The sequence below is a fragment of the Apodemus sylvaticus genome, chromosome 23 (assembly GCF_947179515.1).
Source record: "Apodemus sylvaticus chromosome 23, mApoSyl1.1, whole genome shotgun sequence".
NCBI lineage: Eukaryota > Metazoa > Chordata > Mammalia > Rodentia > Muridae > Apodemus > Apodemus sylvaticus.
In genome coordinates, this window is record NC_067494.1 from 46,645,906 (window position 1) to 46,706,853 (window position 60,948).

The following is a 60,948-nucleotide window of genomic DNA, read 5'->3' on the forward strand; positions in this document are numbered from 1 at the left end:
AAGGAAAAGGAGGGAGGGCAGCTGCTGCTACAAATGCCCTTTGGACAGACAGCAGGCAGCAGAGGCTTTCTGTGGGTTTCAGCAACTGAAATTAAATAAAACGCTCACGGTGTGAAAAAGTTCCTCATAGGAACAGGTGACCTTGGGCATTTCCCAGAGAGGACAGGACTAAAGTGCCGCTGCTCCTGCCGACAGGAGGGCCAAGCAGACAGAGTTCCTGGGGCCAAGGCATGTAGAGCAGAGCCTCTCACGGCCAATGTGGCCCGTGTGGAGAGAACTCCGGAAGGTCAAGGCCCAGGAGTTCAGGGACAGAAAACACTGTGCGTGTACACGCATGTCTCCTAGCTCAGCCATGACTACAGACTGTGTGTGGGGGACATGCACCCAGAAGCCTTCTCTACACGTATAATTCCATCCCTCTTCTGAGGTTGCCTGGGAATAACTCAGTGCCCTGTATGGGGCAAAGCCTCTTGTTCTCAAGCCCACTTGGTACCAACGGACAGGAGGTCCACGTTGGCAAGGAGACGTGTGTAGCCGGAAATATTAAAAATGATCGACCCGCCAGCTCTCTGTGGGTTCTGACCATGCTCCTGCAGCCGCCAGCTCCCTTGAGCTGCTGATCTCTAGACCGCAAACTCTCCGGTCCTGTGGGGCCATAGGGCCTCTACTGGGCCATTTCACTTGGCCATCCTTCTGACAGCCATCTCTCTGGTGGGGAACCCCAGTTCCTCGCGCTACCATGCAACACCCCACACACCCACGGTCTGCCAGCTTACCATCCAATTACCCGGTAGAGGTATAACTCTTAAAGCTTGACTAGTAGCCAATTCTATTTATGTATATTTAAAATCACAATTACAAGATGCCAATACAGTAATTTCAGAGCCAACTGATTATGATAAAAGCTTTAATCCAAATATTCTAACCTTTTGATAACACCACATCAGACTCCATTTTGGTTTCTTTCTTTGGACCTCTGGGACACGCCCCCCAACTCCTAGCTCCGCCTCTCCTTTCCTGTCAAATCACAGACCTCCCACTGCCCTAATATGATTGGACATGGAAAATCTTGCAACAAATGTGGACTGGGGAATAGGAATGAATACACACACACACACACACACACACACACATTTGCTCTCACTATTAGCAGGTTACAATGTAGTAGATGCTGCCTACACACACACACACACACACACACACACACACACACACACATTTGCTCCCACTATTAAGAGGTTACAATGTAGCAGATGCCTGCCTGCTCCAGACGGATAAGACCCCAAGCTGAATAACAAAGAGTAGCGAAGCCAACTGGCACCCCACTCCTCCCCAGTCATGACAAGATGGGTGGGTGCACCCCACTCCTTCCCAGTCATGACAAGATGGGTGGGTGTTCGATATGTCCTGAGACAATTATCGGCACAGTACAACATCCGCTTAAAATAGCCACACACAGGCTCACCTAAAAGTGAGAGCAGCTTGCTAGCCAGATGATCTGTGCCGTGTGCAGAGGTGATCAGAACTCCTTTCTCCTTCTCTGGGTGCTATGGAAGTCCTCCTGTCCCCAGAAAGGCTGAGACAAAGACAGAGGAGTCTACTTTCAGATGAGCAGCTACTAAGTAAGCTAGTTAACACCTTTGCATAGCCATAGATAAATGATCACACTTCCATAGATAACGTCTTTCCACTTCTATAGGTAACACACTGGCACGTCTATAGACAACATGCTCACACTTCCACAGAAAACATGCTCACACTTCCATAGATAACATCTTTCCACTTCTATAGGTAACACACTGGTACTTCCATAGATAGCACACTGGCACTTCCACAGGTAACACACTTGCACCTCCACAAATAGCACCCTCGCACTTCCATAGATAACACACTCACACATCCGTAGATAACACCCTTGCACTTCCATAAATGACACACTTGCACTTCCATAGATAACACCATTGCACTTCCATAGATAACACACTCACACTTTCATAGCTAACATCTTTGCACGTCCATAGATAACACACTGGCATGTCCACAGTTAGCACACTCACATTCCACAGGTAACATCTTTCCACTTCCATAGATAACACAAAGAGTGCGCCTTCTCTGAGAGCAGCATTAAGTAGGAGTTAGACAGTCACGTGGTGGCCCCCACCCATCCGTAACTCCAATTCCAGGGCATCTGAGGCCCTCTTCTGACTTTCATAGCCCCAGACACGGCTTGGTGCACATACAGAAACGCAGACCAAGCACTCATACATATAAAAAATAATCTATTTTTTTTTAATAATTGGGAATTAAACTACTCAGGGATTAAGGAATGACAACATATATCTTTAGTGGATGTTCCAAATCCACCTAACATTTTAGGAGCTTCCAGAACACTTCAAGGGGATGTCGTCCAAGTCTTATACTCTGCAAGTCTACATGACCCCAGAGAGTCTCAAAGCTTACTTCAGGGGAAGAGGGGCATGGGCCTGAATAGACAAAGTGTCACAGACCCCAGTGGCCTGGCCACCCTACTCCATGTGGCCCTCGCAAACTCACAAAGGCTGTGCATTAACTTGCAGGGGATTTTTCCTTTCTTTTTAGCTGAAAATAGATTTCTTTATGCACTATATTCTAATTATGGCCTTCTACTGCCTAATGTGATCTCAATCAACTGTGAAATTCCATAGAACTATCAAAAGTAGTGTTTCCTCTCAGGCACTGTGATGGTGTCTGAGGGTTATCATTGCTGCCATGAAACACCATGGCCCAAAGTAAGTTGGGGAGGAAATTTATTTGGGTTACAAATCTGGAATCACAGTCCATTGAGAGAAGCCAAAACTAACTCAAACGGGGTAGGAATCTGAGGCAGGAGCTGATGCAGAGGCCGTGGAAGAGTGCTGCTTGCTTACTGGCTTGCTCCCCATGGCTTGCTCAGCCTGCTCTCTTACACAAGCCAAGAGCACCAGCCCAGGGATGGCCCCGCCCACAACGAGCTGGGTCCTCCCCCAATCGCTTGATGCTCCCTCCCACCCGACCTCTCTAGCGTCTGTCAATTTGACACAAACCTAGGCTGCACAGATGTGAGAGATAATAGAGAGACTTCATCCAAAGCAGATCACATGAGATTGATGATAAAGTCCTTCTGGGGGGGTTCGGGGAGGGGGGAGGGGGGAGGGGAAGGATGGGGTGAATGGAGGGTGGGGGTGGGGGATGGGGATGGGGAGGATAGGTGGTGGGGTTGTGGGGGGTACAGAAGCAGGTTGGGAAAAGGCTCCCGGTGAACAAGGAGCTGTGGCACCCCTCCCCCACCCCAGCTGCCTACAGAGAATAAAAGCTTTGCTGACACTCCCTCCCCCCCATTGTCTCAGTGTGAGTCCACCTGCACACAGGGGTAGGTGAAGGGTACTGTCTATTTACCGATGGTTTGCCTGGCCCCTTTCTGACAGAAAGACTTACTCTGAGCAAACACCGTGAGAGCCAGTTGTCAAACGGGTTGCTCCTGCAGGGTCCACGCCCTCCCCCTCCCCTTACCCTCCCCCACACTGTGTTCCTGACTGATCTAAAAATAAATTTCCTGGTACCAGGGCAGGGAGTAACCCGAGCCCAGTTTCGAGGATGGGGTGAAGAAGCCATTGTCTGGCCTTGGACATCTTCCAGAGAGAAACAGGCCTGTCTCGCTCTCCTCCGTGATGCCGCTGGGCTGGACGGACCACAGGCTGTGTAGTAACGGGAAGGGGGAATGCTAGATGACCCATGGCTGTGTGGGAGAAGGGCCCAGCGAGGACAGTGTATTTCTTTAATCAGTAGCCACTGTGTGAGCAGCCAGGCTGTCTTTTGAAGTGGATACCACAGGAAACCACTCCTCACAGCAGGGCCCGCCCAGGGCCGACAGCATCCCATCCATGGAATCTCCCAGGGCCAGTGTGTGAGTTGCCTGAGAGCCAGTTTTATTTCTGGATTTCCAACAAAAATGATATTACCCAGTGATTGCTTTTCACCAAATTCACTCTCCAAATTCCAGACCTGTCTGTTTAAAGAAGAAAGTCATTTCAGGGTACCGAACTGACACGGCGAAGGACACAGCGAGTGTAGTCAGAGAAAGTGTTTTAGTGCCAAAGTGTACTGTCCAGATCACAAAGCCCAGATAGAAAGTTCTGGGGTAGGGGTGGGGATTCCAGGAAAGCTCCAAAACATAGACTCTTCACCCTGGCAACAAGTGGACACCTCCCATATACCTTCTGAGGCAGCTCTGTATGGGAATCAAGCTTTTTTTTTTTAATTTGTAAAATCATACAAATATATAATTATAATATAACTATATATTAAATAACGCTATAATAGAATGATTTGATACGGTTTAGCAGAAGAGAAATGGAAAATGTTCAGGTTACAAAGACCCTACTCCTAGGACAAATTCTTCTTTAAACATCACTCTAAGTAGGACAATGGGGCCAGTGTGCTCAGTAACTAGCTGTGTCTAAGTCCTGCCGCACAGGGACGAAGGGGGAACGAAGAACGCACAACTTTCATGATGCTACCTCATACACGCCACACCACAGTGTTACCCCACACTCACAGCACGTGCCAAGCACCCTAGAGCTGACACACACCCTACCCTCACAGAGGGGCTCCGTCTAGTCACTGCACAAAGCTGGCCTCTGGCAGCCATATTGCCAGGTTCATGGACCCCCTGGGCATCTGGGTCTCTAATTTTGGATGAGCTGCGGCTCTGAGATGTGTCGCTGTGATCTCACCTCAGAAGCTTGGGCCCTAAGATCCCTCCACAAACGCTAATCAGCGTGAGTGCTTCAAGCGTGATCTCATCAGGGAGGAGGAGCCACGGTCTGATTGGCAGGCGGGCAGCTGCGGCCCTCTTTCCTACTCCCTGCTTCTCAGCCAGCAGGAAGGCAGTGCCAGTTCTGGCGGTCACCCAGACCCTTACTGCCCTTGAGGACATTGGTGGATGTGACTGAGCTAGAAAGCCTCTCTGCATGTGTGCAGAGAAAGGAGGGGGGGGGGGATATCCCTTAACTCTGAAACTCAACACTGTCAATGGAGAAAGGCATGCCGGGAGGAGAAAAGGCCGGCTCCCTGATAGCCGGGAAATGATGGTCCTCTGCCCAGCCCCACTCAGCAGGGAAGGGGCACAAGAAACCTTCAGGGAAGTGGAACTCAGTGGTCCCAGAGAACAACCAGTTCTGTGACAAGGTCTGTTGGGCCTGACTAACAGTGCAGAGGACCCTGGGTGGGTCTGAAGGCAGAGATGGTGTCCAGCAGGCCCGGTTTCCTCTATAGTAGGTGTTCAGTTGTGGACTGCTGTGTGTGTTACAGAAGGCATGGAAGAGAGCCCAGGTGGTCCGACCCAGGCAGGAAATGGGGCTCAGCCAGAAGTCTCATTCTGCGGCCTCCATGTTCTGTTTCAACTTGATCCAATTGTTCAGCGTGAGAAAACGTCCTGTGTTGGGGGAGGGGTGTCCTGGGGGATATTGATTGTTCTCTGAGTCCACCCGCTGAGCAACAACAATGGTTTACTGTTCTTTTTCCGCTGAACCTGTTATCAGGTTTTGATTGGTTGGTTCAGTATGGTACTTTTGTTTTTAGGGTGGAGTTAAAAAAAAAAAAAAAGACCCTGGAGCACACAGCACCTTGCACCCATGGCCCAATGTCCTGTTTCCACAGTATCAGGAAAAACTCACAATTGTCCCTGCTTCTGACCTGCAGCTCCTGAGGAGCCTGGAGCCTCCCAAATGGAGGTTGTTGTGTCTTTTGCATACAGGTGAGATGGCTGTGGCTGGAGGTAACAGCTTCACGAGGCAGCAGAGTTACATGGGTGGGACGGAGAAGCTGAGGAGAGGGATTATGGCGAGTCTCCTGTGGGGAAGGCTCTCCAGTACCCCGCCCCCCCCCCCCCAAAGAATAAAGTCAGTGAGCTTCAGGCAGCCAGAGGGCAGTGGGTGTGTGAGCTCCGCCCCTCCCCCCCTGCAGCCTGGTGGCTTCTCCACGCCCTTTGTAACCATCTGGCAGCACCCGAGTCTTCCTGAGTCCCCTGAGCTGCTCCAGGAAACTAACAGACCCCCGGTGAAGAGGCGCTGGATTAGAGCTGGTTAATCTGCTCTGGTCACAGCTGGGAACCGCCATCGCAGGCTGAGCTGGCAAGGGTCTTGGAGCCTGCACCCTTGCCCTGATGCAGCCTCTAGGAAGCCAGGGTTAAAACTGAATGAACAGATCCCAGCTGAACTGGTGTCTGAGGGGGAGAGAGTCAGGCCCCGGGTGGGAGATATTGTTGTCTCCTGTCTGCCCGCCCCAGAGCTTACTCAGGAGGGCATTTCCCTTCATGGTGAAAATACATTGTGTTGTGTCGGGGCTCTTGTATTTGGGAAGACCCCTCAGAGGACAGCACTCCTCAGCTCCTCTTCTGGGTCTCTCAGGCAGACAACCATTTCCATGATACTTCGCCATGTCTAGACTACAGTCACTGGAGACAGCTGAGAAAATAAAGACAGCCAGGACATATTTTAGAAAGTTTGCTGCAGTGTCGCAATATTAAAATGCCGGCCGGTCCGCCTGTATATCCATACAAGCCGGGAGTTTTATTCAGCCTGAAGAACAGAGGAAGCACCAAGGCGTGATGCCGCAGAGCGGTCCTGCAGACGTGACAGGGCGTGAAGCAATGAAGTCACAGCAGAGCCATTGCCGGGGATTCCTCTGAAATGAGTTCCCAGAAATAGAAAGCGGATGGTGGGGTTCAGGGTTCGGAGGTGTGTGGAGTCAGGGGAGGGGAAACCACTGCTTTGTGGGTACAGTCTCACTTTGCGAAGCGGAAAATCCCTGAAGATGGGCAGTTGATGGTAATGGCTGCTTGTTAGCATGCTTCCTACCGCAGGACTGCGTATTTCAACCTCTACCTGATAGTATTTAATCACACTATCCTCACTCCCATCCTCTGTCTGACCAGCATGGGTTCTGCCTCACCACCAAGATGTGTTGCTTCAAAGTGGATGAGGGAAGGTGGCAAGACACAGCCAACCTTCCTGAAACCCCAGGCCATAGAGGTGACGTCTACAGAATCTCCCGATGTTCCTGGCGACTCCATCAGCACGCCACTAGCCTCGGGAGTCAGACCTTCTGTATGAAGTGGCCCTTCCTTCCACTCGTCGTCATCCCAGTGACCTCTTCCTTGAAGTGACTTCAGATCCTGCATCCAGGGACTACCACGCTGTCACCATGGCAGTGTTCTTGTGGCACTTGGTGTCCGATGATAACAGAGGTGTGTAGTAAAAGATTCTAGATCTTGGGCTGGAGAGACGGCTCAGCGGTTAAGAGCACTGACTACTCTTCCAGAGGTCCTGAATTCAAGTCCCAGCAACCACATGGTGGCTCACAACCATCTGTAATGGGATCAGATGCCCTCTTCTGGTGTGTCTGAAGACAGCTATAGTATACTCACATAGATAAATAAATAAATAATTCTGGATCTAAGCACCATAACAGATTTGAGGAGACAGAGAGATTTGCTTTGATTTAATAATACCCAGCATGCACACGAACCAAAATCTTCCATGGGACTCATTGATGTGTAAGGTAGAAGGGAGAGACAGAGGAAGAAGTAATGGCATCTGGCTTCTTTCATAGCATCCTGCCCCTTCCCATGAGCCTCTTTGAGTCTACACCCAAGGGTCTGGTTGGCATTAGGACTCAGTTCAGCCATCAGGTACTTCATCCACTTGGGAGCCCACGAGGGCTGGGGTAGAGTGCCTGCTTACTTTGAAGGTACAGTTTCCCTCAGCTTTGCTGGTTAGCAGAGCCTGCTCATATGTCTGTCACTTCCGCGTGCTTTGTCCACAAGGAGCCACCTCTGCCCTCATGTGCCAAGATGTGCCAGGCAACAGCAGACAACATTTTCTTTCACTGAGTTTCTGGGTTAAGCAAGCTTTGTGGCTTCAAAGTCAATAAGGAAAGGCAGCAAAGATGCAGCCAACCTGCAGCAGCCAGCTCTGACGAGGCCCATCTGTCTCACGTGTTCCTGGACTTTTGGTACTTCAGAGCTCAGTTCTTCCCAGAACGTTGCTCTTCAATCAGTCCGGCCGGCTGTAACTGCCTTCCTCAGTTTCTTACATCCTGCTGAGGCACCTTACTGGGGACCGGCCTCAGCCAGTCTGACTTCCTCTCTGGTCAGCAGTGGTGTCTCATGCTGGCAGGACCACAGCAGTGTGGACAGGAAACATGTGACAGAGATCAACAAGGACCCTCAGGAGCTGCATAGCCAGAGACAGGAGCACAGACACGCCAGTGACAGCAAATGGAGACCACAGCTCGGGGACCCCAGAATATGAGGAAGGACACACACTGGTGGCAGTCCTCCCCAAGAGCTGACCCAAACACAGCAGAACCTAGATGAGTCCAGTTCTAGCAGAGCCCCACCCACCCACTCCTAAGCTCCTACCTGTGGGAAGCCATCCTGAGCTATTCGGACTTATGCTTACTCATGGCCCTAAGGTGGTGGCTGCTAAAATTTGAGAACAATTAACTAGAGCCTTCCCCTTGAACTACCGGTGCGAGAAGATTCCCGAGAATACCTCAAGATGTTCCTGCCCTAACTGCGGAATGTTCCTGTTGGTGTTAACTCTGGTGTCCCCACCTGGATGACCTCCTCGCTTCCTGCTTCCATCGCTAGGGGTGTCTCTGCCCTTCCCTCCTTTGTCTGGTGTGAAGGTCAATTCCTTCTCTGTAAGCCTTAAAACCCACTTACCTCCCCGACATTAAATGAAGCCTTGACACAACCCAGACTGACTCTGACTTTGTTAGTGTGCTTGGCCTCCCTTCTCTCTTCCCCCCATTTTTGACCCTCAGGTAGTGCCCCTTCGAGACCCTGGAATAAATGGACCTGCTGGACGGGTCACCTACCAAATGGGTCAAATGACCACAGGCCTGTCTAAACAAGGCAGATTGCTTTCCTGAGGTATGTCTTCCAAAGGTGGCTTGTTTTTAAGAAAGTAGGCCTAAAGTAATTAATGTATATTGGTCATAGTAAGATGACAGAGACCTGGAAGAGTGGGGGCTGGGATGTATCAACAAACTCATACCTGAGCAGGAAGGCTCAGTCAGAGGCCACACGGCCCAGGCTCCTAGGAGCAGCCACCATTTCCCCTGCAGAGGACCCTGATCCGGACGCCTCTGCAGCTGAGGTGGGGCAGGAAACTCTGTGGAGAACTTCCCTCTCCACGAAACCAGTATCCTGATAGATAGCAAGGATTGGGTGAGGAGTACAGGGAATGAGGAGGCGGCACTGGGAATTGTTATTCTCCAAGCCTACAAATCCCTCTTTCCGTGCCAAGTCCTTAAGTCAAACGACCAGAGCTCTTCGATAGGCAAGGAGGAAGCAGAGACATCTCTAGCCCCCCCCCCCCCCAGGCCAATCTGGCCCTACATCTCTTCAGCTGCATGTCTTGTAGGGGTCCATCCCACCTGTGAGCCCTCTTCTCTGGGATGTGTGGGAGCAGGAAGCTGGCCTAAGAGTGTTATCCACACCCAAAGTGCATCCTGCTGTTCTCCGCCTTCCTCCACACGATCGGATTTTGTGACTATGGCCTGTCATTCAGACTTTGAGGAGTATGGTCCAAAGGCTAAGGAGGCTGGCCTTGAACCTGTCTCTTTGGGAGGATAACATGGTCACTTGCCTCAGGGCCCTGTGTGCTTGCTAGACCTGGATTTTTCCACCCTGGGCTTCTTTAGCCCGGGGATAATGTAAGTCTAGAAACCTTCCTAGCTTGAGCCCAGCGGATGGATGCACAGACCATTAGGTCCAGCCTCCACTCCTCCAATCCCAGAGGATGCCCTTTCTGACAGAGAGTGACTCGAGTATTTGGGTGTCATGGGAGATGCTCTTGAAGCTTTACATAGAGGCCATCAGGGCAACACCCGCCTTCCCCACCCCACCCCCAGGCCAGCCTAGAAGGTGAATTCCTGCCTGCTCCTTTTCCTGTGTGCTGTTAGCCTATCCCACTCTAAAGGGCTAAACAGGAGCTCAGAAGCCTGGGCTCTCAGCTCAAGCTCACTGTTCCTGTGGCCTCTTGTGAGGAATATGTGTGTATGTGTGTGTGTGTGTGTGTGTGTAGGGGGGGGGGGATGCTGGACAGCCCAGAGGCTGAGAGAGTTCTGTTGGCTTGGTAAACTCCAGGGGATGCCCTCATGGCTGAGGTCACAGCAACTCTCCTCAGCTGCTCACGGCACCTACAGGACCCTCCACCCTTTGGAGAGGACTCAGGCCCCTGGGATGGGGCCGGCCCCTGGGACCTCGGTGATGGGCTGGCGCTCCTACAGGAAGTGACCAAAGGAGAGGGGGGGCCCCCCAAGAATGATACCAGGCAGGCAACAGGGTGACCCAGTCATCCTGGACACAGTGACCTCACAGAACAACCCAACCTCCAGGTCTCTCACATGTCCTTTTCCCTGCAGTCTGCTGAGGTGTGGTGTCCACTGGCCTCCAGGGTCCCCCTCAGGGATCCAGACACCTACCGGTTCCCAGGGAGATTCGTCAGGTCACTTCCCCAAGGCGGGAGCACTCCTGCTTTGTGGCACTGAGGAGAGGTGTCTGCGCTGTCTAGAGGGTGCGGGCCAGGCAGCAAGCATCCAGACTACTGTCCTGTTCTGAACTTAAATACTAATAAGGTCCAAATGTCCTCTCTGATGGGTCGGTGATTCCGTGTGGACTTCAGACCTTTTGAACACCTCCTGGGGACAGGGGAAAGGCCAGACAGCAGCTGGCTGCCCTCCACTTTCCCCTTCATATCTGTGTGGAGTTAAATGCTTCTGCTTGGTGTAGAGTGTGGTGAGCAGACCCAGGTACCACACCTAGTCGGTCAGTAAGGCTACCGAAGTCATAGTTTCTCTCTCTACCTCAGCTCCGACCGAGGCTTCCGCACATTCTCTCATTCAGAAACAGAACAAAACCACTTTCTCTTGACTCAAGAGAGTGTGGTCCAGCCTGAGCTTAAAGCCCCTGCTCGTGAAAGTGAGAGCGTTGTACAGCGGAGTGTGAGACTCAGTACCGATGCGGTCCAGAAGCAGGAGGCTGATGTCCGGCACGGCCCACAGAGGAAGAAAATAAAGACTCGCTCAGCGTGAATGAGCCACCGGGAGGATTGACCTGGCCACACCGCATCTGCTCAGCCGTTCTCCGAGTGGGAGGGCGCAAACAATGAGGCGAGATGAAGTTTAAGATTTGAGGAAGAAAACAAAATCAAACTCTTGAAGACTAGGATTCTAGAAAATAACTAAGAGAAGACAACCTCCTGTTTCCTTTCTTGCAGCCAGTCTTCCTGGAAGGAAGCCCTCTGGGGACACCTTGCACACATCGGGAGGGAGGGAGTAAATGGGACAGAGGACTCGCTTTTCAGAGCTGACATGCGCAGAGCATTACACTCTGCTGGTAGCCCCGCCTTTGCGTAGAGCGCTTCTGTCAATCCTGGAAGTACCCGACAAGCGGTAGACGGCCATGCTGGCGGAGCAGGGGACAAAGGCCATGAGAGGGTAACTCTGGAAGAGGCCCTCGGATTTGTCTGTGGGCTGAAGCCTCATCCCTGGGGCTGAAGCATCCAGGGACGGTCCCTAAGGAAGACTCTGGAAGACTCTGGGGAAGGTGCCAGTAGATTAAGTTCTCTCCCCCCTCCCCCCGCCCCCACCATTGCTGTCTCCCAGCGTGCGGCCAAGGGTTTGTTGGATGCTACCTAGTGATGTTTTGTCATGTGGCAGCATGATGCGGCGGGAGGGGGGGCCTCAGTGGTTTCATGCTTAGGCACCCCCCCACCCCTAACCCCGTACCAGCCATACGACGGCCTAGCATAAAATGAAGATTATTTGGGGGCGTGAGAACAGGGGTTGAGAAGGGAGAAAAGGTAGAGAAAGAGAGGGGAGGGAGAGAGAAGAGAGGAGGCTGTCTGGGAACACGTGGAGACATGGAAGGAGGAAGACAGGGAGGGAGGGAGAGAGGGGCCAAAAGGTCCTTTTATAGCAAGCCAGGCTCAATACCTGGCTGTTGCTAGGTAACCATTGGGCGGAGCCTAAAAGAAATGCTAACCCCTAGTTCTGGCCCCTTCACACTCAGCTCTAGGAGGGACTTCCCAACTCTCCAGTAGGATTAAGTGTTTCTTTGGAAGCTCTGTAATTGGGGAAGTTGCTCCTTACTGTAAATATCATCTTTCTCTAGACCTTCCCTGAGCTCCTCCTCAGCCACTGCAAGGTCCCCGCTAGGCTCTCCCAGAAGACACCTTATGGTTGTCTACAACTCTGAGATTCTGCGGAAGCTTGTCCGCCATTTCCCATGTATCTCTCCTCCACAGAGCACATCAAAATGTCTCCTCCTGTCTTCTGATATCAAGAGTCCTTCCTCTACAGCCAGGTGAGGCCTGTAGAAAATTGAGCTCTGTTGCAGAAGGCCTGAACTTGGTTCACAGAGCTAGGAAGGCGGTGGGCCAGCCAGAGGTCAGATACACACACTTGACAAGGATGTCATCCTCACACAATGATGGCCACGACCTCTGGGATAGGCTGCTCACAGAGAATGCGACGTACGGGTCCTGAAGAATGTTGGGGACACACCTGATGGCCGCAGGAGGTCTGAGCCTCACACTCACAGTAGTGGGAGCGGAGACATGCACTCTTGGGGGGTGTGTGAGTGAGTGAGTGTGTGTGTGTGTGTGTGTGTGTGTGTGAGTGTGTGTGTGAGTGTGTGTGAGTGTGTGTGTGAGAGAAAGTGTGTGTGTGTGAGTGTGTGTGTGTGTGTGTGAGAGAGAAAGTGTGTGTGAGTGTGTGTGTGTGTGTGTGTGTGTGCATGGAGTCCAGAGATCAGCCTTAGGTATCATTCTTCAGGGGGCATATCCATTGCTGGCCTAGGGCTCCCTGATTAGACTGGCTGCCCAGGGAGCCCCAGGGACCTGCCTGTCTGCACCTCCCAAGTACTGGGCTTACTGGCACACAGCACCACACCCCTGCTTTTTACTTGGGTGCTTGGGGTCAAACTCAGATCTCCATACTTACACAACAAGCACTTTATAGACTGAATTGTGCCCCGGGCCTCAGGATTCCTCACTCTTGTTGCAGTGCTCTCTGTCATATTCTAATGTTTCTGGGGAAAGGGGGCCTCTCTCATACAGTGTGAGGAGAGGTTTTTGGCTTTGTTTCCCTGAAAAGGGATTATTAAGTCAGGACACTCCTTACCTATGTGACTGGAGGGTCTTGATAGTCATCGCAGAGCAAGACAAAGACTTCGCCTGAGATCTCTCTCAAGATCGACAGTCCTCAGAATTGGCCACACCCAAAAGCTGTGCATCTTTTATCAACAAAAGATCCCTCCTTGAGTTTCTGCTGACACGGGAACCAGGAGGATACAGAGTCCCAGGGATCCCTGCAGCATCTGTGGCTAAGACCAGAGTGTGTGGTAACCCTCAGCTCTGCACTCTCACTCTCCTCGGGGCCTAACTACAATAGATGAGATTCTCTGCTTCCCAGGCACACACACACACACACACACACACACCCCGCTCTTGAAGGAAGAGAAAAGCCAGACAGATGGATCCCTATGGCTCCCAACCTATGTTCCTCTGCTATCCCAGTCTGCGTGAATACACATTGTCACTGCTGTTTTAGCCCCCGCTGTGCGTGCTTGTGTGTGTGTGTGTGTGTGTGTGTGTGTGTGGACGCGCTGTGTCCTCACTCTGTCCAAGGAAACAGTGGGGACGCCAGAGGGACAAGGAGACCTAGAGGCTAATCCAACCTTTTCAATCATAAGGAACTCGAAACCTCATGTGCAAACAGTGGGTTCTAATCAGGGGACCATTGAGGACCCTCTGTTCTCTGAACTTTCATTCCACAGCTTTATGAATAGAGTCGCTACTTTGTTGCAACTCCCCAATGAACTCTTCTGACTGCTCTGGAGAACACTCAAGGAGGATTTTAAACAGTTACAGGGGAGTAACTTCACCAAGACTCAGAGGAGCCCTCTGGTCCCTTCTCTTCCTTTCCTTTGAAGAGTCTAGACAGGTGTGGAACAGAAAGCCTTTCCCTATGGTGCCTCACCCGACCCTAACGCAGTCCTGTGTCCTAGCTGCCAAGGGTACACTCCTGCCCTACAATTATTCCGTGTTGTCCTCGGCAGACAGGGAGGATGAAAGTCTGAGCCTGTGTCCCGACATGCAATGGCTGCTGGAACAGCTATAGGGCAGAGCCGGCATGCTCACTAAGGTGCAAACACAAGGGCTAGACTCATCTCTTGGGACTGTCATGGAAACATCGACTCTGCCAGAATGGACACAGATAAACCCACAAGGCAGGGGACCCAAGCGTTGTCCTGCTGGAGCCTGGGGCTTTATCAGATTCGTGTCCACAGCTCCGAATACAAGCTGAGAACACAGGGCCTGGAAGGTGCCTCCCCACCACACACACACACACACACACACACACACACACACACACACGGTATACACACAAGTCTCCAGGAGCTGCTGTCTCCCTCTGTGAGATATGCTACTGTGGGTCCCCTCTCCTCCCCAGACCAGCCTTGATTTTCATGCATAAGCAAGGCTTGTGCCACTCAGGAATGCAAAGGAAAGTCATAGGCTGGTGATGGAGATAGAAATTGAGAGCGCAGACCTTATTTAACCGGGAGCTACTGTTTGAAATTGCATTTAAACGTGATTTGTCACAGAAGTAAAACATGGCTCAAGAAACTGAGAGTTTCATTCAAAGTCTGCAAATCAAGAAGCTGTTAGAAACCCAGCCAGGCCGTGGTGGCACACACCTTTAATCCCAGCACTTGGGTGTTCTGGATTTGAGGCCACCCTGATCTACAGAGTGAGTTCCAAGACAGCCAGAGCTATACAGAGAAACCGTGTCCTCGGGAAAAAAAAAAAAAACAACCCCACCCACCCCACCCCACCCCCAACCCCTCCCACCCACCCTCACCCCGAAACCCAGCCATGTCCAGGTCTCATGCCTACCCCCTGTCCCAGAGCTGTGAGTCCCACCTGACTTCAGATACGTGAGCGGACCCTGGTGGCTACAAAGTGTAGAGGGTAGGTGTCCTACCCTCTCCTGAAACCAAGCAAAGGGAATTCACTATGGAATGTACCAGACTTCTCTTTACAGCAAAGGTCTCCCCTCTTCCCCTTCTTTCTCTCTCTCCCACCTCTCTTTTTACACACCTGTACACTCACACACCACACACATACAAACTCATCACACACACTCATACACACATACCCCTCCCCACAAACCCCTTCCCCCCCCCCCCTTCTTACCACACACACACACTCAGGTCAGAAAGTCTCTTCATTGCTGGTTTATAAATGAGCTTTTATGACCCAAACTTAAGCCATGGTTTCTACAACCTAGACTAACACCAAGAGTCGCCAAACCTCCCAAATCCTGTTCTCGGAGCCTCTTGGCCAGGAGCTGGCTGGACACGTGGTCAGCCTGCACTTCAGCTAAGAAGAGGCTACATTCCATTTGACTAGGCTTGGCCAGCACCTAAGCAGGGCCAGCCTAGGAGGCTGGCCTGATAAAGCAACATGGCTTCCCGGCTTCCGTAGTTTCAGTAGGGAGAGCCCCTGCGGCCTCTCTTCACCAGAGTCCACAGCGGAATAGCAACCATCACGAAAGGCTAAGCATTTTCACAAAGTGTGAAACAGGTATTTCTTTACAGGACGCGGAGGAAATCTGCAAGGCTCCTGGGACTCTGGGGGTCTGAGATCCTCTCAGATTTAACCTGGTAGCCCTGCGCCCCACCCCCTTGCCCAGTCACAGACCGCCCACACCCCTCCCCCAGTCACTGGCCGACCTCAGACTCTGCGCTGCATTTCCCTGTGGGGCTTATTTTTAAACACTATTCATGGGAGTATCCCACCGTGCACAGTGTGGGCCCGAGGCAGCTGCAAGCTTCCCTCTCGCACCAATTAAAGCCGAATTTGATGCTCCTTAGCATATGAATCAAGGCACCAAGCAGGAAATTTACTGCTTTGAGCCCTTCTCAGCTCCTCTCCGCCAGTCTCCCCTCCGCCCCCAGCCCTGAGCCCTGGGTTGGTCCGTTGCACCTGCAGCTGCCTTGTGCCACGCCCCTCTGTCCAGAATGCCTAGGTCACAGAGATGATATATATATAGCCTTCCGTGGGCCAAATCAGGTTTTATGAATGCTCCAGGACACCGGGAATCTAGACCAGTTGTAAGAAAGATATTTTTGATGAAATATCCAGATGAATGGGAAATACGGGGATTCAGCTGACTGGCTGGCAGGCAGCCTCGAATTCGAATTCTAAACTAAGAAACTATTGAAGGGATTTTGAGATTTATTCGGGTCAGGAGACATGAGGAATTCTCCTAATGAATGCACTGCTCCTGTGTTTCCCATTTCCTGATTCAAAACAAAACAAAACAAAATCTCGAGGCTGACACTGCCTATCATGATTTTAGGAGATTAAGGAAGATCATTTGTCTGTGAATATGGATGCTGAGGGCAACTGGGAAGAAGTGGCTGGGTATGCTCTAAAATGCAGTGACAGTATTCTCAGAGCACTCGTGGTATCGCAGGCTGGCAGCAAGCCCAGGCCTTTGATACTGATCAATCCACAGGAATTAGTCAGTGGAGACAGGGGATGCTACATGATAATTCTGAGATCCACAATGCCCCTGGCACAGGCTTTGCCTTTCTGTAAGGGGCTCAGAAACTGGAGGAGGCTGGAGGCTGTGTTGTCTGGAGTCTGCAGGGCTTTTGGACATTCCTCGTGTGTTTGCATGGTATGCGTGCGAGAGTGTGTGTGTGTGTGTGTGTATGCGAGAGTGTGTGTGTGTTGTGTGCATGTGTGCTCCTGTGCTGTGGGTCATACACATGAATGTGTAGTTGCAAGCTCCCACAGAGGACAGAGAAAGACATAGGGTCTCTCTCCCTGTCATCATCTGCTTTATTCCCTTGGAACTGAATTGGAAGCTCACCACTTCCGAGAGGTGGACTGTGTTTGCCTTCTGTCTAGGCGCCAGCCAACCCAGTTATCAGAGCCGGGGTTACAGGCACAGCTAGCCTGGGTCTTCTTTCCATGTGGGTGTCACACAGCAAGCATTCTTCCCTCTGGAGCCATCTCCCTAGGTTTGTCTGACATTCTTGTACTTTTCCGAGACCCTGAACAGAATCTAAACTGAGTCCTTGGTTTGTCCGTGGGCTTTGATTTTTTTTTTTTTTTTTTTCTGCTCATGGCGTATCTGGCATCTCACCCAGCTCTGAGCCTATTGTTCCCAGAATCTCTAGAGGTACTCAGAGTTACTGAGTAAACAATACAGGACCCTAACGGCACTAAACACCTTTCCTGTGTTAGGAGTCGGAAAGGATGCCTTATGAACCTCCAGCCCTCCAGGTAAAATGGGCAGATAAAGCAGGGGACCCTCTCTGTTCGCTTGGCGAGAAGACCGGGACAGGACGGAGCAGCCGGCCACCCCTCCCCCACACCGCTCTGATTGACGCACGGCCTGATGTGCTTGAAGAGCAGAGCCAGCACTAATGAATGTCCACCAAGCTCCAGCCAATGAGTGTGTGTGTGTGTGTGTGTGTGTGTGTGTGCATGAACTATTCTGCTCTGTGGAGGCTTAGAGAGAAATGCAATAAGTCCAACTGTCACCCATTCTGGGGATAGGTTGTCCCCAGCCAGAATCAGGAGTCAGATCCATGGATGGGGACCCAAAATGAATGTTTTAGACAAAACCAATGAAGACATGGGCACAGCATTGTCCAATGACAGCTAGGCCTGTTCTAAGACTTCCATACCGGGAGAGCAGTGGATCAGCGTTCTAATGCAGGAGGAGGCGGGGCTATCGTTCTTCCAGTCTTGTTCCTGGTCCATCAGCACTAATGAATACCTGTGTGATGGATGGATGGATGGATGGATGGTATTTAGTCCGCAGGGAGCAAAACCCCCACAGGGACTACTCAGGTGGAAGAACAGAGAATTAAGGGCAGGGTGTAAGCCCCCAAGTTAGAAACATTGGGAGGTACAAACATCGCCTGGGGCTGGAAGGAGATCCACTAACCCTAAAACCTGCTTAGTCATTAGATATAACAACATGAGCTTGTGCTGTGGCTTTGTCTTTGCATCACACACACACACACACACACACACTCACAGGCTTGTTCTTCAAGCTGGTGATACAAGAGAGTTCGTGTGGTCAGATCAAGATCACCACAGAGCCCTTCGGACCAGACTGGCCCAGATGATAGGGAGTGCTTGACCAAAGGACACAGGGAGGAAGCGTGCTCTCACCCTCTGCATACCAGCAGAGCCTCCCCAGACATCAGCCCCCGCCAAGGCCGTGACCTTAACCTTCCAGCTTCTGGTCCTGAAACAAACAAATCCATAAACTGCCCAGCCTGGGGCTTTTGTTGCCTCAGCCTCAGTGAGCTGAACCCATTGGAAGGCTTTCTGTTCTGTGAGAGTGATAGAGGATCTGGTTTTGAATCCCTAGCACCCACTGAAAGACCTGAGTGGCCTAGAACAGCCTATGCAGAGAGTCGGGAGTCAGAGAAGGGAGGAGCCTGAGGCTCGCTGACAACCAGCCTAATTCCAGGTTTAGTGAGAGACCCTGTCTGAAGGAGTTGAGCAGCCTTCCTCTTATGACTTCCACAGGTACATGAGTGCACATGCTACATGCATTCACAGACACAGGGAAGCATAGACACACGCAATGAATAAATTGCATTTTTAAAACAAAGAAAGAACTTAATAACTTTGTTATATTAAATTTAACTTTAAAAGCACATTTGTAGCAAACAAACAGCTTTAGGGCCCACAGAAAGGAATTTGTGGCCAGGAAGGGTTTAATACTCTGGGGAGTTTTGCCTGGGTATGGACCTGGGTCAGCATAGCCCCAGAAGAAGGTCATGAGCCTTCAAGACAGCTTGCCCCACTCCAAGGGCCACAACTGGAAAGCACCCTGCTTTCTTTCCCTGGAATCCAGGACTGGAGGCGGCTTCACCCACACTCCCTCCCTCCGGCTGTGTTTGCACAGTCGCTGCCTACTGGAGGACAAGGGAGCTTTGTTTCCTGTTCTCTTGAGAGGTCAAGGTCCAGTGTGGCTTCTCGATGTGGAACAACTTTGCTGTGAGCATTTTCCCTCTGGGCAGATGCCAATCACCCATCACCATTTTGTGTGGGTGATGCCTGTGCCACGTTATAGGAGCCAAGTGAGGTCCAGTGGCTCCCATGAGCCACATAGACACCAGTGACAGTCAGCTGACCCACAGCAAAAGACTCCAGGCCCTTGGGGACAGGTCTCTGCAGCAGAGCCTTCTGCAGCTCTGACTCAGACATTGATGAGGGAGCCCAGGGCCAGCGCCTGTTCAGGCCTCAGAATATGGGGGAAAATCTAAATGGCATTTGTTACAGACTGTGTGTACAGTGTTCTCCACAGGTTTACATGTCTGCATGTTTAGTCCCCAGGTGGTGGCACTTTTTTGATAGAATGTGAGGCTTGGCTGACCAAGCTGGGTCCTGGGGGATAAGTCTTTGAGAATGTTACCTCATCCCCACTTCAGATCTGTGAGGAACTATATCAGTAGGCAGGAAGAAGTGGAGTAGGTCACTGTTTCGCGGAATATTAAAAAGTACGGTGAGTTCCTGCAATACACTGGGCACCAGCAGGCCACATGGGATGTTCTCATCTCTGCAGATTCCCTGGCCCAGAGCTTTTGAGTTCCTTTGGTGGGTTACTGTCATGCCAGCCCCATGCAAAGACCGCCCACCTTGCAGTTAGCTGTTACAATTCCTAGTAACTCAGTAAAGTCAAAACTCTAGAAGCTTATAATCAATCAGTTGGATTTCTATGTCAATAAACTCTCAATACACAAGATACCCGCACAATAAAATCAGGGCCAATTGATAATGGTACAAGCTGCCCACCTAGACACGTTTCTCTAATTATTCTATCCCTGTGTGATATTATATCTACCCGTGGCTATTTAAAACCATGCGGAATCTGAATTATCCTGTTCGCCCTCCTCCTGCTTCCTTCGTCTGTTGCTCCCTGTCTCCGTCTCTGCAACTCTTCGCTCTCCCTCCCTTTTCCCTGTCCAATCGCAGGCTTCTTGTTGTATTAATGCCTAAAGTGATCGGGCAGGGAAAATCCTGCTACAGGTCATCACGCAAGAAAGCAGGTGTTGGGGTCCCCATCTAGGATAGAATGCTCTCTCAAGTTAAACTAATCAAAATCCTCCCAAGCCAGGCGGTGGTGGTGCACGCCTGTAATCCCAGCACTCTGGGAGGCAGAGGCAGGCAGATTTCTGAGTTCGAGGCCAGCCTGGTCTACAGAGTGAGTTCCAGGGCAGCCAGGGCTATACAGAGAAACCCTGCCTGGAAAAAAAAAAAAAACAAATCCAAAAAACCAAAACAAAACAAAACAAAACAAAAAACCTTCACAAGACTGGTGGAGATATTTCAGCAGGTAAAGGTGCTTGCTGTGCAGGCGTGTTGACCTGAGTGTGATACACAGAGTACAGGAAGAGAGCTCATGCCCTAAAGTTGCCATCTGACCACCACATGGGTAGTAGGGCACACATACTGGCCTCACATACACCATGTGTAAGTTAAAGTGTGTGTATGTGTGTGTGTATGTGTGTATATGTGTGTGTGCATGTGTGTATGTGTGTGTGCGTGCATGTGTGTATGTGTGTGTATGTGTATGTGCATGCATGTGTGTATGTGTGTGTATGTGCGTGTATGTGTGTATGCGTGTGCACGCACGCATGTGTGCATGTATGCGTGTGAGAGACAGAGGGGCAGTGGGGGAGGGAGAAATAGAGAACTGCATGCATGTGCATGTGTTTATATTCAAATAGTTCAGGCGGCAGGGAGTGTGGATGAGCAGTTTAAGCATGTAGAGTACATATGTGTGTGCATGTGAACATATGTCAGTATCCCCAGGGGAGTTAGGGGAATAGCCATCTTGCCCTTCTGCCCACAGTGCTGGTGGAGAATGGCCAATGTTGTCTTTTCTAGCTCTTCTATTTGACACCAAACTAAGAGAAACCAGACTCCATACCTGTCCTCCTCCTTCAGCATGCTGCTGATGTCAGTGTATGGAGTGTGGATTTCACGACTAGGTGAGAAGCAGATCTCTCTCCTAGGAAGTGAGAGAAATGCCAACAAGCTGCAGAATTAAGTTGGAAAGCCATTGTGGGGCGGGGGTCACGCGGCTCCCAGGAGGGCAGGAGCAGGAGGCAGGAGAGCTGTGATTGATGTCTTGGGATCCCATGTGGTAGGATTCACCCCGACCCTTCGTGAAGTGGGTCCCATGCTCCCATGAGGGCAGCAGTGTGAGGTGAAGAGAGACTTGGGAGAGAGCAACAGACGGCACATGAGGTCATCACTGTTCATTGCTAGAAGAATCTGGAAGGTTTCAGAAAGCAGGGTCAGCAATATGAAAACATGATTTTAATAAAAACAGTTATCACGTGGAACAAAAGTCCCCAGGGTGGCCCTCTCCTAAATCCCTGCATTTGGCATTTAAAAACATGTGTGTGTCTTTGTATGTATGCATGTTTGTGTGTATATATGTGTGTTTGTGTATGTATATATGTGTATGTGTGTGTGAGCATGTGTATGTGCATTATGAGTTTGTGTGTGTATTATGTGCATACATGTGTTTGTGTGTGTATATATATATGTGTGTGTGTGTGCACCTGTGTGTCTCTGTGCATGTGTGTGTTTGTATGTGTATGTGTGTATGTGTATATGTGTATGTAAGTGTGCGTATGGTATGTGCATGTGTTTGTGTGTGTGTGTGTGTGTGTGTGTGTATGTCAAGTGCAGGAGATGGTCAACCTCAGCTGTACATCTGTGAGTTCTGTCTACCTTGTTTTTTGAGACAAGGTTTCTCGCTGATCTGAAGTAAACAGAGTTAAGTCTTGGACTGGCCAGCAATAAGTCCAGAGACCCTCCTGTCCCTTGCTGAGATTAGATGTGAACACCCCTAAGCCAGGGGCATGTGATTTCAGGGGCCATGGCAGGAGTAGGTTTGAACTCAGTTTCCCATGATTGCTTGGTGAGCGCTTTACTATTCAACCTTTGTCTTAGTTAGTGTTTTACTGCTGTGAACAGACACCATGACCAAGGCAACTCTTATAAGGACAACATTTTATTGGGGCTGGCTTACAGGTTCAGAGGTTCAGTCTATTATCATCAAGGTTGGAGCATGGTAGCATCCAGGCAGGCATGGTACAGGAGGAGCTGAGAGTTCTACATCATCATCTGAAGGCTGCTAGGAGAAGACTTGCTTCCAGGAAGCTAGGATGAGGGTCTTATAGCCCACACCCACAGCAACCCACCTACTCCAACTAGGCCACGCCTACAAATAGCACCAGTCCCTGGGCCAAGCATATTCAAACCACCACAGACAGCCCTTCAGCTATCCATTCAGCCCACACTTGGCTTTTTTTTTTTAATTGATTTATTTATTATCTGTAAGTACACTGTAGCTGTCTTCAGACACACCAGAAGAGGGTGAGGTTGTGGAACCCCTTGGAAGTGGAGCCTCGCTGGAGAAAGCAGGTCACCCAGCACAGGCCTTGAAGTTTAACAGTCCAGCCCAGACTCCTGTTCACTCTTTGCTGCCAAACTACAGCAAAGAGTGACCAGTTTCCGCGGCCTCACTTCTCCACCGTCTTCGTTTGTGTCTCCCCTAATGGTGAGCCTGAGGTAAACCTTTCTTTCCTAAGTTGTTTTGACTGGGTGTTTTCTCACATCAAAAAGAAAGGACACTAATACATTACACTTCCTCCCCCTCCATCCAGGCTCTGATCCCGAGGCCAGAATCCAAGGGTGCTCACTTTGGGAGAACTGGTACTAAAATTGGGACAGTGCCGAGAAGATTAGCATGCGCCCTGTACAAGGAAGACTTGCAAATTCCTGAAGTGTTCAATAAAAACAAACAAACATACGGACAACCAGAATCCAGAGTTAGAAACCCAATCCAGAGAGAGAATCACCCAGATCTTTGCTCGCGCCCCATGGACACCTCCTCTCTCTCTCTCTCAAGTCGGCCTCCATCCATGGGAAGCTCCCAAAAGCCTCAGATACAGCAAAAGGGCATTGTCTCAGACGAGGTGATCTTCACTTGGGGGACGGGTCTAGCCTGTGACAGGCATGGCCTCTGTGCAGCCTGAGGTCTCTGCTCCTTCCCCTTCAAATCCCAACCAAGGCTGTGCTCAACCCAAGTCCACAGGGTTGCCGCACACTTGGAGGTCAAGATACAAAGGTCCCATGTCACAGGCCAGTTCTCCAGGGAGCAACAAGCTGTCGCTCGCTAGACACCAAAGTATAATGTGACCACAAACAGGGGCTGAAGGCAGGGCAGCCTTATGTGGCTCAGGGCTCTGTGCCCAGAAATGATCTTCTGGCCATAGTCCCAGCACCCCCAACAAACCCACAGTCCCCCGGGGTTTGCTGTCTTCACTTAAGCCTTCCCCTGTGGGTCTGCCAATGCTTCAGTCTCCAGCAAGACAGTCTTTCCATGGTCTGTAGATGTAAGCTACTTATTGTATGGGTGTGGCCACCAGCTGCTGCTGTCAGGACCAGGGGAAACTTTTTCAAACTTCTCTCCTGGTTCACTTACTGCTCACCAGCTTTCTGGGTCAGTTGTGAACAAGCCACTTTAAATAGGAAACAGCTTCCTGTGTTTTTTGGAGGAAAAGTATCGTCCCCGGTTTAAATGAACTGTTTTGAACATCTTACCCGGCAGAGAACAGAACTGTGGGGTGCACTGGGGCTCACGGTCTCCCACCCTTCCCCACCCTTCCCCACCTGTGCGTTTAGGTGCTGATGATTTGTCTGCGTTTCTTCCACAGCGTGGGTGAGGCCCAGGGAAGGAGTGAAGTATAATCTTGCAGGCTCCCACCTGTAGGGGCCAGGGACCAGATTTAAAGACTCAAAATAGACTGCAGTTTGCAGCATCACAGTGCACTGGCTGAAGCTGCTGGGGCATGTGGTCCAGTTCCAGGTTTAAAGAGATCACCAGATCTGACGGGAGAGTCTTTGATTGAACTTTCTCACCAACACCCACTGACCAAAGCTGAGCCCCAAACAGCACACACCATGCCGATCTGTAATCATCCCGTAGAGTTCGTTCACACACCTTTTATAAGAATACCATTGGGTCATCCGTGTCAGATTCAACACTTAGTTATAAGGAGAGAAGACCCGACCCACCCAAATGTCTTTGTCTCACCTATAGTCTGGTTTTGTTTTCTAAACTTCATTTGATCTTTGAGATGGCCTTCAGTCATCAAATTCTCTACAACTCTATTTCTGTTTCGTTATTTGTGGTGCTAGAGATTGAGCCTGGAACTTTATGTATGCCAAGCATGTGTTCTATACTGAACTACACCCCCCTACACGCCCTTTAACTTTTTATTCTGAGACAGGGTCTCATGAAGGCACCCAAGATGAATGCGAACTTGACCGTTCTCTCGTATCGGCTTCCCAAGTAGCTGGACGACAGAGCCTTTCCAGCAGACGCAGATAAACCCATTTTGAAACACTGAGTATACTGAATCTCAGAGGTTGTGGGAAGAATGAGTCCAGAGTCTATTTGCAGAGACAAGTGTGAAGGGAAAGAAAAAGTGTGATGTTAACACAGTGGAAAAAAAAATCCCTGAATTCGTTACTCAGGTGACCTGGACTCCAGATGAGGAGCATCAGACCCGGAAGCACCTGCTGCTGTCCTGTGACAGAGAATGGGAGGTGCCACCAAAGCCCTCCCCCTCCCCCCTCCCCGGGGAGAAATCCCTAGAGCTGCTATTCCCAGTCTGATGCAGCCTGTCCCAAGAATAACTCCAAACACAGCTTTAGTAATGAACTGAGGCTTCAGACCATGATTTAAAGTGATAGATCCAGAAGAACTGAAGCCATTGTGTTGAAGTTGACAATCATCTTCTTAGCTGAGGTGGGGTGGGACCTGCGGGGTGGAGGGGTGGGGTCAGAAGAGAGTAAGAACACTCAGCAAGAGACAAGAAAAACATGACCTGTTCTTAACAGGGAAGAGAGCCCTGGGTGTGGCTCAGTGGGAAAGTGTATAACTAACTGCGTGAATCCCTGGGTCCAATAGAGAGAGAGAGAGAGAGAGAGAGAGAGAGAGAGAGAGAGAGAGAGAGAGAGAGGAAGAAGAAGGAGAATGAGAAGAGGAGAGGAGAGGGGAAAGGGAGAGAAAAGAGAAACAGAGGAAAAGCTGGAGGAGGGTTGTTGGAAGAGGGAGAGAGGAAAGCAGAGAGGAGAGGACAAAGGGAAGAGGCTAAAGTTGGGAAGGGAAAGGCACAAAGAGGGTGTGAACCACGAGAAACAAAGATCCCCACTTCGCAATAAGAGTCCCGGCAACTGGCCTGTTCTATTTTTCAACCCTGCAAAGAGAGACTTCGGCACAAATGGCTGGCACAACAGTTTGGTACAAAACAGTGTTTCCTGTGTTCCTAACTGTATTCCCCCTGGCCCCTGAGTTCTCCATTGCCTGAGCATTTCAGGGAGGGACTTGATACCAGGTAGACTGCACCTCCTGTAAATACCCAGGTTCAGAATGTGAATGAAGCCTTGTTTGTTGTATATTCAGAGACTGGAGACTCCCTCCCTTTCTGACTCCTGCTAAACTGTACAGCAGATTTGGGGTAACTTTTACAGCCTAGGATGAACTGAGAGCACCAGGACAGACAGGTACCAGCTGCCGGCTGGGGAAGACAGTTGTCTGGTGTCTCCTGCTTATTTGTGATTCTGATAACCGTCAATGTGCCTCATTTTGAGAGTGGACCATAATGATTTTTTTTTAGTATAAACGCAATGCTAACCTAGCAAGCAGGTAGGTCAAGGGACGAAAAGATGCCTTAGGATGATGAAAACACGCAGGCATAGCTAGAAACCCCAAATAAACCAAATACACAAGCTCATTAGCTTTAAAAAAAAATTACCCTTTTTCCCATCTTCAATTGTCTTTAAATAAATAAATGAATCCATTCTCCTTTCTCTCCCTTGAGAAAGTCAAGGAAGGGTGGGAAAGTCAGACGGAGGAGTCAGGGCTTTTCGGAGAAGTCCCCAGCTTAGCAGACGTCAAGAAGAACTGCATTGTGGGAAAGTGTCCACTAGCCACCACAACCTCCTTTGCAGGGGCGCAGAGCCGTGAGTAGAGGGCAGATGCAGACCAGGGCAGAGGCTGCTTTTCCCAAACCTCTGCTGCCAGGAGTGACCACAGACCACCTTCTTGCCATGACATGTGTGAACACTGTGTACGGCCTGTCCTCGTGGGCTAGATGAAGTGCACGTGGTGGAGCGGGGGTGGGGGGGAGAGGCTGGAATGTTCTTCCTTCCCAATCACCGGAACACAGCCCTCCGTGACTCTCAAGGAACAGAAAGCCCCCAAAAGCGCAGAGCTCATCGGGGGGTCCGTCACCGGGGGTGCAGACACTCGGTTTGCAGCTGTTCTCTCAGCCTCCGTAGTGTTGGACCCCGCGGTACACAGCCACAGTCTTTTGCAGCACAGGCAAAGCAAGATCATGTGACTCTCAGAGAGAGGCTACTGGGAGAATGTCCACGGGCGGGAGACAAGCCTACAAAGCTGTCTCTCCACTCTTAGCCTCCTTTCGTTATACCCAGGGTCACATTCATCTCTGAGTTCTGGTCCCAGACCATGTGAAAGATCAGGCGTGGCCACACATGCACCTGTAAAGACAGCTCTGTGGAAGGCAGAGATAGGAGAACCCCTGGGGCTTCCTGGCTTCCCCCTCACATCTGTGTTCAGTGAGAGAATCAGTCAGAAAGTGATAGAGCCAGACACCTGATATCCTCTTGTGGATATGTGTGTGTGTGTGTGTGTGTGTGTGTGTGTGGTGTGTGCAATACACACACCACACATGTACCCATGCATACATGCACCTACCCACATACATACCAAAGGAGATGTCTGAAACAAGGGAAACAAGTATTCTCATTAAGAAAACTTTACCAGAGGCACACGTGGGGTATGATTCACCTCATGCTGCCGTGATCTGTACAGACAGAGGGCCACACACAAATGGCACTCTGCCAGATTGGGGGGTGGGGGGTGTCTCTGGACCAAACACAGACAGGCTTTGGCAATTATGGAAGCTTTTAGTTTTTCTGATTCCCTCCAACTTCCCTATTGTTTGGGGCTTTCGTTTTCATGAGGTTGTATTTACTTCACAGACATGGGGCGAAGCAAGAAAGAGAGTTTTAATGTAAAGTTGACTATAAATGAGTTTTAAAATTGCTATTGTTCCTTGTAATAAGATACCTCTTCAATACTGGCCTGTTTACCTACTCGGTCCCGTCTTCAGAGTTATTACACAATTAATGCAATTCTTCTCTCCCGCGTGTACCAACCCACCCCCAAAAGTATGGATTATGAAAGACACTTTCACAAAGGAGTCCTTTTATTTTGACAGAGAGGTAATGTTTCTGTTCATACAAAAGCATTCTGAAAAATCCAACACAGATTTCTCTCTCCAAGGCACTTGTGTAGGAATCATTTTTTACTATGTTGGGGAAAAGTAATGAAACCATTTAAGTAGGTTCTCTGCTGCCTTTGTGACCCTGTACACCGTGCCCAGGACTTTGAAAGACGTGTGCTTAAGTGAACGACACGAGAGAGCTCACTGGTGAGAGTTCACTGGCGGTCTCAGCTAAGATGGAGGGGCTGGGAACACTGGCAGCTCTTGCCTCAGCAGGCAGTGTTGCTGGCAACTGTCCCCAAATGGCTGGCTCGGTCCCCTCTCCACACATCCATCTGCTTCTCGAGAAGCATCTGCTCCAAGCGGCAGCCCCAAAGCCTCACTAGAGGAGGCTCCATCTTTCCTAGTTCTAGCAGAAAAAGCCTCTGGCTTTTCTTCTGTCCTGAGAAATGAGCTAGCCATTGAGGACAGAAAATTCTTTTTTAAATTTACTTTTAATTTTATACACACACACACACACACACACACGCACACACACACACACGCGCGCGCGCGCGCACACACACACACACACACACACACACACACACACGCGCGCGCGCGCGCGCGCACGCGTACATATGGGGTGGGGGTATATGCACGTGGGTATGCAGGTACCCTTGGCGTCCATAAGAGGGCGCTAGAGTTACAGGCAGCCTGACAATGTTGCTAAGAACTATTCTGGGGCTACATTGTATCTCCAGGTCCCAGACTGCTTAAATGGCTCAGTCAGCAAAGTCGTTGCCTCCTGAGCTTGAAAGCCTGACTTTGGACCCCTAACACCTATGTAAAAATCTGGGTGCGGCAGTGCATGTCTGCAAACCCCGTGCTGAGAAGGTAGAGAGACAGGGTTCCCAGAGCTTGCTGTCCTGCGGTCCTAGCAGCTTAATTAGTAAGTCAAGGCTCAGTGTAAGTACTGGCTTTAAAAGTAAGGTGGAGAGTGTGAGGGCAAGACAGACACGGCCCTGTGACATGGCAGGATTACTGTGTGCACATGAACACATACGGGCTCATACATTCCACCAGAACAATTTGTTCTTAGCCAGATTTGAGCCAAAACGCCTGCATATTTCTCCCATTCCCCCATCTCTGACAGGTGGGTCAGGCTCTCTATATGCCGTTAGCGCCCAGAGCCTTCTCGGGATCCTTGGTCTACCAGCCTGTGACTGTGCCCATCACAGGTGATCCGGAAAGCAGGTAACTCTCTCACACGTCTCAGCTGCCAGGCAGCCAGGATTTAATCTCAGGCTGACCGCAAAACCACAAGAGAATTGAGATGTGGAAAGAAGAGGACGAGGCTGCCTGGGTCACGTGGCCAGATCCGCTCGCAGAGATCTGCACACACTGTCGTCTCTGGTAAATGGCTAGCTGTAACGTCGCACAGTCTGAGAGCCACTCCAGAGAACAGGTCACCTTGGGGTAGAAGGGAGGTGAAACACACCTTCAGACTCTGCACATTCCAAGGCCGATGAGCCACCCGCCAGACACTCCCGGAAGTCGGAAGTCGGCTGGAAGGTCCCCAGCGCCTCCAGGCAGGCATGTGAAAAGAGGCCCCTAGGCAAAGCCACGGGGCAAAGCCTTGGGGCAGAGGAAGGAGGAAGCTTGGGAACCGAAGGGAGGGTAAACCCGGAGGAGCAGAAGTGAGAGGGAGCTTGTGGGAGGGAGGGGAGAGGTCTGAGGAAGAATGGGTGGGGTGGTACCGATAGGAGCCAGAGCTTGACCGCGCCTTTTGGGAAGCCCAGCACTGTGGCTGAGACAAGTCACTCTGCATCCCTGTTCCCACACTCGGCTCCCTAGCCACTAGAATCCTCTGCTGCTGTGAGGTTAAAGGAGAAACCTGCTGGGACCTGGCCTAAGATAGCCACACTCAGGAGGCTGTGTGCCCTGCGTGCAGGAAAGGTGTTGCCCAAATACAAGTTCTTTCTGCTCCCGCCCCTGCTATAAGGGCTCCCTGCAGAGTCTCAGACCCTCACCCCAGCCTCCAGACTGCCGTCCTGCTCCCCACTCTCTCTCTTACCTTGGATCACAGTCCAGCCTATACTCTGTCCTTGAGCTGTGTTGCGTTCCGAACACAGATACTGGGCTCTGAACTTGCCCCCCGAGCAGTGAAAGACGGGCGGAGGCTCTGAACTGTGACGTCACCTCCATTCCCACACAGCCAACTCAGCCCCCGGGTCTGTCCTGTACCTCAGAGGTGGAGAGCCTCCATTAGGTCTCCTTGTGGTTCTTTCTCCCCCCCCTTCTTCTTCTTCTTCTCCAACTACCTCCATGCTAATCGGGGACAACCTCACTCCACTGACAAAACCAGTTTTATTCATACTTTTATCTGTCCCCCACCCTGGGATTTCCCCCCCCTAGGTTGCAGGGGTGGATCTGGTTGGTCTCACCACAGCATTGATGACCATCACACCAGACACTGTGAGGATTGGTTAATTAGGGCAGGCCAGCCCACCCCAGGGAGGGGCTGCCTGTACTACTTACAAGCTGTCCCCTTCAGGCCCTCTGCCAGGCCCTCTGCCCGCAGGGGGTCATATCCCATGACTAGGAATTAGGCTGGCGCAGCCAAGGATCCCACCCTGGATCGGCTTAGAAGTAAGGGCAGGCTTGGGCCAAAGCTCCCACTGGGGCAGCCTAGGGAAGGACAGAAAGCCTGCCCAGCCACCGGCCCTGAGCCTTTGTTAAAAGTTGTTTCTGCGGGGTCAGGCCACACCTGCCCTGCACTTCCTTTTTCCTGCAGGGTGAGGTGATCCATTTCCTCTTTAGGTTAAAGCCAGCTTGAGTCAGAGTTTCTGCCTCTCTAGCTGGGAGCACCACCTATTTCCTCCCATTCAGCACAGACCTAGGATCACACAGTTGAGTGTGATGCAGCCAGACGATGCCTGGGGTCAGCGACCTTGCGACCTTGCAGGCCAGAGGGCCAGGTCTTCAAGGGACAGAGCCCTAGAAGGCATCTTAGAGTTCTGATCGCAATGTTCCACTTGCAGATCCTGGGTGCAGACAGATGCTGTGCTTTGGGCCTATTACATTTTAAGTCTGTGATTATATGCCCCCCCCCCCCAACTCGCACGCTCCTAACACTGAGATTAGGAGGTTGAAAAAGGGCTATGTCAAAATACAACCTGTCTACCCTTCGGATAGCCTATCCAGGTAGGCCAAAGAGTAAAGTCAAAACGTTAACGTTTACAAGAAGCTCTCCCTCCCTCTCTCTCTCTCTCTCTTGCTCGGAGAGAAAGAGAAACAAGCAAAATGACCTCTGATCCTGCCCCCTCAGGCTGGCCACAAGGTCGCAGCACCAGGTTCGAGATGAAAGCTACGATCCTCAAATCTCAAATCCAACAAAATCTTGTTGTAAGTAAAGACCGGGCTTGTGCGTTGAAAGCTTTATTCTCACTCTTTGGTCAGCAAGCCTCGGTTCAAAGCCATCGCGTTAAATGCAGAATTTATGAAGGGTGGTACTTCTTTTAGGAAAGGTTTGCTATGGCAGGCAAAAGCCCAAGGATAAAGATGCCGGCCAAGACCACTGGACCCTTAGAATACATGTAAGAGTGGGCTTCCGAGCCTGGTTATGGGGCGAAGGCTTAGTGAAGCGAAGTGAAAGTGGGAAAAGCACCCAGGAATCAGAACTGCATAGCGGAGCAGGAGCCCGAGAAACAACCGAGTCTTTTTGGGAGCAACCTCGCTGCCTAAACCTTCCTTCCAGAAACCCAAAGTGCCAGAGAGATGATGACTCAGGGGTAAGAGCAACTGCTGCTCCTGCCAAGGATTGGGCTTCACCCACACGGCAGCTCACAACCATCTCTAACTCTAGTTCCAGAGGACCCGAAGCCATCTTCTGGCCTCTGAGACCACTAGGCACCTATGTGGCACATAGACCTACAAGCAGGCAAAAGGCCCATATCCGTAAAAAAAAAAACAAAACAAGTATGTTTCAAAACCAAGAGCTAATAATCATTTTGAAAAACTTAAGTATACACTGTAGCATGATTGAAAATAAGATGTTGTCTTGTCAAATCCAGAGATCACAACCACAGAGACTCCTCTGTGCAGTTAGAGAATCAGCTAATGCCCGGTTACCATGGAGAACAACAGGAAAAAGAAGCATGGTGCAGAAAAACTCCTCAGCTGGGAGACTTGTTCTGCTCCAACTGCGCAGTTTCCAAACTCTGGTAATTTTTTTCTATCACCATCATCTCCTTTGTACTTTAAAAAAAAAACTACATATTGGATTACTTGCTTTAAAAGTTGACATTTTTGTTTGTTTGTTTGTTTGTTTGTTTGTTGCTTGGTTTCTTTTAGACTCCATTGTAGCCCTGGCCTGGAACTTGCTTCTGTCTCCCAAAAGCTGACTAAAGTGCTGGACACTACTGCCTAGCCCTGACTCATTTTTTTAACTGCAAAACAAAAGTTCGCTTACACACACACACACACACACGTACAGGCACACATATATACACACAGGCACACATACATACACACACACACGTACATAACACATACACACTCACAAGAGGGAGGGATAGAGGGAGAGAGGAGAGAGAGAATCCTTTATCTTAAGTATAGTTTCCAAACAGTCCGCAGTACAATTTCTTTTTTTACACATATGAAAATACCCCCTCCTAAAGTTATTTCTGAGCACGTCGTGGATATAAACATAACCAACCTCCCCCCACCCCCGCATTCTGTAAAAATTTAGCCAGTGTCATTTATTTTCATTCTAGTTATAGTAGATCAAAAGGAACACGAACAGTTTTTGCAATCTTGTGGTTTTGAAGTTTAAAGTTTTAACAGTCAGACCCACCATCAACCATTAAGAAGAATTACGCACTAAGAAGGTACAGCAACCTTTGTATAAACCAAGAACAAGGGCCTGGTGGGTGCTTCCATCAGTGAAGGGCTTGCGGCCCTAAGGTGAGGACTCTCGGATCCATAACACATCCCCAACACTGGAGCACATCCCCAACACTGGAGCACATCCCCAACACTGGAGCACATCCCCAACACTGGAGCACATCCCCAACACTGGAGCACATCCCCAACACTGGAGCACATCCCCAACACTGGAGCACGTCTAACACTGGAACACATGTCTAACACTGGAGCACATCCCCAACACTGGAGCACATCCCCAACACTGGAGCACATCCCCAACACTGGAGCACATCCCCAACACTGGAGCACATTCCCAACACTGGAGCACATCCCCAATACTGGAGCACATGCCTAACACTGGAGCACATCCCCAACACTGGAGCACATCCCTGACACTGGAGCACATGCCTAACACTGGAGCACATCCCTGACACTGGAGCACATCCCCAACACTGGAGCACATCCCCAACACTGGAGCACATTCCCAACACTGGAGCACATCCCCAATACTGGAGCACATGCCTAACACTGGAGCACATCCCCAACACTGGAGCACATCCCTGACACTGGAGCACATGCCTAACACTGGAGCACATCCCTGACACTGGAGCACATGCCTAACACTGGAGCACATCCCTGACACTGGAGCACATGCCTAACACTGGAGCATATCCCCAGCACTGGAACACATCCCTAACACTGGAGCACATCCCGGACACTGGAGCACATGCCTAACCCTGGAGCACATCCCCAACACTGGAGCACATCCTTAACACTGGAGCACATGCCTAACACTGGAGCACATCCCTAACCCTGGAGCACACCCCTAACCCTGGAGCACATCCCTAACCCTGGAGCACATCCCCAACACTGTAGTACATCCCCAATACTGGAGCATATGCCTAACATTGGAGCACATGCCTAACACTGGAGCACCTAACAAACACTGCCTTACAGACCTGACACTGCAGCACACTCCTAACAAACACTGCATGACAGACCTGACACTGCAGCACACTCCTAACAAACACTGCATGACAGACCTGACACTGCAGCACACACCTATAACCACAGTAGTGGGGAGACAGGGCCGGGAAGAGCCCTAGAGATCTTTAGCCAGCCATTCTAACTACATAGTTGAGTTGCAGGTTCAGTGAGAGACTGTGCCTGAAAAACCAGGCAGAAGGGCTACGCGTGGTACTGTACACCTTTGATCCCAGCACTTAGGAAGCAGAGGCAGGTGGATCTCTTGTGAGTTTGAAGCCAATACAGTCTACATAGTTCCTGGTTCTCCACAGCTACACAGTGTGGCCTTGACTCTAAATAAATAAATAAGTAATCAAACAAACCAACAAATAAATAAGTCAGAGAGTAATCAAAGCTACTTAACCATGGACCTCTGGCCTCAACTCACACATGTATGCACATGTACAAAGACTCACAAAGTCTCAACAAACAAAAGATAGTAATCTCAGTGTCACAATTAGCTTCAACTGTCAACTTGACGCACTAGGGAACATCAATCAAGGAATTGCCTTTATCAGATTAACCTATAGGCATATCTGGGCGGGATTTTCTTGACTGCTACTTGATATGGGAGTGCCCAGCTCACTGTGGGCGGGACCATCCCTAGGCAGGTAGGCCTGGGCTTTATAGGAAAGACAGTTTAGAAGCAAGCCAGTAAGCAGCACTCCTCCATGGTCTCTGCCTCCAGGCTCCTGTCCTGATCTCCTGCTCTGGCTTCTCTTGATGGGAGAATTCAACCCTTTTGTCTGCATGGGTCATCTTTATCTCAGTAACAGAAAGCAAACTAGAACAGTTGTTAGTTTCCTTCTGTTCCTGCCAGCATCCATGGGGTGAGCGATGCCCAGACCTTGTTCAGAGTGAATGGAGGCAAGGCCCCGCCCACAGCACTAGTCCCTCCCCCTCCTCTCATTACAGACCCCATGTCTCTCCTGGGGCCCTCAGTGAGTTGCCCTTACCACGGTATTCTCATTACAGAAATTCTCTTCCTCTTTTGTCAATCCACAGAGGCCTAGAATAGCTCCAGTGACGTTCCTCATCACAATGTCCTCAAAGCCACGAGGCAGAGGTGGATGGGGAACCATCAAACCAGGTGTAGGCTCGCTCCTTTCTTATTCACTAGCGTTGCAATCCTGACACGGAGGACTGTTCACTGTCTCAGGCAGAGGCAGAGCGCACCTCCCAAGTCTGAACTATAGATTCAGTTTCCCAGTGGCTGGCTCAGGACGATGGGAGAAAGACCCTGGACGTGTGACTGGCAGAAGGAGGGCTTCAAAGCCAGCAGGCACATGCTGTAGATCGGCAGCATGCCCTAGCTGCAGCAGGCGCTGGCCCTAAACTGACTTAAGCAGTAGGAAGGCATGACTTCCGTAAATAACCAAGAGCAAGCCATGTGAATCCCAAAGGAAGGGGGTTTGGGTGTTTCAAGGCATCCTCTGGCTCTTAGGCCTCTCAGTGATGTGACTGGCATATCAAAGAGGACAATGCCCAGAGGACCAGAGCACACCTCCCCTTGAACAACCTTCTTAAGGACCAGGCTTTCCCAGGTCTGTCATATGCAAAGTGTGCCCAGGATGTGCCAGAGCCTAAGAGGAAGTAAGTTACTTGTAACGGGTAAGATCTGCGCCTGCGTGTAGCATCAGAGTCCCCTCCATTACCCAAGTACTCTCTCCATTCAAAGCCGAGGACAGCCCCTGCTCTAAGTGTCCACTCCCACCCAGTGTTCAAGTCCAGAGATGTGAGTGAGGTCCAACTCCCCTTTACCCAGTGGGAACCTTGATGCTTTCATGAGACAGCCACAAAGCCTCAGTGTGCGAGCCTTGCTGAGCCATCCCTTCATCTGGAACAAACCGCAGGCCTAAGAGGACTCGGGAAGGCTTGCAAGAGCCGCCAGACAGAGCAGGCTAGTTTAGATCTAGGAGCCTCCCCAGGGCTCCATCACAGGCCTGCCAGAGAACACCCGACCTGGAAAGTAAAAGCCCTGTGGTCTACCATGCCACTGAGGTTTTATGGTTGTTTCATGTGTGAAACCTGGACAGGCTCTATGGACACACACCATGGACATGCTCTGTGGGCATACACTGTAGACACGCACTGTGGACAGGCTCTGTGGACAGGCTCTATGGACACACACCATGGACACTCAGTGGACACACACCGTGGACGTGCTCTGTGGACATACACTGTAGACACGCACTGTGAACAGGCTCTGTGGACAGGCTCTGTGGACACACACCATGGACACACTCTATGGATATGCTCTGTGGCTATGCTCCATGGTGCCCATGTTGTGTGGACATGCCCCCATGGACACACTATGGACACACTCTGTGGGCGTAGTTCAAAGCTATGAGCCACTGCTATGCTCCGTAGGAATGCTTCGTGGACTTAATCCGTGGCCACACTGTGTAGCTCTGTGGGCATGCTTCACTGCCTATGTTCCAAGGCTATACCCATACTGCGGGAAAGTGTGAGTTGTGTAAGATCTCACAGGCCTCCATCAGAAGAGGCACCCCACATCCTACTGCAAGCAAATCAAGACACTGGGACCCGGAAGTAGAAAGAAAGAGCCATGATACACAAAACTTCATTACAAAGATCAGATCATATCCTGGAGCCACATCCTTCAGTTTCCATGACAACCATGACAAGCGTGTGACCAGCTATGAATAACAAACCCAAGGAGAAGATAGAAGAGAGTGACCCTGGAGTCTCATTATTCCTCCCAAGTCACCAAGACAGATGCTAGCCCCATACATCTCCTCTCTGCACTGCCTCGGTACCATGGCTCCTGGGTCCCTGACTGGAGATACAGTTGGGGAGTCAAGGGCACTGCCTGGCAGCACCCTTTGCAATGGTTTTGGAATAGGAGGCAAGTGGTTCACAGTACAGTGAGCACATTCTGCCAACAGCCATCTAGGACGTGCTGTATCCCTTCCAGGGAAGGAACAGTAGAGGCTTAAGGCCTGAAATGCAGGGTGGGATTGCATACGCATCCTTCAAGAGGGACTTCTAAATGGCCGCAGCACAACACAGAAGCTGCAGGCAGGGTGGGCTTGTCCCCAGTGCGGTTGGCTGCCACAGTGACTTTGAACCTTCAGGGAGCTGGTGGGGACCTTTCTGAAGCCATCTGTGTACTGGCGTAAGTCCCAGAACCTCAACACCTGGTCCCAACAGGGCCTTCTGGAGCTGGTGTTCTCAGGTACTGCGTGTGCTGTATGGACTCGCTATTTCTTTCCTTCTGGGACAACAAAGTCTGCACTTTTCCTTGGCCCGGGTCCAAGAACGGATTAAGTCAGAGAGTAACTGGCACTTGCCCAGTAGTGTTTGAATGGCTGTCATGTCTTCTACCATCCCATGGGGACTCTACCTCCCTGCAGGACGTCTGCCACAGACAGGGCACTTGCATGCACAGCCAGAAATCTCCCAGACGTCCGTCAGTCACAATCTTTGTGCCACAATCGGGAAAGGAGAGTCAACAGGGGTAAATCTGTATCATTTGCCTTCTCCCATAAATCATCCTTGGAACATGCACCCCACCCCCACATACACATAAATAAATATTTTTACAATAATGTTTTTGTTTTTAAAGACAGCGTTTCTGTATGTAACAGTCCTAGCTGTCCTGGAACTCACTTTGTAGGTGAAGCTGCCCTTGAACTCACAGAGATCTGTCTGCCTCTGCCTCCCAAGTGCTGGGGTTAAGGACCTATGTGCCACCACTGCCCAGCTTTAAAATAATTTTTGAATCATTATTTTTTATTGAATATATTCTTCATTTACAGTTCAAATGTTATACCCCTTCCTGGTTTCCCCCCTCCCCGAAAACCCTCAACCCATCCTCCCACCCCCTGCCTCCAAGAATATGCCCCTCCACCCAACCCACTCCCACGGCCCCCTTGGATTTCCCCACGCTGGGGCCTCTATTGAGCCTGCACAGGACCAAGGAGCTCTCCTCCCACTAATACCTGACAAGGCCTTCCTCTGCCACTCTTTTGACTAGAAGCATGCGTACCCCTGGCTGATGGTTTAGTTTCTGGGAGCCTTGGGGCATCTGGTTGGCCAATATCGTTGTTCTTCCCATGAGGCTGGAGACCCCTTCAACTCCTCCAGTCCACCCTTCAACTCCTCCATTGGGGACCCCACACTCAGTCCAATGGTTGGCTGCTAGCATCTGCCTCTGTATGTGTAAGGCTCTGGCAGAGCCCCTCCGGGGACAGCCATAACAGGCTCCTTTCTGTATGCACTTCTTGTCATCCATAGTAGTTTTGGGGTTTGGTGACAGTTTATAGGATGAATCCCCAGGTAGGACAATCTCTGGGTGGCCTTTCCTTCAGTCTCTGCTCCACACTTTGTCTCCATAATTGCTCCTGTAATTATTTTGTCCCCTTTCTCAGAGGAACCAAAGCACCCCCACTTTGGTCTACCTTCTTCTTGAGCTTCCTGTGATCTGTCAATTGTAACATGTTAAAAATAATTTTTAAAAAAGGAAAATTCCAGGGGCTGGAGAGATGGCTCAGCGGTTAAGAGGACTGACTGCTCTTCCAGAGGTCCTGAGTTCGATTCCCAGCAACCACATGGTGGCTCACAACCATCCGTAATGAGATCTGACACCCTCTTCTTGTGTGTCTGAAGACAGCTACAGAGTACTTATTTATAATAAGTAAATCTTTGGGCCTAAACAAGCAGGGACTGAGTGAGCAGAGACTGAGCGAGCAGGGTTGACCAAAGGGAGCAGAGGTCCTAAATTCAATTCCCAGCAACCACACGAAGGCTCACAACCATCTATACAGCTACAGTGCACTTGTATACACAAAATAAATAAATAAATATTAAAAAAGAAAAAGAAAAAAAAGGAAAATTCCAGAGTGTGAGCTGAGACCCATCTGGGGCAAGAGTTGTATGTACGGCTTTGGAAGATGAAGAGACTTGAGCCAGCCTGGTTCCTTCGCAAATTCCAAGTGGTGGGCATGGCTAAGGACACCAGATAACCATGTGGCAAGTACTAGTTACTCAGAAGAAATCTCGGGCACCACATTCCTTAGATACTGGATCCCATTAAAGGCATTTCCCTGAAGTAATTAATCTAAGAGGCTGGCGTGACTTACCATTTCACAGAAAGGCAGGGTTTTAAAAAAAATGGTATATGTCCTTTGCACTAAAGGGGGCCGAGAAATGTGTGGGGAACAAAACAAAATTGAAAACAAAAGCAAACACGGTCACCTGCCGGAAGCGCAAACCAGGCCTGGGTCTCTGGGGCCGGCACCCACCTAGGGGGAGGACTCCAAGGGGAGGCAGTGGCCCAGACATATTCTTCCCCCCTCCCCCCAGCTCCAAGTTCATCTTCCTGAGCAGCCATCACTGGCCACCTGACCCCTGCATGAAGGAGTGGCTGAACTGCCCAGTAGAACTCCTCAAGTAGCTTACGTCTCAGAGCCTGCAACGAGCAGCCTAGAACAAGGCTGTCACACAAGTGTATTTCATGTAAGCTCTGTACGGCCTGGGGACCTTCCTTAGGAATGAGTCTCCAAAGAAGCAGTTAGCCCTGGCTGCCTGACAGTTGTGGGGATGGGGAGTGACTGGCGTTAGGAACTATTATACGCAGAGAGGTGTGGCTTCCGATAGTAAGCAAGGGTGTTGTAGGCCCTGTGTCAGGGTTCTGTCTGACTGTTCTGATCCGGGATCAGGCCTCTGTTATGACCTCCCATTTGACTCCACAGTCTGAGGTTTGGATCTGGGCTCCTCCATAGTCTCTTGTTTGGGTCTGGGATTCATGCTCTCAGATTTGGATCTGGGCTCCTCTGTGGTCTCAGGTTGGGGTCTAGGGTCCGTTCTCCTTGGTTTCGATCTGGGCTCTCTCATGCTCCTAGGTCAGGGTCCAGGCTCCTCAGTGTTTCAGGGTTTGGGTCTGGGCTCTGTGTCTATCTATACATTTGGATCTGGGTTTATCTTAGTCAGGGTTTCTATTCCTGCACAAACAGCATGACCAAGAAGCAAGTTGGGGAGGAAAGGGTTTATTCAGCTTACACTTCCATGTTGCAGTTCATCACTAAAGGAAGTCAGGACTGGAACTCAAGCAGGTCAGGAAGCAGGAGCTGATGCAGAGGCCATGGAGGGATGTTTCTTACTGGCTTGCTTCCCCTGGCTTTCTCAGCCTGCTCTCTTATAGAACACAAGACTACCAGCCCAGGGATGGCCCCGCCCACAAGGTGCCCTCCTCACTTGATCACTAGTTGAGAAAATGCCCCACAGCTGGATCTCATGGAGGCACTTCCCCAAATGAAGCTCCTTTCTCTGTGATAACTCCAGCCTGTGTCAAGTTGACACACAAAACCAGTCAGTACAGGGTTCATATTCTTTTGTTAGCCTAAAAATGGCTTAGTCAAGGATGCAGTTCATTTGGGATGTGATTCATATAAGAAGAGCTATATCTGCCGTTCTAGAGGCCTGGGGAATAAACTTTGCCAAACCTGAGCTACCTAGAGACCACAGGTAGCAGACTGGAGACACATTGTTGCTCTTTCTTACTGGTCCCCTCCCCCCTCCTGCCCAAACCTTCTGCCTGTTCTCTTAAGAGCCCTGGTGACTTCATAGAGAGAGCAAAGGACAGACTCCATCCAGACACAGCCGCTCACCCAGGTCTTCTCTCTCCGTGTCTGTGTTCACACGAAAGGCCAACACATGCCTTCCTTCACTGTTTCCACACTTTATTTATCAGGGGACTGCAGTTACTGATGCAATATAAGAAGAAATTCCTTTAATAATAATAAAAAATGTCTTTTGGCCTAGGCATAGTGGTTGTGGAGGTTTGAATGTTTGCCCCAGGGTGTGGCACCATTAGGAGGTGTGGCCTTGTTGCAGTAGGTGTGGCCTTGTTGGAGGAAGTATGTCACTGTGGGAGTGGGCTTTGAGATGCCCTCCTCCTAGATACCTGGAGGCAGTCGGCTCCTGGCTTCCTCTGGATGAAGATGTAGAACTCTCTGCTCCTCCTGCACCATGCCTGCCTGGATGCTGCCATGCTCCCGCCTTGATGATAGTGGACTGAACCTCTGAACCTGAAGCCCGCCCCAATTAAATGTTGTCCTTATAAGAGTTGCCTTGGTCATGGTGTCTCTTCAGAGAGAAATGAAACCTTCACAGTCTCAGACGAGCCAGGGCTGCACAGTGAGACTATCTCAAAAACAAATGGGGTGAGGGGAATCCTCCGTTTTAAGCAGAAGCCGGTCATTACAGCAACGGACTTTAATCAGGAAAGTGATCGTCTGGCTAAATTGCAGGGTGTAGAACAAAACAGAAGGAGGATGTGGGTGATGCAGTCTTGATTTGCGATTCCCCCCCACCCCCACCCCCACCCCGACTGCCTTCTCCCTTTCTGCTCTCATATTTTTCAGAACTTGCTCCAGAAGATACCTACATAGAAAAAGAAATACATGGTATGCTAGTATGCTAATCCTTCATTCTTTCCTCATAGTATAATAATTCTTCATTACTCTATTATAATGTACACACACACACACACACACACACACACACACTCAGTCCAGGTTCTGCACTTAGCAGTGTAGACATCATCACAGCCATCCATTGGTCATCAACCAACCAATCCAATGCATAATAAGCTTCAGTGTGGAAAATGTCACACAGGGGATGTGGCCCACGATGACATGGGAGAGGGACAGGGCACAGAGACAGACACATTGTACCTCACTCAGTCACAGGTTCAGGTCTGTGCTGCTAACAGCCATTCCTGTCCCCACTAGATAATTCCAAATCCCCTGGGTCCCAGAGCAGCAGTATGCCCTTCTGTGAGGCGTTGAGCTGTAAGACACAGTCGGGTGAGACTTCCAAGACTTGTTTAAAGGAGGAAGGAGTGTAACTAAGAGGCTGCAGACACCATGAGGAGATGTGGGGGCCGGGAGCTGTGTGCTGGGGACTCTGGGCCTGAAAGAAAGCAGTCCGGTTTCTTGTCAAAGACGTATGTCTGGTATATGGGCTTTGCAAGCCTTGAGGGACAGCTGGAGCCCCGTGGTAGGTGATTCTTAAACAAGATGGCAATCTGCCTTCTTCTAGGCCCTTCTAGAATTTATGTATATGCTGAATAATTTAGCCAAAAGCCAGCTCCAGGAGTATTTACTGATTTCTGGCTAGCTGTGTGATGGATTACTGCCCAGTTACCTCAGGATCCCAACCCCAGGCACAGAAAAGAACGTAATTCACTGCTGAACCTTGGCGGGATACAACGGGAGAGGGTGAGGTCTGGGTGGGACGAGCCTCCCCCCCCCCCCGCCCCCTTTTCTGTGTGCATGGTCATGATGTCATGCTCAGAGAGAAACTGAGTCCCGCACTTCTCCCTCCACTCAGCACTGAGTCCGAACTTACGTCTTCGCTGCAGCCAAGTCTGCTTACCAGTTGGGGGGTGGTGGTGTGAGGCCGTGCGCATGCTGCTGGCTGACCAGGGCCAGAGCTGGAAGGAAGAGGTGGTTACCATAGATACCCGGATGTAAGGCTTGCTCAAGCCCACTTGTCTGCACAGGCAACTCCCCAAATTCGAGGATGGAGACCTTACCCTTTACCAATCTAATGCCATCTTGAGGCACCTTGGCCACTCTTTTGGGCTTTATGGAAAAGACCTGGGAGGCTGCCCAGGTGGATATGGTAAGTAATGGGGCAGAGAACCTTCGCTGCAAATATGGTACCCTGCTCTACACCAAATGTAAGAATGGTGAGGATGACTATGTGAAGGCCCTGCCTGGGCACCTGAAGCCTTTTGAGACCCTGCTGTCCCAGGATCAGGGAGGCAAAGCTTTCCTCGTGGGTGGGTGACCACGTCTCCTTTGCCGATTACAACTTGCTGGACCTGCTGCTAACCCATTGCGTCCTGGCCCCTGGCTGCCTGGACTGCTTTCCCCTGCTCTCTGCCCCTGAGGTTCGCCTCAGCGGCTCACCTCAGTGCCCGGCCCAAGATCAAGGCCTTTCTGTCCTCCCCAGGCCATGAGAACCGTCCCATTGATGGCAAACAGCAGTGGGCCGAAGAGACAAGATCTTCTTGTCCTCCTTTCCCCAGCATTAAGTAAGTTTGTAAGACAGAGAGAGAGAGAGAGAGAGAGAGAGAGAGAGAGAGATCATCAGCTAAAGCCCCACTCCCAAAACAATTAGGATGAGGTTTGAGCCCACTGATAAATGGTTCCCAGTAGTGCCACCCGCCCTACCTTGTCACCAGATGCCACAGAACCCACAGCCCTTTGGTTACCAGTTTCTCTGAAAAAGAACAGTACTGGGTGTGATTTTTCTGGAAAAGGCATAAAGGTCTACTCCGGTTAACTCCCTCCTGCTGTTGCATAGGCTGATGGCGGCTGCAGCTGCCTCCAGGGGGAACCATAAAACAGTCCCCGTTCTGTGTTTCTCTGCGGCCTGAGGGTCAGCAGGTGACAGGCTGACTAGGCCCTCCTCCCTCTGTCCTCAAGTCTTATCCCCTAGGAGGACAGGAGCTCTATTGGTCCCTGCATCCTCAGGGGGACTAGCAGGAGGTCACCCCCAGCTTCTGCAGTTCTCATGCAGGGATGTGGCAGTGGGAGGGGCAGGAAGTCTTTCTCCGCTCCAGTCCAGACAAGAGGCAAAGGGGACAAAGGGGGCCATGGCTCCTGGGTGCCCCGGCCCCCTCTTCTCTTGAGAAGACCTGTTTCTCACTATCATTGTCTCTGCAGCCTGTGGTTCCTTCCACCCCGCCCATTCTAGCCTCCAGCTTGGTCTCTGTGGCAAACTCTTCTAAAGACAAGTCATTTTGTCCTTGAGTGGCCACACCTGGTCATCCAGTGTTCTCCTTAAGAGTCAGCTCAGGAAGCCTCTAATTCCTGTGTCTAGCGTTGCCACCTCCTAGGGGACACCTGGGTTTTGTCGATTCCCAGAGCTCCTTTCCAAATGTAATGACGACCTTCTCTACGTCCTCTTGGACGGGCCGGGAGCTGTGTGCTGGGGACTCTGGGCCTGAAAGAAAGAAAGGACCTGAGCCCTGGAGGCAGAGCAGTCAGCTGCCTGACCTGCAGCTTGTTTTTATGCTGGAGACATACTTCAGAAGTGTCTGGTAGGCCTGGTGAGATGGCTCAGCGGGTAAGAGCACTGACTGCTCTTCCAAAGGTCCCAAGTTCAAATCCCAGCAACCACATGGTGGCTCACAACCATCCGTAATGGGATCTGACACCCTCTTCTGGTGTGTCTTAAGACAGCTACAGTGTGCTTACATATAATAAATAAATAAGTCTTTGGGCCTGAGCGAGCAGGACCGGGACCGAGACCGGAACCAGTGGAGGTCCTGAGTTCAGTTCCCAGCAACCACATGATGGCTCACATCTGTACAACTACAGTGTATTCATATACATAAAATAAATAAATAAATTAAAAAAAAAAGAAGTCAGGGGCATGCCTTTAATCCCAGCACTTGGAGGCAGAGGCAGGCAGATTTCTGAGTTCGAGGCCAGCCTGGTCTACAAAGTGAGTTTTAGGACAGCCAGGGCTACACAGAGAAACCCTGTCTAGAGGGGGAGGGGAGTGTCTGGTATACGGGCTTTGCAACCCTTGAGGGACAGCCAGAGCCCCGTAGTAGATAACTCCTGAATATGATGACAATTTGCCTTTTTCCAGGCCCTTCCAGAGTTTAATGCGTGTGCTGAATAGTTTATATGTAAGTCCCATGAGTATTTACTGTTTTCTGGCTAGCCGTGTGATAGATTACTGCCCCTTGGGCTGTCCTCTCCCCAAGCCTGCAGAAGATGGGCAAATCGAAAATGAGGTCACCGGTGATGCTGTAGAATTCCCTTTGAACCCAAGGAAAGGACAAAGATGAATAGACCCATGCAGCAGTAGGACCTGAGTGTCGCAGGACCCTGTGGCTTTCCCTGGGAGAGCTTGCAGCTCCACCTGAGACGCTCCCGCTCCCAAGCCCCACGCTGCCTGTGAAGCCGGTCCACAGCCTCCTAGGCCCGGTGCTTGGGACCACTCGAGGGACCAGAGGTTCGGAGCAGAGACAGATCCGCCGCAGGCCCCCACCATTTGCCCTGCAGCCCTCCCCCAGGTCAAGAGGCTTCCCGTGGGAGGGAAATAACAGGTCAATCCAAGGAGGATGTTTAAAGAATGCAATCAACAAACACAGATCGGGACAGCCTGATGCAGTATTGTTGTCTGAGCCTTCCAAGAAACATGGGGTAATCTGATTCAGTTCCGATTCCAGACAAGCACTGTTCGAAGGTATCCTTAAGGGATGTCCTGTTTTGTTTTGTTTTGGTCTGTTTTTGTTTTGTTTTGTTGTAAAGTATGTCTGCCTGGCTTATCCTAGATCCATCTATGCCTAAACCAGCTCCAGGAAAGAGCTGGGATCTGGGCATCCTATCGAGTCCTCTGGAGAGAGTCCACTCCGCCAACCCAGAAGGCTGCAATCGCTGTGCTTAGACAGCAGAAAGGCAGTTCTACTACCGTGCAGCCTCGGAGGGGGGGGCTGCTGCCACGCCTTCTTTCTTACAGAACCTCCAAGTCCTGGATTGTTTCTGTGACTTCCCTGAGCTGCAGTTCAGGGCTGACCCCTCGCCCTGCTGGAAAAAAAACAAGGTGACCCCTGCCTGCAGCTGGGACCTCAGGGTCTTCAGCCTGCATGGCTCAGGATTTCCCACGGCTTGCTCTGGAGAGAGTATTCTCAACACCTGCTTCTCTTGGCCTCACCTGCAGGTTACAGGATAACACTCAGGTGCTGGCCTGCTAGTCAAAGCTAGACACCGATTTGGGCTTCTGTGTGCATGTGCTCATACTTTACATTGTAGTGGAACAACAACAACAACTAATAATAATAATAATAATAATAATATTTCTTTCTGAGACAGGGCCTTACTGTGTATCCCTGGCTAGCCTAGAACTCACTATTTAGAGTAGGATAGCCTTAGACTTACAGAGATCCACCTGGTGAGATCTCAGGGTAAAGGCCTAAGTCACCAGGCCCAGCCAAAATTTTATTAAGAAAAAATTTAGATATCAAAATCACCATCAAATATATCAGTCTTCCACGTCTTCACTTTCATGAGGTGTGCGTTTTGCTTTAAAAAAAAAAAAACAAAAAAACAAAAAAACAACTTTTCTAGCTGGACAGTGGCGGCATACTTTTAATCCCAGCACATGGGAGGCAGAGACAGATGGATCTCCGAGGCCAGTCTGGTCTACAGAATGAGTTCCAGGATAGCCAGGGCTACACAGAAAAACCCTGGTCCCAGAAAAACCTAAAACCAAACAAGTAAAATAAATAAATAAATAAATAAATAAATAAATAAAAATAAAAAATGAAAACCATTTCTTATCTTGAAAATTAAAATATAACTTCAGGTGTTAACTCTGAATGTCTGTAATAATGGATTTTATTTTTTCCAGGCCTCTTCAAAATGTATTTGTTACATGGGGAGTAAAAAGAAAGAAGAAACAAAATTATTGATTAAAGGGACACAAAGACATCTGAACAATTACAAGTTTCGGACATATTAAAGGACATGGGTTATATGGAAAACAGGCAGGATGGAAACATTGTGGCATTTATGAAACCTGAGCTCCCGGCTCTGGGCTCTGGGCCAGCTCAGGCTCCTGACAGCCTCGGCTTTCCCAGCGGCCATTACAGCTGTTTCAGTAAGTGAAGAAGGACTCTCAGCAAGCCTCTGCCTGGCTAGGTTGATACCTGCTGTGAGGTCCACTGTTCTTTAGGTATAAGAGCTGTGGTGCAGAGGTCAGACTCCAGGTCCCTGACACCAGAGTGTGTTACTCCCACAGGGGTTTGTCTGACACTGCCAGATGATATGAGAACCCACTCCCGGAAAGGGCTCCACAGATCAGTACTCTGCTTCCTTTCTGTCCATACAGAAGGAGTGGGACCATGTGGCTCCTGTTGACACCGTGGGTCCCTGAGCCAGCATGGAAAGTTGCTCGACTGTAGTAATTCTTCCTGTCTCTGTGGGCAATGCGGAGAGAAAATCTGAGGTGACTGATTGACAGAGCAAATTGGACCCACACTCTCCAGTTCTCTTCTCATTTGCAAATATATTAGTAAGGACCAGCTGTGGGCCACTGATAGGAAGCCAGCAGCCTTGCCTAACAAAGACTGTGCCACCCGTTAAGACAATGAATGTAGAGGGGTGCTGTCTCCCCAGCTGTTAGCTTGGCAGGAATTTACCCAGTTGTGGAGAAAATAAATCCAGGATAAAGAACTGGGCTGGAGAGATGGCTCAGCGGTTAAGAGCACCGACTGCTCTTCCAGAGGTCCTGAAGTTCAATTCCCAGCAACCACATGGTGGCTCACAACCATCTATAATGAGATCTGACGCCTTCTTCTGGTGTGTCTCAAGACAGCTACAGTGTACTCACATATAATAATTAAATAAATAAACAAATCTTAAAAACAACAACAACAGCAGAGCCATGATCTACACAGGACAGTTCCTGCCCACACAGGGGGTTGGGGGGGGGGGGCGGGAGGGCAGGACGAGATGTCACTGACCTAGTTTGAGGCAACATCAAACTCCCAGCTTTCCCAGTTAAGAATGATGTAAAATTATGCTAAGGAACCATATAGGAGGGACATCTGTGAACCCCTCTCTACTCTCTTCCAAGATTTCCGAGTCAAACAGGATATTAAAACAGTAATGAATCCTTAATCATCTTTAGACTGGGATAGAGTAGTGTTCATGAAGCAAGATATCTGTGTCCCCAACTGTTCTGGCACCAGCCAATCACAGGAGACCACATCAGGTCACCTGATCTGGCACCAGCCAATCACAGGAGACCATATCAGGTCACCTGATCTGGTACCAGCCAATCACAGGAGACCATACCAGGTCACCTGCGCACACAGAGGGGACCTCCTCTGCCCCATATCTCATTCTCAGACTTGTCTCAAGAGAACAAAGCATTTGAAAAGCATTTCCCATAAATGATGTCATTATGTGACATAATTATGTGAGGCTGAGCTCACACATAGGTGGCAGTCATGGACCTTGGCACTGCGGTGGGTTTCCTAGAGTCCTCACAGCCCTACTCTGGGGTCTCATTGGACACCTACACCCTTCCTCCCAGCTCCACTAGAGGAATCTCTATTGAAGAAATCTGGAAATAAAGGCTTATTGGTGTAATGGGCTCTAATCCCAGGTCAGCTCTTTGTAGCCTTTGGCTGGGTTTCTTCTCACAAGGACACATGAGGTGTTGCTCGGAATGCTGGGAATGTTCTTGACTTTCACCAGCTCTGAATGTGAACTCTCCTTAACCCTTTTTTTTTTTTTGCTCAGCTATGAAAATATCAGCTCTCCACCCCAAGAGAGTGAGCTGTGGAACTTCCTTGCCTTAATAAAGTGTTCCTCCGGGAACCCAAAGCTGCAGACTTGATGCTGAGAAAACCATGAGCTCTAACTCCAAAAGATGTCAGAACCCATCACGCTTCATGTGGCTGCTCATATACAGTTTTAGTCATAATCAAAAGTAACCCTGGTTACTTTAGACAAGCAAAACTGGTCCAGCTGAACAGTGGAATATCATTTAACAACAACAACAGCAACAAAATAATGATCTCTCAAGCACGACAGGTAATAAAAACCTTACACGATAAAAGACGCCATCTTGATTTTAGCTATACAGTATTTTGGCCTTAGTAAGGCCAGTGGCTATCTGAGGTAACGTGGGAGGAAGTGCCATGGCGTAGAACTTGAACGTTCTGTAAAAGTCTATGTGTTGAAGATGTGGTCCTTGGCTTGCTATTATAACTGAGGCCTGGTGGGGAAAAGTTTGAGATTCCACAGTGTGGAATTGCTGAGGAATCTTGGGACTCCAGCATCTCGTGTGTGTCTTTGCTCCTGATGGACATGAGGTGAACGAACCTCTGATACATGGTCCCCCCACAAGATGCCATCTGTGCAAAACCCACAGCTGTCATCTTAAAGGGAATAGGAGATAGTTTGTCCTGGGGCAATTTTGAGTGAGCATGGTTCAGGACTACAGAATTAGGTGACTCCGAATTCCAAGTTTCCACAAGGAAGCAGTCTCGTGAACTTTTATAGTTTTACAAAAATCTTTTTAAAAGACAGTCATAAATCAAGGGACGTTTAAAACACATTGGTGGGAACCTCGGCGAGGCGGTAACAGCGAGATGGAGTAGCTTTTCCCTCAGCCCAAAATGCCATGGGATGGCAGTTTTAGCTTTGGGATTGGTAGAAGCTAGTAGTCTGTTAATAGGTTCCAAGGTTTTTATTTATTAGTCATGATTTTTTTTTTTAAAGATCTTACACACATAGGTGGCAGTCATAGACCTTGACAAGGAGTGGCTGTGTGTTCCAGAAGGCCAAAGCTCACCTGAGGTACAGCCATTGGCCTGGCCTCGCAGCAACACTCTACTTCTGCCACAGCGCTAAGAGCTGTGATCCATCAGCCAGTCTCCGAGCACAGCTTTTTCTCATGAGCTCCTCCTGTTCAAAACCCACAATTGCTGGAGACTCAAATCTCTAACCCTGTGAGCCCAAGTAACCCTTTTTTTCCTTACTAAGATGATAATTTCAAGTAGTGTGTTACACTAACATGGGAGAGATGAACTGGTAGAAGCCAGGGACTTTCAGAGCAGCGAGAATTTGCATGTACAAAGAAAAGTTGTCCTACCCTTGAGGGGCACCAAGAGTAAACTCTAACCAAATGTGGACTGTGGGTGGTGGTGGGTGGTTAGGCATTTTTGCGCAGAGCAAATGTACTATTGGGTGTTGGAGATTGGGTCAAACGTTTTGATTCAGTCGGGAATCTGTGTGTCCAAATGCTAAAGGGCCTTGTCCCCAATTGGTTTTGTTTGTTTGGTTAGTTTTGTTTTGTTTTGTTTTTTTGAGACAGGGTTTCTTTGTATAGCCCTGACTGTCCTGGAACTCACTCTGTAGACCAGGCTGGCCTCGAACTCAGAAATCCACCTGCCTCTGCCTCCCAAGTGCTGGGATTAAAGGCATGTGCCACCACCGCCTGGCTGTCCCCAGTTGGTTTTTGATCGATCAATAAAGATTGATTCCAGCAGCCGAGGGCTGGACAAAGGGAGACGAGGCAGGACCCTTAGAGTTGTGTGGGCTAGGACGCAGTAGGGAGGAGGAGAAAGGAGAATCCTCATGTATTGGGGGAGAAGGCTGGGACGCAGGAGCTTCAGGAGAGGAAGCCAATCAGCCAAGTGAGAATTTGGGTGGGTGGTCACTGGCCACTTCCCCAACTGGGCCTGAGGTAGCAAGGAAGGTTTAGGAGTGCCTAGCCTTTGAGGTGGTGAAGGCATTTAAAAAATAAGCTGGTGTGTGTGTGTGTGTGTGTGTGTGTGTGTGAGTGTGTGTGTGTGTGTGTGAGTGTGAGTGTGTGTGAGTGTGTGAGTGTATGTATGTGAGAGAGTGTGTGTGTGTGAGTGTGTGTGTGAGTATATGTGTGTGTGAGTGTGGGTGTGTGAGTGTGTGTGTATGTGAGTGTGTGTGTATGTGAGTGTGTGTGTGTGTGTGAGTGAGTGTGTGTGTGTGTGTGTGTGGTGTGTTTCATTCTCGGATCCAAAGATTTCCTGGGTGGCAGGAGACATGACCCGCTGGGAGCAGGAAGCAGTATAGCAAAAACTCACAGCTACAACTGGGACATTTGGAAAAGTAAAAGGCCTTGCCTGAGAGGAGCAGGCTCACAGGAAATCTCTACATTCTCCTCTTAGCTTCTCTATGAGAATTAAAATGCTCTAGAAGAATAAAGTCACTTTTAACGATAGCACAGCCCGGGAGATGGCTCATTGGCTATTGGCATTTGCTGCCAAGCCTGATAGCCTGAGCTCAGTCTCTCGTGGAAGCAGAGGATAGACTCCTACAGGTTGCCCTCTGACCTCCACATACATCACATGGCACACATACACGGGTACATGTAATTTGCTAAGTATAATTTAAAACATATTTAGTGATAGCTGCCATTTACTGGGGCCTATTTTGTGTCAGCCACAGGACCGGTATATTGTCTCAAATAATATTCAATCAAATATTAAATTCATGTTTTTTTTTTTTGTAGAGACTGGGAAACTGAGGGGCCTTTGTGTCTGAGTGTAGCTGTGTGTCCACCCTCCCTCCATGCAGAGAAGTCCTCTGTCAGGGGGGAGTTGTCCTTCATTTGGCCTGTTGTCTCTCTTCCCTACTATAGATCTGACAGGCAATACCCAGAAAGGCCACTACAGAGTCTGCCCCTCTGTTGTCCCTGAGGCTGTGTCCAAGACTATTGACTTTCTGCTGCACAGAACAAGGGGACAAACCCAGAGTGCAAGAGAGGCAGGAAGGGACACACAGCTTTCCGTGTCAGCTCTCCCGTGGCACAGTGTGTCTGGAAGGAACAGCTGGCCAGTCCTACCTTCCAACACACAAACTCATGAACTCAACTTTCTTCCTCATTTGCTCTCCTGTCAGCCCCTCCGCCCGCTGAATTCCACTGTCCTCCCTCGTGGTCCGACCATTCTGTCTCACCCTTGTCATCTGTTCTAGGAGCGTCTCCCACATTGTCCACCTGTGTGGGGAACTCCAGCTTGGAAACAATTCCCAGGCTGTTGAGCAAACACGGTCCAGGGTGGGGGTTCCTGTTGCATTCCCCGAGCGAGGAAGGAAGTGCCGTCCGTCCGTGTGTGTGTGTGTGTGTGTGTGTGTGTGTGTGTGTGTGTGTACACAGAACCCTTCCTTAAACCTTTGACCCATATCCAGCCCCACTGTTTGATCCTCTTCAGTAAGGCATTTCTCAAAGAATATGACTAGGAATCGATACAAGAACTGTCCTCAAGTTGCCAGCCCTCCATTATCCCTGCTCCACAGCGGACGCGGCCTCTCTCAGTATTTGCACAAGTGTGGGCTTTCTGGCCAAACAGCTCATTTTAGAGAAAGGCCTAAATTCATCCGAAGAGGCTGACTTTCAACCCACTCCACTCTATCTTTTTGAACTCTGCTGTGTCCTGGACTCAGATATGACATTGTGCAACTTCCTGACAGTGTCTGGCCATTATCCCGGAGGGGAGAAGGCTATTTAAGTCCCTGCTCACAACCATACCCATTAGCCACAACAAAAACAGGCCTTTCAGTGCCCAGGACGGTGCCCTGAACTTGCAATGCCCTTGTGATCTGGGTTAAATTGCAGTACTTTCAAAGCCGCTCCCCAGTGAGTCTGCACAAGTGGAGCCTGCTGGCTCCGCCCCCTTCCATGGCTCACAGCGGCAGCTCCAATCCACAGGGATGAAAGCTGAGGGAACCCCAAGGGTGTGACCCCGTGCCTGGGGCCTCAGACCTGGAGCCAGCCCAACACCGCAGGGCATCTGAGGCAGGAGCTGCATGGAACCTTGAGGTGTCTGGAGCTATCCAACTCCCCTCAGGACGCAGTCAGCTTGCAGAGATGCAGCTCCTAGGGTCTGCTCCAGGGTCCTCTGTTTAACACATATACCTGTGAAGCTAGTGAATGGGGGGGGGTCTTCATTTTCACTTGTTAAGAGCACCCCAGAGAGTTTCTGTAAATTCCCCAGGATTCCAAAAGAGTGAGACAGTCGTTTACACCTTCTGCTGGCATCCAGCCCAGCCATGCTGTCAGGGTCTGAGGAGACAACAAAGCACAGGAAAAACTCTTCAGAGCCTTCCTGGCTGACCCCCGACTGCGCTGACCTCACATACGTGAGCCACTCCTGTGGAGACCTTGCTCTCAGGCCCTTCAGAGCCCTGGATCTGCCAACAAAGTGAAGGTTAAGCCACTGCCTGCCTGCAGCAGGTGAGGCAGGCTTTCTCCTGTTCGTTCAGGTGTCGTCTGGTTATTCATCCCCTCTCTGATGTTGTATGTGTGCTTGCGCCTTCTTCCGTGTCAGCTCACTAAGATAGCTGGAAACCCAGGCTTCTTGGCTGAAAGAGCCCATCTTGGAGAAAGCCCAGTGCACCCAGCACACAGGAGGCAAGGTGAAGCAGGTTCCTTGAACCCTGGCTTGGGGTCTCACAGGGGAAGCTGGACTGCCCCGTGCTGGGTACCAGGCACAGATGAAGGTCAGAGCTGGGGTTGCAACCGTGCGAAGGACCTTCCCCACCAAGGCTTGCTGCTGCACAGATGGAGAGTCTATGTTTTTCGTTTAAGACTTATTTATTTATGTATATGAGTACACTGTTGTTGTCGTCAGACACACCAGAAGAGAACATTGGATCCCATTATGGATGGTTGTGAGCTACCATGTGGTTGCTGGGAATTAAACTCAGGACCTCTGGAAGAGCAGCCAGTGCTCTTAACCACTGAGCGCTGAGTGGTCTCTCCAGCCCCTGAGAATCTATGTTATTTGTTTTGTTTTGTTTTTTAAGGATTTATTTGTTTATTATATCTAAGTACACTGTAGCTGTTTCCAGATGGTTGTGATGCCACCGTGTGGGTGCTGGGATTTGAACTCAGGACCTTTCAGTGAGCAGTCAGTGTTGTTATCCGCTGAGCCATCTCTCCAACTCCAGAGAATCTGTGTTTTAAACTGGCCAAAGATTCTTCTCCTACTACCTCTGAAAAGACATGTGGCCTGAAGAGGCCCTCACATTTCTCTAGGGATCCAGAGGCGTGGGTGACCCAAAGCCACCACTCAAACCAAAGAGCAACTGCTCTCAGCAAAGGCTGGGGATGCAAGGATGTAAAAGCTCCCTAACCCCAATGTCCCTGTCACACCAAGAAATGTTCTTTGTAACTTGAATTGAAAAAGGAATTATGGGTCCTGCCTGCACGGACACCAAAGCTGTCACATGGCCCCCGGGGTCCTCCTGGCACCCTGCTTTATATCAGTAAAGAGGACAAGATGGAAGCAGTGCCCTGGAGTGGTACCCACCATATCCACCCAGGACAGATACTCACTGGGGTGAGATGATTCATCGTAAAGATGAAGAAGACGGCCACCTCTGTAGGACATACCATGCCAGCAAGCCTGCCTGCCTTGGTGGACCCGAATAGTGACACAGAGACTCCCTAGATCGGCTTTGTGTCCAGCCCCCTGGTCAGCAGGACACCTTATCCTTGTTTGCTCGACAGAACAGCAGACTCCACTAAATCGGAGCAACAACTCTACGGTTCGCATTATTAATCATCAACTCCCTCTCATCCCATGAGGTATAATTATGTTTGTATGTGTAGAGGTGGGATAGGTACACGCGTGTGTGTGCTTGCATGTGTCTGTGTGTGCAGTCCAGAGGTTAAAGTGGAGTGTCTTCCTCTGTCATTCTACACCTTATTTTTTTTGAGATAAGAGTCTCTCACAGAACCTGGATTTTACGAAGTTGATTGGATGGCTACCCAGTGAGTTCTAGCTGTCTCTGTTCCCTATGCCCCACATCCAGCTTTGGGGTCACACACACACACACACACACACACACACAGACAGACACACACATACACAGCCATGCCTGGCTTTAACATGGATATTGGGAATCTACACTCAGAGACTCATTCAAGCATAGAAAATACTTTCCTGACTGAACCATCATCCCAGCCACTAAAACAAACAAACAAACAAACAAACAAACAAAAAACCAATTGTTTGAATAGATTTTTCAGAATAAAATGTCCTGCCAGGAAAGTCTCCTCTGGCTTAGAGACTGTCCTCCAGTGAATGAGAGGACCACAGTGACCCAGTACTGGCTGCTCTTAGCTGCTTGGTTCCCAAGTTGTGACTCCAACTCTCCTTGGGTTCACATCACCAGGCTCTCCCTCTCTCAGGACACCCTGAAAGGTATCCCCCCTCCTTTGGGAGATGTTGGGAAAAAACCTACAAGTACAAATGGTCAAGATCTTAGAAAGTGTGGAGAGAATTTTCCAGTAACACACACCCAATTTGGTAAATTATGGTAACTTTGTAAGGTGGAATGCCATGCAGTAATTAAGCCTTGCATTGCAAATAATAATAATAATAATAATAATAATAATAATAATAACAATGCTCAGTTGCATGTATCCTTTTTGGTGTATTAATTACAGAGATGTTGACCTGGAATATGCACTATAATCACAGTTCTGAAGAAGGCATATAGCAAAGGGGAGGAAGGCAGGGATGGCCACTGAAGTCACACTGGTTAATTCTCTTCATACGCTTTCGCTCACATGAAATGTTTTTCTGCGACAAATTTGCAGCCTAGCAGAATGAGGGTGGTGAGCGCATGATGGGAGAGGCAGAGCCTATTGACCTGGTTGCTGGACCATCCTCTCCAGTCTCTATGTGAGCAGCAGCCTGGTATCCGGTGTGTGTGGGCCTGACCTAGACCGTATGTCCCAGTTCTTTTTCCTTGCTGAACTTCTGAAGTCAATCTGTGAATCCTGCAAAGCACACGTGGTTCGGAAGCTTGAGTTGCAAAATGCTCGCCCTTAGTCAGAGGGTGCGAACCCTGGAGCTCAAGAGAGGCTGGCAGCCCACAGCTGTGTGGCCTGTCAAGGCTGAAGGAGCGCCTGCCTTCCACAGAAGAAAAGTGGCTCAAGATGAACACAAGGAACTAAAAAAAAAAAAAAAAAAAAAGAGCCAAGCACCTCCCCGTTTTCTCTCTTTGATTTCTGTATCATTCACGCAAGATAAACAGAGTTCCTGCATGCTCTGTGGACTATCGCTTTCTTGTACATCAACTCTAAATTCCCTATTACACCTTTGCAATAAACCTTCCTCCGATGACCCCACGGCTCAGGCCTCCACGTAGATGCCCCACGCTGTCCAGCGTTCGCAGTTAGGCTTCCCTGGTGCCCAGTGATGCTATTGTTTATGTCTGCCATCTGCCACTTTGTTACTAAATGGTGCCCTGCTGCTGTGAACACCGTGCCATTGGTAACTCACTTCCTGATTACTGGACATTTTGTTTCCCATTTGGGATTGTTTCCAGTTTGGTCTGCCTCGTAAATTCCAGAACAAGTCTTTGAGTGGATGCAGACTTCTCTATTTCCTAGGGTGAGAGGGGAATTGTTAGATCATGGGGAGGATGTATGTTGTGTTGGGGGGCAGAGGTCTTTTGGCTTGGGGAGAGAGGGGTTGAACCTGGGGCTTTATGCGTGCTAAGTGTTAGGCTGGAACCCCTGTTTGACCTGGGGTTTCTTCCCCTCCCCCAATCCCTCCCTCACAGAGAAAACCCCAGGCTAACGAGCCATCACTCCTTATCTCCAAGTTTCCGGCAACTCTCTCTAGAGTGCGCACCCAGGGTCTCGGTTTTTGACCACATATGGGCACAACCCCAGCTCCTAGCTGATAAGTTATCAGTCCTTACCTAAGCTCTATAAAACCCCCTGGCTTTAGCCTGGAAGTGTGACTTCACTGACCTCTACCTGTGAGATCTGTGAACCCACCCAAGAGCTGCCCTCTAATAAACCTGCCTTTATCTATGTTTAATTTGGTCTGGCCTCTATCTGTGTCACCGAGGGAGAGAGAGAGAGAAAAAAAACTATCCCTAAGTATGTGCTCTACCACCAAGCTAATCTAGGCTTGGAGAGATGTTTGACTTAAGAAGCTGCAAAGAGTTCTTCCAAGCAGCGGCCCCACGCAGGCCTCTCATCAATGCGACTGTCACCCTAATGATGCCCACCACGGCTTTAATTGGTACCTCTTCGTCGACACATGATGCCAAGCATTTCTCATCCCCCTGGTTCTGTCCTGTGTACATAACTTGTCTTGCTACATGATTGTTGGTTTGGAGTTCCTCAGCCTGGATCCAAGTCTTGCAGTCACATGTGCTGAAGAGCTTTCCCCTCTTGTCTTGCCTTGCCAATTAACGGCCTTGGTCTTTCGAGGTTAAAAGTTTTATTTTTCATGAAATTCAAATTTTACTTATCACCCCCCCTCCCCACACACACCCTTGTCACACAATGTAGTTTGTTGGTGTCAAGGGGAATACCATCAGAGATAGTTACATGCCTGGTTTACAAGGATCACCCCCCCCTACACCTAGAACATGGCTCAGAAAAAAAAATGTTTTTATCAATAAACACTTGTTAAGTAAGTGAATGAATGAAAGAAGGCTGAGTGAGTGGGTGATGGGATGTGTGGATGACTTCGTAACTAAATGAATGAAGCATTATGTGGGAGAAATGCACATGTGAAAGAATAGATTCCAATCTTGCGCGTGCATGCTGCCGGGGTGAACACAGCAGAAAAGCTACTGCTGTGGGCAATGCAGGAGGAGGAGAGCAGAGGCTCCGGGCACCTCCTTGGCTTTGCAATGCCCACATTCCTAATGTTTTATGCTATCCCATTTGTTTCTTTATGACAAAAAAGATCAAGTGTGTTTATCTTCATCCACGGCAAGCGAACATGGGCCACTTCCTTGTCTCGCTGCTAAAGACTGAAAGAGTTGGCTCACTCTCCCATCGCCTCTAGGGAGCCACTAACAAAATATTTGCTTCCCAGCTTCATGACCTTGGCTCTGTTAGGACAGAGGCCTTGGGTCCTTGGGGAGGAGTGCTTCCACCTCGGAGCAATGACAATGACTTCATTCAACTGGAAGCTAAGATGTCATCTGGCCACTCAGGGGTCCGCATGCATCTGAGTCAACAGGCAAAGAATAGGGTGGAGGGGGATGTTTGTGCCGGCTGCAGGGTGATGAGGACCGTGCCAGGGAAGCTTGGGGTGCTTCTCCAGCACGGCCAGGAAGAGCGAGTCCGGAATGCAGCTGCCCCTGTGGGCAGCTCTCTCTACCGCCATGTCTCGAGTCAAAGATGACTGAAAAACTAGACTTTAATTCAGTGGTGCAGCCAATGGCCCAGGCCCCTTAGGAATTCGACAGAGAGCACGGGGAGCAACATGGTGGAATGCAGAAGAAGAGAGGATGCACTCTATTTACATCAGGAAGAGGGTGTTACCTCAGCAAATCTATCATTAGTCGAAAACATTAAGTAAAAAAAAATACCTGTATCTCAATGGTAGGGTTCTTGCCTCCAATATGCATGAGGGCCTGTATTCAATACCAACATCAAAATAAATTATAAATAATGGAAAATTCACAGAGCTGAATGGAAGGTCCACATCTGTAATCATAGGTCTTGGGAGGTTAAGGGAGGAAGATCTAGATTTTGAGGCCAGCCTGAGCTACTTAATGTAGCTATGTGGGGGAATCAGGCTGTGTCCTGCTCTAAATTGGTTCACATGTGTAATGTGCCTGGGGCTTTTCAGCTGAGTTGTCACTAGGTGGCTGACTCCATTTTAGGTAGCAGATTTTGCCTTCGTTTTGGGAGTACGAATGCAGACACAACGACTGTGCGTCTCACTGTGCACCACCTGTCCCAGCACCAACCATGAGGTCACAGACTGACAAATAATAAAAGGGCACCACCCTATAAACTTATCACAGTTAGGCTGGGAACATACGAACACACGGTATGTTTAAATCATATCAGAAAAGCCAGGTTCAAGAAATTACCAAACACACCGAGTCAACAAAGGCTGCACCACCCTCGCCGGGACCCAACTAAGAAAAATACCACAAGATGGATGGTGACCCAGGGATATCTGAGTACCTGATGTGTGTCTGCTCAGCCTAGTTCCCTACCTTTATGTGGCCCACTTGAACTGTCAAGACAGGCAATCAAGGGAAATTGCAACTTATAAATTACTTATCAATTAAAACACCAGAAACCAACATAGTGCACGAGTTTATCGCAATTCAATAAATTCTGACTTTGGAGAAAAACACAAATGCTTCTAAGTTTTCTGGCATAGATCACCCATAACACTTTGTCTCAATAATGACAATAACACAATAATACACCTAACACACTGAGCTTCAGGTTTGGCAAACAACGTGTTGACTCTTCCTTTGTATCCATGCGTGGTTGGCCCTGCACTGCAAAGTATGATGGGAAGATACCATAGCAATGATTTCCCAGCCTTAGAAAAGGTCCTAAGACTTGAAGCACAAGTTCCACTGACCATCCTATGAAACTGAGGACAGGAAGTTTTCTTTTGTTTTTTTTGTTTTGTTTTGTTTTTTTATGGTTTTTTGAGACAGGGTTTCTCTGCAGCCCTGGCTGTCCTGGAACTCACTCTGTAGACCAGGTTGGCCTTGAACTCAGAGATCCGCCTGCCTCTGCTTCCCAAGTGCTAGGATTAAAGGTGTGCGCCACCACCGCACAGGAAGTTTTCAATGTATGGCTGAGGAGCTTTTTTTTTTTTTTTTTTTTTTTTATCATAGATATGAGGAAGAGAACATGAGAGGGAGAAGGACCAGGAGAATGAGAAGCTAGAGGGCATAAGAAAGCCAAGAGAGCACATGACCAAGATGGCTGAGTTATATAAGAATCAGAAGCTGGGAGAAGGGACGTGGGGCATGGCAGGCTGCAGGGGTGAGGGCAGGCTGCAGGGGTGAGGAGTCCTGAGGGGAGCCAGGACTCTACTACAGGTACTTGAGATGCTGAAAGAGCCTGGTCCTCAGCGTCCTCTTTGAAATCTTAATAGGTACCTCAGGTAGCCATTTGTTCAGGGTCTCTTTGCTATTTAACAACCATCACTTTTGCACCCCTGGAAAGTTGACTGGCCACACTCGATGTCAGTCACACCCAATCTGTAGCTATAAATACTGGTTTGAAACCCAAGACCAGTTGTAGTTGTGGCACTGAATTGTTGTGAGGCTTCTTCCTGATTTTTGAGGTTTGGCCTCAACCTCACTTACACCACTCTTCTTTCTTCATTGCACCTGAGATGAATTGATAACAAGCAACTATCTGTGACAGTTTGTGACACACAGGGCTGTCAAAGGGAAGAGAGACTCTCAGCTGATGTTCGGTGTGCTCCTGAAAGGAATGGTTAGCTCTGTGTTTGGTTGTGAATGATAGAACCATTGGGGGCAGGAGATTGGCTTTGTTGTTGATGTTGACTTGCCAAGGGCAGGCTGTGAGAGCTAGCTCCTGTGTCGTCTACATTGGGTTCAGCTCCTATCACTCGATCAGACACTGTAGATGCAGCCAATGTTTCGAGAGCAACTGCTTCAAATAACATCCACCATCACTGAGCTCTGGCGAGGTGCTCGAGTCATCAATTGAAGGCATATGCATAGAGAGTCCCAAGGAAGAGTGTCCTCCATCAACAAGTATTCCAGCTTGTGACAGCAGTCCAGCCTGTCCTGTCTGGTGCTCTGCCCTGTAGAATTGCCCATCCCCAACAGCCACAGAAACTAATTCCTTGCCCTGGATCACATCAACTATGTCTACTGGGCCCTTTTCTCTCATTGATGACCGATAGGATTTTGTTTCCAGAAATGTAGGGAAAGCAAAATTGCTAAAAGCTGAGAACATAGAGGAAAGAGAGGAACAGCTGATTCTGTGTCACAGGTGCAAACCCGTCTGCAGGCAGAAAGGGCTCACACGTGGCAACTGGCAGTACAGAGGTTCAGCCGTGCCTCAGCTGCCCTGACTCAGAGGTTGGGGATCAATGGAGTCATATGGACCTGAACTTGAACTCCAGCTCGCGGGACTGAAGGCAGAAGCATCTCTGGGTGGGAACGTTGTTGGGTATCATAGCACCAAGGTGACAATTGTCTCTGGGGATAAGAGCTCCTCGGACTGAGCTCTTTTAACTCTCTTAACTCCCCATGAGAAGTAGCAGAAGACCTATAAGTTCCCTCTGTCACCCACACTTAGATCTTTGTCTTCAGGAAAGTTTTCTACAGCAACCACAGCTTCTATATGACCTTACTCCCCACAGCCTCTAAGCTATAAACCATCTTGAGGCTACACCCAGAAAGACATGGCCAAAGCCAAAATATCCAGGGATGAATTCTCAACATTTGTGATTGAATGAAGAAGGAATGTATCAGGCAGGTCTCTTTCTGGGGACTGGTTATAGGGTTTTTTGTTTTTGTTTTTAATTGTTGTTGCGAGACAGGGTGACAGGGTCTCTCTGCTCTCTTGGAACAAACAAGGTAGACCAAACTGGCCTCAACCTCACTGAGATCCACCTATCTCTGGCTCCCAAGTGTTGGGATTACCACCTCACTTCATTGTCAGTGGTGGTTTTCAACTCTGTTCTTACTGGAGCTATGAAGTCCCTCCAGTGCCTCCCCCTTCCAGGGGTAGAGGGTTAAGAGCCACCTTTGCTTATTTAAAGAAGCCCAAGCCACTGAGCTCCTACCCACGACCTCCGCATCCTGCACCCTCACCTCAGCCGAGATAGCTCCCACTTTGGACTGCCAACCTTTCCATATGGTTTGGCATTTCAGTCATTGAGTAGTTTCAAAATTGTTGGTATCTCAGCTATCAGGTTACATCACCGGTAGCTTTTTGGTGATCCATTTTTGTCTAAAGACATCACCAGCTAATGGAGACACCTCTGGGGTTGGGGGTTAGGGGTTGGGAGTGCCTGTCGTAGGAATGTTAGCTTATCTCCTAAAAGGCTTGCCTCCAAAGATAAGAAAGCCCAAAACCCAGAAGTGTTAAACAGCCTGCCATGGACAGAAGGCAGAGAGCAGGCCCTAAACCTGAGATCTAAGACCAGGTCTTAGATTCCAGAGATTGCAGGCTTTGGACCCAGGAGATAAAAGTATAAACTTCTCATTGTGGAA

At 49.7% G+C, this 60,948-nt stretch overlaps 1 non-coding gene and 1 pseudogene across 1 annotated transcript; both read left to right on the forward strand.

Moving 5' to 3' along the window:
- Positions 1-22,844: 22,844 nt before the first annotated feature.
- On the forward strand, positions 22,845-22,951 carry LOC127674288 (U6 spliceosomal RNA). Its single transcript, XR_007975338.1, has one exon. It is a non-coding gene; the product is annotated as a U6 spliceosomal RNA (small nuclear RNA).
- A 13,236-nt stretch (positions 22,952-36,187) lies between these two features.
- Positions 36,188-42,477, forward strand: LOC127673736 (glutathione S-transferase P-like; annotated as a pseudogene).
- The last annotated feature ends 18,471 nt before the right edge of the window (positions 42,478-60,948 follow it).